General features: G+C 45.7%; 2 protein-coding genes and 1 pseudogene across 4 annotated transcripts; 2 read left to right on the forward strand and 1 right to left on the reverse strand.

The window, feature by feature from the left end:
- The first annotated feature begins 7,493 nt into the window (after positions 1 to 7,493).
- Positions 7,494 to 18,340, forward strand: LOC100285919 (ras-related protein Rab-18). Of its 2 annotated transcripts, XM_035958819.1 has the most exons (7): positions 7,494 to 8,034; positions 9,486 to 9,554; positions 15,663 to 15,758; positions 15,861 to 15,926; positions 16,744 to 16,865; positions 17,107 to 17,235; positions 17,814 to 18,340. In XM_035958819.1, the coding sequence occupies exons 1-7, from the start codon at positions 7,887 to 7,889 to the stop codon at positions 17,925 to 17,927; spliced, it is 744 nt and encodes a 247-aa protein (XP_035814712.1). In that variant the 5' UTR covers positions 7,494 to 7,886; the 3' UTR covers positions 17,928 to 18,340. The 2 variants fall into 2 exon arrangements, with proteins under 2 accessions (XP_035814712.1, NP_001152280.1); NM_001158808.3 differs by lacking the exon at positions 15,663 to 15,758 and having other exon boundaries at positions 7,550 to 8,034; positions 17,814 to 18,121.
- Positions 13,074 to 15,165, reverse strand: LOC100280150 (subtilisin-like protease pseudogene; annotated as a pseudogene). The gene is made up of 4 exons (NR_153860.1): positions 14,392 to 15,165; positions 13,828 to 13,903; positions 13,630 to 13,701; positions 13,074 to 13,456 (listed from the first exon to the last, which is right to left on the reverse strand). The product of NR_153860.1 is annotated as a subtilisin-like protease pseudogene (transcript).
- A 12,202-nt stretch (positions 18,341 to 30,542) lies between the features above and the next one.
- Positions 30,543 to 31,977, forward strand: LOC109942137 (uncharacterized RNA-binding protein C25G10.01). The gene is made up of 5 exons (XM_020543634.2): positions 30,543 to 30,804; positions 30,898 to 31,168; positions 31,262 to 31,536; positions 31,616 to 31,764; positions 31,846 to 31,977. The coding sequence occupies exons 1-4, from the start codon at positions 30,577 to 30,579 to the stop codon at positions 31,697 to 31,699; spliced, it is 858 nt and encodes a 285-aa protein (XP_020399223.1). The 5' UTR covers positions 30,543 to 30,576; the 3' UTR covers positions 31,700 to 31,764; positions 31,846 to 31,977.
- The last annotated feature ends 39,888 nt before the right edge of the window (positions 31,978 to 71,865 follow it).

Genomic DNA, 71,865 nt, shown 5'->3' on the forward strand with positions numbered 1-71,865 from the left:
GAGGTGGACAACGGAGTTCTCCGGGTTGACGAGCCCTGGACTTCTAGTTTACTGAAGGTGATCTTTTTCCGGGGCGCTGGAGGTTGCACCTTTTCCTGCTTTGCCCTGATTTTCCCGGGGATTTCTGAGGAAGATTTTCTCTCCAGTGGATCCGCGATGCGATGCAGAGTTCCCTCCTCATCTGCTACAGATGAGATAGTTCCGAAGCAGAATGTGGACCTGGGACGGAGGATGATCTTGTGCTGGAAGGTGACGGCCATTGAGCTAGCTTGGATCGATGACACACCCCTACCTGGCGCGCCAGCTGTCGGTGTTTTGGGTCCGACCGCGCACCTGGGGTTACCCCTCAAGGTGCTTCTAGGAGTAGGACGGTGTTATCGACTGTAGCTCGATGGTTCGTGCTGGATGCACGAGAAATAGTGGACAATGGTTTACAGGTTTGGGCCGCTTTGAGATGCGTAACACCCTACATCCTATCGAGAGTGTTTTATGTGGCGAGTTACAAGGGGATTCTCTAGCGCTGAGAACGTAGAGAGTTGGGTGGGAGGCTAAGTAGCGAGTCTCTGATCTGAAGGGGTGTTCCCTAGGCCTTATATATTCGACCGTGGGGCGGTACATGTGGATATTTCAGCGACGCGTACCTAAGAAATAGTGAACCAACTGAGTCTATCCTCCTACAATCCTACCGACCCATTCTCGCTTGGTTCCGTTGTACGGGGCTCCTGCACGAGAAGGTCGGGCCTCTGTTGTGATTACTGCGCGAATTCATTGAGCCGTCTTGGGCTTGTGCCATTACAGCCTTGTGTCGATTCGCTTCATTGGTCGTTCCTTCCCAGGCCAACGAGGGGGATGACCTTACGAATTATGGGGCCCTTGAGCCTTTCGTGAGGTCTTTTATCCTTCTGGTGAACCCAGGGGATATCTGTCCCCCATAGAAGGATACTACTGCCGGGTCCACCGAAGGTGGATTAGTTCGATTGAAATTTACCTTCAGGTTCAGGGACTGATTTGACGAACCTAATGACGACTGGTTGAAATGCATTGAGGCTACTAGCGATGAGTTGCTTGGGGCATACACTAGGGCCGAAGATGATGCTTTATCCTCAGCCTTTGGGGGTCGGGGCAAGAAAAGATTGAACAGGGTTTTTGACGCAATTGGCTTCATATATCCTGATTACTGCTACTCCTTGAAGAGGCAAGAAAAAAAGAGGAAAATTGCCGCTTCGGCCACCACTGTTGTGCCGAAGGGCAAGAAAATAAAAAGGTTTTGACTCACCGGCCTCGATATATTGAAACGACCATAGTGCTTGAATTTGGTGAGGGGACTTCCTCCACGGCCGAAGCAAAACAAGATGCTCTGAGCGCTGATGGATCGATTGTAGTGCCCAAGGTGCCTGTAGTCGGGCCAGCCGAAGCTAAAGATGATGCAGCCAGAGAGCCAGAATTGGAAAAACAGTGATGATGCCAGAAATTCTGAGCCCACCAGTAGAGGCAGAATTGCCGAAGGTGACAAAGGTTCCCGCGACAACTCCTAAGAGAAGGAGAATGACCAGCATGCTAGATGCAGTCATGGAGACCACAAAAGCTTTGACTCCTGTCCCTACGAAGAAAATTGCCAAAGCTGTGACAGCCCAGGCCGAAGCCGAAGCTGGGCCTTCAGTGCCCATTGAGACAAAGCCTGCTGTGTTTGAGGATAAGACTGAGCAACAAACTCTAGATACCAGCATGGCAGCGGGGCAGGACATGACAGAAAAAGCTGAATCTCCTTCTCTCGAAGCTCCATCCGAAGATGTTGATTACATTATTCGACATGCTTCGAGAAAGAGATTGTCCGAAGAAGAAATCTTAGAAGCCAAACACTACGCTCGGAAACTAAAATATTCGAAGGGGGCCTTAGTGTTCAATGGTACAGACGAAGATGATTTCCTGTACTGTCTCCTAGACAACAAAGAGATATCCGTTTGTCGGGAGATAGCTAAGAGTATGGGATTTCTGAAGCTCGAGACCGACCTCGCCGCCATGCCGAAGGATGACCTTGCGGATAACCTTGCATACAACAGTATAAAGGTATAAAAGCTGTTAACTTTAAAGTTGGAAACGAAGTATTTCATTGGCATGCTTAATTCTTTCTTTTTCTTGCAGGGCATAATTCTTAGCAATGCCTTGAGGGCACAAAAGAACGCCGAAGACGAGAGCTGCACAATAGCTCTCAGCAACCTCCGTTTAGAGGTGATTGAGCTGAGAAACAAAGCTTTGGAGAAAGACAAGATTTTAATTTCATTGGTAAGTAAAGTGAAAGAAGATGAAGCCAAATACCATGCTCAGGCCGAAGCTCAAAAATCCAAGATCGAAGAACTTCGGAAAAAGCTTGCCGAAGCCAATGAAAATTGTGAGGTCGCAAAGGCTAGCCAAGAAATTAGTGAATGGTGGAAGGCCAGGCTAGAGAAAAATATTGAGGAGCTTCGCGAATCCAGGGAAAGATGATTTGAAAAATCCTTGGATTGCGTGAAGAAACTAAAAACTAGTTTTGCCAAAGTGGGTGTATATTCCTCTGAGGAAAATTTTATCCGAGGCGACCCCGAGGGCGTTATTGAATGGATAAGCGGGGAAGCCGAAGCTTTTAGGGAAATTCTAAACGATCGCAGAGATATTTGCGCTTTTTCCGGCGCCGGGGGGTTGCGGCTATTCTAGAGAAGGCTGGATGCGATCAAGTCAAAACTACGCCCCAAGCTGAAGCTGCCTTCTCCATAGATGACACGAAAGACCTTCAGCCGAAGCGACTTTGATGGGCGGAAAGTTTTATTCTGATGTTTGGGTGAACAGTGGCCGAGAATTGGCTAACGAAATTATAAAGAAAAATGAAAAAGACACCCATGATGCCCGAGAAGAAGCTAGGCGAGCTGAAGAAGCTAGGCTATGCTGTGGCATTTGAAGCTGGCTTCCTCTGTCATCACTCTGACTGGAGTTGTGTATTGATCTCATATGTCTAGGGTGGATTCTTCCTCCGAAGCCTCTAGTCATCTCAGAAAACCTATAAGCTTCTTCTCTTCTTTGGTGGAAATCATTATCAGCCCGGATTTACTCATCCATCTTCTAAAGAAGTTTCTCCACGGTCTGAGGGGGTTTCCTAGCAAAGTATTGAGCCGTAGGTCCTGGTCGAAACCCTTTGATCATGGCCTCAATAACAATTTCATTGGGTACTGTGGGTGCTTGTGCTCTCAGACGCAAGAACCTCCGGACATACGCCTGAAGGTATTCTTCGTGGTCCTGCGTGCATTGGAACAGAGCCTGAGCAGTGACTGGCTTCGTCTGAAATCCTTGAAAACTGGTGATCAGCATATCCTTCAACTTCTGCCATGATGTGATTGTTCCTTGCCGAAGAGAAGAGTACCAAGTTTGTGCGACATTCTTGACTGCCATGACGAAGGATTTCTCCATGACTGCAGTGTTGCCCCCATATAAAGATATGGTTGCTTCGTAGCTCATTAGAAACTGCTTCGGGTCTGAATGCCCATCATACATAGGGAGTTGGGGTGGCTTGTATGAAAATCATCAATACCATTCGTCATCATCGTAGGAATTGTCCTGATGAAGCTTTCTGTGTTGAGGTCTTCGGTCCTGGTCATCTTGGGTGAGATGACGCATTTCCTCAGCGGCCTCGTCGATCTTCTTCTAAAGATCAGCAAGACAAAGCATCTTCTCCTTCTTCCTTTGGACCTGCTGATGGATTGCTTCAAGATCCCTGATTTCTTGGTCTAATTCCTCCTCCTGAGGGGTTGGACTTAGCCTTCCTCTTTTGGCTTCTAGCTTCGCGTAGTGTTTCTTGGTTGATGTCCAGTGGCTGCAATGCAGCCCCCAGTGTTGAAGCTTTCTTCGGCGGCATGACGAAGGTCACAGCTTGCCGAAGGTGGTCGAATGAGTTCACTGGAGGTGTGCGCCAATGTTGGGGACTTGTTCTCAAATGCTACGAGTTAAGAACAAGGCAACACAAATATTAATGGTTAAAGGACTTCGTCCTCCGAAGCATTATCTCCCTCAGGAAATAATGATCTTCGGACGAAGGTCATGAAGGACATACCTTCATCATCTCAATATATAATGCAAAGCAGAAGCATGAGTTACATATATAGAATATGAATAATCATCTCAAATCATTAGATCAGCTGTATTATTATTGAATAACCATGAATGAACATTAATGATATTGAATTACATTTGTACCTTCGGCTTGACAGAAGACAAAGGTCTGAGAGTGACGTGCGAGCGATTACAAGTCAGCGTGAACAGTACGGTGTTACTGTTCAACTATTTATAGGCACATGACGTAGCCTGTGTAAAATTACATCCATGCCCTTGACATTTATTATTGACTAAGGGTAATCTATCGAGGACTAGACAACCTTTTTCTTTTTAGGTCGGTTTCATTTTCCACTGCTAAGCCGAAGCTCCTCCATCCGTAGCTTCGGAACTGGTTCGTCCTTTCTACCAGATCGCGCCTTTCATACCATGCGCACCTTCATTTCAAGTCCGAGGGTTCCTGTGACTATATTATACTTGGAAAACATGTTAATCGTTTTTTGAGGACCTTTGGAAGATGAAGGTCCCCAACAACCATCTCGTTGCTTATCTACGCTACATTTGTCCCAAGAATCAAGCACTATCTATGTATGAGAAGGAATGCTTGGCAATGTTGATGGCAGTGGACAAATGGTGCCTCTATCTGCAACATATGCAGTTTCTCATCAGGACTAACCGCAAAAGTCTCTTGCATTTGAGAGAACAGAGTGGCATCAAAGTTACAGCATAAAGCCTTGATTAAGCTCATGGGCCTGGATTATCTGATTTAATACAAAAAAGGTGTCAATAATGATGCAGCAGATGCACTTTCTAGATGTGTGTATTTTGGTGAACTCTAGGCAATACCAGAATGTGTTCCATCCTACATTCAAAAGCTAAAAGCTGGCTATGAGGATAGCCCTAGATATAAACAACTGCTTCTAGAGTTGAGTGTGGCAGGAACTAAATATAAGCACTTTGTCTGATGGTGTCATTAGGTGTAAATGCAGAGTGTGGGTGGGACACAACGCTATGGACTATGGCTCAACAACATATTTTTAGAAGCATTACATGACCGTGGAATTGGATGGCATAACTGCAACCTATAATCGGGTGATAACATTATTTGCTTGGCCTAACATGAAGCAGCATGTACAAGTATTTGTGCAACGGTGTAGTGTTTGTCAGCAAGCAAAAGGAGAACATGTTAGAGTTCCAGGTAGGAGTGGTAATGGATTACGATCTAAATATTTTCTCACAATTCCTTTGAGCCATAAATCCTTAATTAATTTTAGTGAAGAAATGAATAGAAACAGAGTTCGATCCTAGTCCGACGTGATCCTTAAATTTTATAGTATAAAATTTAGAGCCGATTACCGACGTGATCCTTAAATTTTATAGTATAAAATTTAGAGCCGATTACCGCCCTTAGTTCCAGAACTCTTACAGACATTACCGGTGCCAACTCAAGCATCGGACATGTCAGCTTAACTTTATTGAAGGTTTGCCACCCTCTGACAGACATAATACCATACTTGATATGATTGACAAGTTCAGAAAATATGCCCACTTTATTCCAATTCGTCACCCTTATACTACCCTGCAAATTGGAAAGATATATCTGGATCATGTGTATAAGCTCCACGGATTACCAAAGGCACCGATTTCAGACAGAGATCCTATTTTCACTGGTTTTGTTGGTAGCAACTGTTCTAGTTGTGAAACACCAAGCTCCTCCTCTTCCTGTCATCCCAAACAGATAGCTAAGGATCCATCCAGTTCTGCATGTACCAGAGGTGAAGAAGCATATAGCTAAGGATGGTCTGCACTCGGTCATTACTGATCCTTCACAGCGCTTTCAGATGGACGAACAAGGTGTTGAACTGGCGCGCATCATACAAAAGGGAGCACGCATAGTTCGATAGCAACAGTATTCAGTGGCAGGCCCTCCCATCAGACATGGCCGACCTAGAAGGATGAGATCATCGCTGTCAAGAAGCCGCCGCCGCCGAAGACTCAAGGATGAGATCATGAGGTTATGACGTGGTTCTCAAGGAGGAAGAGTGTCACTGTGTGGGAGAGGATGTCCTGGTAGATGTAGCTATTGTCTGCGCACAAACCAGTTACTATAAACATGAATTGGTGAACCTATTGTATAATTTGTTTTTTTGGAAACTCAAGCTCAAAATACTATACTTTTGCCATAGTTTGACACACTTGCAAATCTAAGTTGCCACTGATTTTACTTTTTTTTTTTCATGTTATAGCACACGACTATTTATTTATTTGTTTACTTACTTTCGCACAAGTGATCAGCCGCGCACTACTGCCTTTGTTTTTGTTTCTTGGCGATGAGTCTGTCAGCCTTTCTGGGTACCGTCCCACGAGGAAACCGGTGGATGAGGGGGCCCCTTCGGGCCGGGTCACAGCAAACTTCTGACCATCTGATTTGATCAGCCGAAAGCGATTGATCAACAGAAGAGAACATACGCCTTTCTCTTTACAAACCATCCCTCCTGTGACCCATAACGATAACGCTGCGTCGTCCTACCTGTATACCAACACCACATTTCCTGTTTTTTTTCCATGCATTTTGTTCCCCGCGTCAGACAAGGCCAGAGCACTCGTCTGCAACGCAGACATGGACAAGATTAAACAAACGCGCCCCAACGCCGTGGCGTATACAGACTCGCGAAAGGTACTGCATCGCAAGATCGTATCCAAATGCGCCAATAACGACCATCAGTATTCGCTCGCTTGGACCCTGGAGACTGGTCGAGTGGTCGCAGAGTGTCGCTGTCACGCACAGGACCACGTGCTGGAGGGCACTGACCTCTCCCCTACTGCCCTTGCCCCTTTCGGGTAAGGTAGTCTTCCACTAGCTTTCCTAGTTAATCAGCCAAGGGCGTCCCATTAAACCCTTGTGGTGGCACGTGGTTCTCAAGTTAAGCTCTATGTTACAATTAACATTAATGATAACAACATGAACATAAACAGAATAACAACAAGAATTGGAACATAGAGGTGATAAATGATTATCCCAAAACCATATAAAGCAATAGCAAACTACCCAAGTGATTCAGGGGTAAACAAGGTAATGAGATAAACAGGTGTCCCGTATGATTGCCAAGTCGTGGTGGTGTAGTTTCTGCAATCGTGTCGCTGTCAGTAGCCCAGTAGGAGTAGGGTAACCGGCGCATGCTGCCGTGTAACTGCTGCTGCTGCAAGCGTAGCACCATCCAGTTCACCGTACCGAAACGTCCATGCACATCCGAGTGAGTGCTTGACGCGACCGTGACCGCGACGGCCGAAACACCGCGCCGCGCTCACGCGACCCAAAACGAGCAGAAACACGCGTCGTCCACTCCCAAAACAGACAGAGAGAGAAAAAAGCCCGCGACGGAACCTGACCACGGGCGACGAAACAAGCCTGGCACCTCGCCGGCTGGCCCTCCTCGTGCGCGGCGCTGACCGCCTGGCCCGCCGCGGCCGCGCCTTGCCAACTCGGCTCGTCCTTCTCGCTCCGTCCGCACCGCACCAACCTTGAGCGGCCGAGCGCGCCGGCTTCACTGAACGCCCGCTGGCCGCTGCCATATAAAGTAGCTGGACCAGCCGTCGTCACCCACGTCTGTCTCCCTCTCCCTCCGCTCGCTCTCTCCCTCCCTCGGTCAAAGCCAGCACGACAACGCAGCAGTCTGGGTAGCTGTCCCCCTCGCCCTCATCCCTCCTCGGCGCCGCTGCCGGCCCGCCTCCCCCCTCGTGCCGCTCTGCCGCGGCGCATTCCGCGCCCGCCTCGCCACCGAATCGGGCGGAATCTCAGCGGGACCAAAATGGGGTCGCCGGGTGCGGGGAGCAGCGGCGGCCACGAGTGCTCCTTCAAGATCCTGCTCATCGGGGACTCGGGCGTCGGCAAGAGCAGCCTCCTCGTCAGCTTCGTCGCCGCCTCCCACCTCGACGGCGACATCGCCCCCACCATCGGTATCACGCCCACGCCTCTGCTGCGCTCCACCGTACCCCCTCGCTCGCTGTCCCTCGCCGTACCACCACGCCCGCCGTGTCGATCCCGATAGCACCACTAGCGGCGTTATCCGCGCGCGACACCACTGCCCGCCGTGTCAAAAGAGGCCTGCCCAAGACCTAGAGGCTAGAGCCTCGGCGTACGTACGCTCCTAGCAGTGGTACATCACCGCTACGATTCCGGGCGGATGAAGCCATCTGTGGGAGGCAGAAATCAAGGCGGCGTCCGTGCGTGAGCACCTCACACCAGGAAGATGGCGCACTCAACCTTTCTTCTGCTGTGCCATCGCCATCACCCGCACGGGAGAACTTTGGAAACGCGCCTCAATTATTGCCCCTTTTTTTTCATTCCGAGTCTACTATTGTACCTCTCCGTGGGGGCGATCCGCCATTTGTGCCAATTCTAGCATCAGCGTCCGATCGACCAGGAGTGTGAAGTAGGTGTGGGAGATCAAGGGCACGAGCGACCCGGCCAAGTTTAGTGAGCGGAACTTCCACCATTTTTTTAATGTCGGAGCTGGCTTCTCCTCTTGCTTGTACTGCTTTCTTCCTGTCAGTTGGGGGACTTTTGGGAAATTTTGCCCATGGTGTAACTGATGTACCTTGCCCTAGACCTTGTGCACAGGTGGTTAAGTTAGCTTCAATAACTAGTTTACAAATTATGTTGGTTAGATTTTTTCCCTGATCCCACTTTGCCTTTACAAATTATGCTGTACCACTAAACTTTAAAGGGCAGTGGTGTTTTCTTTGCAAATAAAAAAAGAGAGAAGGGAATCATGTCTAAAATGATATTTCAAAAGAAGTGGCCATCCTGCATAGACTTGAAGGTCGTAGAATGTGCTGAAAATAGCATATACTCTTATGCAAGAAGACCTGATGACACACAAATCTTCAGATAAAATTTGATATTCTTGTTTCCTGGCAGCCTGCTGTTTCAGAAAATTTCGACTAGAGTATTGTAGTTTATATGCTGTCCACCGAGGATGGTTCTAACATGCCAGATTGCTAGTTATATTTTTGCTCTTTGATTCCAGTTTGGTAATAGCATCTTTCTGTGTTGCTTGCTTCTGGTGTGTGACACTCTTAGAGCAACTCCAAAAGACTAGGTATATGGTTTTATAAAGGTAAATTTAGCTAATATTAAAATAAAATTGTATCCAATAGACTCTGTAAACGACTCTTCAAATTTAGTGGCTCTCTATTTCTCCATCTTCGCTCTCCAATTTTGGATAGCCTCATTCACTCTCTATTCAGTTCGTAGGTTTACCGAGTCTGTTAGATTAGCCTACATTTTTTCTCTAAAATCTATTTTAGAGAGTAGCTAAATCAGTAAATTTGGCTAGTCTTTTTAGCTAATCTCTTGGAGTTGCTCTTATCTAATTAAAAGTATGAATTGTGTTACTTGTTGCCAGGTGTGGATTTTAAAATCAAGTTCCTTACAGTTGGTGGAAAGAAACTAAAGTTGACAATATGGGATACCGGTAAGAACTTAGATTATGCAAAAAAAAAAAAACTTACTATTTGTTATTATATCTCTGTTTTTTGATGGGAATACACAATGCTAGCAAGGCTGTTTTGCATGCAGTTTGGTATCTTCATCAGAACTTGCTGGACATTCCAATGTTTGCTGCTAAATGCTTCTGTTTCTACTCATTTTAGAATTCCACCCTTTTCTGCTATCATTACTGTTAGTGGTTTGAGAATCAAGGTTTGCTTTTCAGCTAATACTAGGTGTGTGCCCGTGCGTTGCAACGGAAACATATAATACCATTGGTAACTTATGTAAGCTAAGGATGATCATCGACACATATTTGACCAGATCTTAAGTACTTAAGTGCATGTGCATTCCAGTAAACCAAAACTTAGGGCTTGTTCGGTTGTACAGGAATAAACCAGGATTTGTTCCAGTTCATCAAAATCTATATAAATTAGAGAAGTAATCCGGCTAGGAATCAATCCGGGGCTCCAATCCCTAAAAACCGAACATGACCTTAATCATTCTAGGTCCACCGAGAAGTAGTACTTGGTACTCGACAGAAGCACCGCGAAGTAGTACTTGGTTGACCACGGGCGCAGTTGGTGGTCGCCGCCAACCTAGAAGGGCGGTACCGCACCGTGGGCATGGTCGATGACGGCGGCAGGCTCATGGCGGTGTGCAGCCGAGACCAGGTTGTGCGTGTGGATGCCCGTAGGATGAGCTCACTGGAGACGCACGTGGAGCTATTCCATGTGGATCTGCAGGAGGAGACGCTGTCACGGATCGAGGACCTAGGTGAGCGGGCGGTTTTCGCAGGGCTACGAGGCGCGGTAATAGAAAAGGGATACGATCACAACACTTGAAATGACGAACGTCGATTTTACGGTTGAAGAGCAGCTGATGAAGCAAAAAAGGACAAAGACCATCACATGAACAAGTTTCTGCAACAGGGGTTGGCCTGTTTGCCCATCATGATCCATTTTCCTCCGGGCCCTGCCAACAAGTGAGAAACTTAGCCGCCTCCGATACTACTAATCTTTTGTTATGCACAATAACTCTCATCTAGCCTGTATAAATACACAAGAACAATGGCTTGTACTGTTGTACAATTTCGCAATTTGCGCAGAGAAAACAAACTGCCGCATTCCAGATCAGTCACAGCCTCGGTCCTCAGGTCACTGAAAGTAATTCATCATTGAGCCTGGGGATCTACACCAATAGCACCGAACCTTGCACCAGCACCAATCCCAGCATTGGGTGGTTGTGCCACCACAACATTGTCATCAGCAAATAACGCCTTGATGAAGGACGATGTCTTTAGGGGGAGACGCCCAGTCATACGTGGGTATACATCTTCCAGGAAGTAGTACACATGTCCAGCAATCATACCCTGAAACAATGTGACATCAGTTAAGAGATATATCACTCATTCCTCCAAGAACAGAGAAGGATCAAGGTGACAATAAGAATGCTATACGGGCAAACTACAAGACTCTCCAATGTCAATTCAATCACGCATATGGCATATGTGAGTCAACTGAACTTTCTAATCTAGCCTAGCAGTTCGTTCAGGATACAGCAGCGTCGGGAGGTCGACGACGTGGCGGGTGAGCGGGTTGAGGAGGCGCACGACGAGACTCCTCTCATCGCGCACCACCAGCATGCCCTCCGGCGCCGTTGCGGGTCCGGGGACCACGGAGTGCCCGGCGAGCTCCGGCAGATCCACCTGGATGGTCTTCCGGGTGGTGAGGTTGAGCAGCGTGCGGCGCGTGGGCATGGGCATCGCCTCATCAGCCTCCTCCTTCTCCTCCGTCAGCAGGATCCACCGGCGAGGGTGGAAGCTATGGTCGATGATGCATGCGCCCAGCTCACGGGGCTTCCTGATGCCGCTGTCGTCCATCCACAGCTTGCACACCAGGCGGAACCGCATGAAGTCCGCCACGTCCTCGTCCCGAAGGCGGTCGACGATCTTCTCCACCGCCAGCGGCGCTAGGCCGGCCCAGCCACGCCTGTTCGCGTCCGCGTTCGATGCAGAGCCAAGTATATTTTATTAGCTAGCTAGAAATAGAGAGAGAAGCTAGAAATCGAGCTCTCGGCGACAGACGAAATGGATCCGATTGCACGAGTAGCTAGCCTAGCAGTTCGTTCAGGATACAGGTTATACAAAAACATAAGTAAACACCTCACTCCGACTATCTGACTCGTCTCTACACATCCCCTTCCTCTTGTGGCCATGGACGCTGTCACTGGGCAGCCCGGATCCCCAATAGTTGCTTCCGTACCCACCGGATGACGATGTGTCGTCGTGCGCGCCGGCACCGCTCGGCACCTCCGACTGCAATGTCGTGTCCTTCCCCCTGATCCCTGTCGACGTCCTGGGCACCTGGTTGCTGCCGCAGAAGGTCGAGAAGATGTCGTCGGCCCAGCTAGACTCGACGCCGCTGCTCCCAACGGGCGGCGGCGGCAGCGGCGAAGGATGCGAGGTAGGGCCCGGGAACGTGTCCTCGTGTTGCGGGGCGGCGTCGGCGATCGTGCTGTACCAGAGCTGCATGTACAGGTCCTTCTCTAGCGGGTCGTCGAGGGTGTCCGGGAACCACGAGGCGGTCTCCTCGGCAGTGAGGCCGCTGGTGCCCGGGCGGTCGCGGTCGGAGGGCGGCGACGACCTGTGGTGCGCCTAGGGCTGCTACGACGCTTCCATTGTGCCACAACAGCTCCACGACGGCCAACAGTATCATAGGACGCAGATCCATGGACACGAGTAGCCTGCAGCGCTAGATCTGAGTTAGTCCTCCCTTCCTTCCTACTTTGCGCGCGGTCTGCTAGAGGGCTCCACGAGATCACGCGACAACCTGGTCCTTGATCTGGTGTCACCGCGGAGGTGGGGTGGTTCCTGGGCCGCGCTCTCGGAGTGGGGGAGGGCATCACAGGCAGGACAGGGGCGTACATCGATACGTGCCGGTGGCGCTGCCAAATCGTGGGGATGGGGCGGGCGCAGGGGCGGGCTTCGCAGGGATATGACGGTATGAAGCGCGACGGGGTTTGCAGGCGGGCGGCGGGCGGAGGCGGGGGCAGTCTACACTACTAACTTAATAGTTAGTAGAGATTTGCCACCAAAAAATTCTGGCAGTTCACTGCATGCATGCATTAAGCAGAAATTAGAATGGAAGTAATAAACAACATAAATGTACGACACACAAACAAAATACTAACCACTCGTCAATTATTTCGAGCAACTTATGTTGCTACTTATTCCCAAGAACCTTCAAAGGAAACACTGAATATTATCAGTATATCAAATTACACAAGATGCAATCAAATCAGTGCTTAACAAAGCATTACAAACATGGATCTTGGAAGCAGTTTTTGGATCGAGGAATGATTTTATTGTGCTCCATAACATCTTGAAGCCTTGACCAGCATTAATTATATACATCCGGCACAGTGTCTGTAATAGCATCCAAAATGCATTAGGGGTAGTAAAGTTGGGCCAAGATAATCATAGTGCCAAGAAGGAAGTATATTTCACCTTATGAATTTTAGTCAAATTATTAATAAAAAATTCTTTGAGTATTTTTCAAAATGCTGGAACAAAAATTGTCACCCAGGACTCTTCTTAGCATCACTAATCTCTGGGTAATTATAACTGTTAAAGGGCAGCTTTTGGGTTAACAGCGCCACTACCACAATCAAACGGTGTGGCCTGAGAAAGTGTCATCATTTCCGATGTTGTGTACTGCTGCGCTCTGAGAGGACGACTCCCTTTGTCCAGTGTATTGGTTGTTGTCATCATGGCAGATTTTATTGCTGAGGGGCTCCACTTTGGGTTCTTCTGCTTTATTAGTGCTGCAATGCCAGCGAAATGCGGTGTGGCCATGCTAGTTCCAGAAACCATTGCAAATCCTTCACCTGAGAAATATTACCACAGCAATGTTGAGTTGGTTCGAGCACAGAAAAATATCATCACCAATCACTAATCCAGAAGATATGCACAAGGGCGGCAAGAGCGCAGTAGTAAAATACTGATGGTAATCATGGGTGCTTGCTTGAGGGGAAGAGGTCTACAGACAACGCACGCTTACCAGCATAGTTTGATTCATCTGTTCCATTAGGCGCCCATGCAGCCCATATGAGATTGCCAGGAGCAAGTATGTCTGGTTTAAGTTTAAGGACATCAACATCTTGAAAGCTAAAATCTTTAACATCGGGTCATCGAGAAGAGAACAACGCAACCTGGGGGGCAGAATTGTATAGTGTTGGTGCCAAACCATCTGCAATACCTGCTGTTGCTTTGAAGGTTGTAGCCCTTCCAGCCCAATCTATTATGGTGGAAGAATTGTAGTAGTCTATAAGATCCTGTAGAACCAAAGTTAATGTCATCTCAATAAAACAGCAGCAAAGCCTTTTCATCCCAAGTAAGTTAGGGTAGGCTATAGACCCAACAGGAGCCACCAACAAAGAAGATATGAAAGGTACTAAGAAGTATTAGTAATAGTAACAATAATATGAAAAGGAAATTGATAGATTGCTTCATGGTTTCAACACGAGGACTGCGTCTAATTATAAGAGAAATTTTCATACAAGGACCAAACATGCATAGGTACTTTACCTTTCCGCCCAGTCATCCTATAGTAGCAGTAGCAGCAGCCATATAGAATTCATGCCACTATCTTGCACCTCTTTGCACATTGTTTTTTGAAGCCCAATTCATGCTATTTCAATAACTAAATTGCATATTTATTGATCTATTCATGAATATACGGTCTCATTTTTCCATATGTCTATGTATGATGTTGTCTACAAATGGCAACCATATGCAAATATGAAATAAGGCTCTGCAATACCTCCGTTTTGCTGACATCTGTGATGAGAATTCTAGGGATGCTGACTGGTACAGGGTCAAATTTTATTCCTGGGTAAATATTCTCCACAGCAACAACAAAGCCAACTGCTCCAAGATTCCTGGTCGTGTGAGATACTTTCTTTATTGATGCTGTCCCAGAAATGTAATTGAACGAATAGCCACACAAAAGAATTCTCCCCTGAACTTTCCTCTTACTCAATAGTTCAATGGCCTTCTCCAGTGAACGAATAGCCACACAAAAGCACAACGCGAGGCCGTCAAACGGGAGTCGGTGGATCTGGCCCCGAACGTTCGCCTGCTCGATGGCCTTCTCCAGTTCGTGCAGGGACACCTGGTACCTGACGAAGCCCATGAACCAGAACTCGAAGCCTGCACGTACTTCTGCTCCGGCCGGTCCTTGTTCCCACCCGGCGTGGTCGTCTTCACCCTGCCCAGCGGGATCGAGACCTTGTACGGCACCCGCACCACTGTGCCGCGCTTGGGAGAGGTCAGCGCCAGCGAGCGGTCCACGGCGACGATGAAAGCGCGAGGGGGAGCTGAATGGAGATTCGCAGCGAATGACGGGATCTAGCAGGAGGGCGTTAATGGCGGCGGATGACGGGATCTGGGAGTGGCCTCCTGCACCAGCCTGTCCTTGGCGAGAGATCCGGTGGCGGCGGGGGCTGCGGCGGGTGCGTGTCCTGCGTGGAGGACAGGATACCGGCAGCCACGAAAAGGTCCCCTCCGGCCTCAGGCGAGCGCTGATGGCGGTGGAGGGGATTCTCCTGCTCGGCGGAGGGAGCGCTGATGGCTTGGGGATTGCATCGCGGGGTGGGTGCAGGGGCGACATTCGTGGGGACGGGCGCGGGCATGCCGCGGGGGGAGGCGGAGCCACGAAAGTGGTCTACACTACGCTCTTAATAGTTGTAGAGATATTTGGTTTCTTCCTCCACGCCTGTCCTTACATCATGGCTATTGGGGTTTCTTATTCACAAATTTTAGCTCCACCTTGCTGCTTTGTGCCTAAAATATTTGGCTACTTTCGCCATGTTAGCCCTCACATCTCTAAATCATTGTGACCCTACGTTCCAATATTATTAAAAGTTTTCTTGTTTAGCCCCACCAACTCATTTTGCCCAAAGGTATCTAGGTGCTTCACCATGTTACCTCTGTCTACTACTGCTAGAACTTGAAGGTTTCTAAGTTATCTATTAACGGCATAAATTATGTTACCTTGTTTTCTGATATTTTCAATATTCCAAAAACTTGGAGGCCATCGTGTGCTTTTTGTTTATGTTTATTTGTGGGTTGGATCTCTCAAGAGCTTGTGGTTGCACTGTAGCCTGTTGAGGCGTGCCTGCCATCAAGGCAAAACCTTGTCTCTTTTTTTCCCTTACTTCAATGTAAGGCAGAGCTCCTGCCACTTTCCTTAAAAATAAATAAATAATAAATACTTACAATGCTCTGCAGCTGGCCAGGAGAGGTTTAGGACAATAACTAGTTCTTACTACAGAGGTGCTCAGGGAATTATTTTAGGTAAGACAGTATTTTTACTACAGTTGACTGCTTAAATATTTTGATATATTGTAACATCACATTAATGTCATTTTTGTCACCTTGATGTCGGATTATTGAAATATGCCATTGAATGGTATAAGTTGATCTATTTAGTTACTAAATGCGAGTTGTCCAAAAGCTTGGAGCCTTGGATATCTGATGTTGCGATATCTTGGCCTATTTTTTATGTTGAAAGTTGTACATGTAGCACCAATGTGTCTCTTACGGTCTCACCATGTCAATGATATATCTTAATTTGTGGGTGGACAATGGTTATAGATTACTGTGTTTGAAGTCATCGTGTTTTTTAATACAAGGATTGACTGCAGTAAAAATAGCCTCCATGTTTTTTAAATATTGATCAACATGTATATCCATGTACAAACTTTCCAGAGAAGCATTTTATATTTGATATTAGAAACCATACCCATACCTTTATCATTTTTTATCATTTTATGAATTTGATCTCTGACTTAACTTTGGATGATAATTCCAAATGGTTGCACCCCATGGACAATTTAGTTGCTGCATTTATGGAATCTGAATACCTCTTATGATTAATTTTAGTGGTAAGTAGTCTAGATATTTTTTGGATGTTTGGTCCACATTCTCATTTGTTTTCATGCTTTAGTTATTGCATTTTATCTAAATCCTTCTGCCTAGGTTGATGATGTCGAATTGCATCGTGATAATATCTAATGGAAGTTTTGCCTATGGAATTTCTATCCGGTCCTTCATCTTGTTCTTTTCGTACTTGGATTATTTAAAGTCTAATGACTTTGTATTTCACTCCTAGTATATGATGTCACAAAGAGAGAGAGTTTCTCAAATTTGGCTGATGTTTGGACTAAGGAAATAGAAGCAAACTCAACAAACAAAGACTGCATAAAAATGCTTGTTGGAAACAAAGTTGACAAGGTACCATCTCTGCAAGAAACTTGGTTGTTATTTCCTTTCTGGAAACATTGTGTCTCATCTAAGAATTTTCTAATACCTCTTGTTGCTACGCTAGTGTCATCTATATACATTCTTTACTCTTTTAATCCTTTTTAACCCCTGACATTCTGGAGTTGTAAAAAGTCAAACTGGTGGGCTCTTTAAGGTAGAATAACTACAGTTCATACTTCCTATTTCTGATTTTGATGGTCTCATCTTGCAGGATGATGAAAGAATGGTCACAGAAGAAGAAGGTCTTGCTTTTGCTGAAGAATCTGGTTGTCTGTTTCTTGAGAGCAGTGCAAAAACACGAGAAAATGTTGAGAAATGTTTTGAAGAACTTGCATTGAAGGTATGCTTGGAGAAAGATATTAGGCACCACAATGTTATGCACTTAAAACCCTTCTTTCTTTTTAAGGGATCGGGGATTGGGCACCAATCGGGAGCCCTGCTTGGATATGTCCCCCTCCCGCCCTAAAGAGGCTCTATGATTTGGTGGATAGAATTAATTGCATGGACTGCTAATGTTCCCATCGTCAGATAGCTTATGGCACCGTTCACACCAGAGTTTGAGACATTAGTTGGTTCTGATTAAACTACAATTCAAATAACCAAACAAAACCCTATTATTCTACAGATGCTGGGCACAAAATTCTTACGCTTGCTGATGCTTTGCACAATTGCACATTTGGTGAGGTGTATTGAAGAAAGTGCAAAATTCTCATAAGGGCTTGGTTGCAAGGGGATTGAGGGGGATTAAATCCTTTGTATTCAATTTTGACTAGGAGGGGATTAAAATAATCCTCTCCTAACCGAACAAGGGTAAAAGTGAAGCGAAAAATATCCGGAAGTGGATTTTTGTTCTTTGCCGCCAGAAACTTATTTTACGTATTGCGTTACACAGGATCTGGCTGTTATGTTATCTTGCAGATCCTTGAGGTCCCTAGTCTCCTGGAGGAAGGGTCTTCTTCGGTTGTCAAGAGGAACATCCTGAAACAGAAGCAGGAAAGTCATGCAAAGAACGGCAGTGGATGCTGTCAATAGATGTGCTGATCCACGCGACAAGGTTGGCTGTTTTCGTGTGAGCTGCCCTGACGTTCTGCTGTACATGAGTTGTATCTACATGGTCTTGTGAGTAAAACAGGGTTAAAGAATCAGCTTGTTTGGCGGGGAGGGGGAGTGAGCATAATTGATTTGTACAAAGGACATGGCAGTTTGGTGTCATTGATTTTCTCTCTCTCTCTTATCATCTCCGGTTTAGCGAAGCAATTTTGTTGTCGTCCCTATGGAATCCTCTCTCGCCACAGTATTGTACTAGCTGACCTGTTGGGGCAACTCGTGTGAGCATTGGGCAGACCAACTCCAGCAACGCTATACATACGGGCGTGTATAACACTTTACAGTGTAGATGTACTATTTGCAGAGTGGAGTTTGAAATAGAGTGATACTTTGAAATAGAGAGTGATACTGGGAGTGGAATAGGAAGGCTTAGTAGTAGCGCCGATGTTGGTTAGTAGTCGTTGGCTATATCATTTTCTACCGTGTTTGGTTGGGAAGTAAATGGGATGGTTTGGTAACAAAAATACCTAGGGATACAATCATTTCATGTGAGAAATATTTCTGTTAGGGCTTGTTTAGGAGCTAGAATACTAGAGAGGATTCGATACCAGAGGATATTAGAGGGGCTAAAATCTCTCTGCTATATTCAATTATGAATATATGATTTTAGTCCCTCCAATCCTCTTCGGTATTCTTCTCCCAAACAAGCCCTTAGATGCTAACAAAATCTTAGAGATGCAGTTATTTCCTGCGAGGAATATCACAAGAATATTTCTTTGAGGTGTACATGGTTTGGTATCCAAAGATCTCACAAGATGACCTCATCTTCGGCTCACCAAAAACCTTTGGGGCTAATTTGGTGATCGGGGATCCCGAGGGGATCCATAGAGAAGGAATACCTTGCAAGGGTATTCCTTCCCCATAAATCCCCTCGGGATCCCCGACAAATCAGCCCTTGGTGGTGTTGGGATCCTCTCCCGTCGAAGCACTTCAAAACATTAATACATCAATTATTTTTAAGTCTGATTCAGGTCCTTCGAAGCAATGATGAAGTTGGCTTTGTCCGATAGCTTTCTGTTAAATGGTGTATTCACGAAAGCGAAGCTAGGAAGCTTTGGCTCCTTGATCAGGGCATACAATAGTAATGAAACAAGGGAGAAGACCTAGAAAACTTAATTAACACGTCTGCAAAGGAAAAGAAGATGGTGTCCCTATAGGATTATGTACTTTATATGTATAGGAACTGATGACTTATTTGTAATTTTATATGATGTTGTACTGTGGATCACCACTATAAATAGAGATACAATGTCATACAAACGGGCACCTTTTTTGGACAAGGGAGAGCTGAATTATTGTACCTCCAAAGCTGTGTTGTTTTCTTACCTTTGTAGTTCCATTTCAACTTCTGAAGGTATACTTGTAATCATTTACAGTAAAAAGAAGATGATAAATGAAATATAGCAATTATGATCCTCCTCAAGCATTTTCTATTTAATTGTTTGAAGGTCTCTGGTTACAATAACTTTCTTCCTTTGATCTATCTATCAGATAGATCGAGGAACGAAGGTATGTTGTTTCTAATTGTGCTGCCCTATTTTAGTATCCTTTATGAATCAAAGCAGGTGACTAATACGTGGTACACCAGAGTTTAGGCCATCTAATGACTAGCAAATGCTAGTCTTGCTAGTCCATGTGGCTGGCATCGGTGGTCTCCGGTGTTTGCTGCATGAGTGCATTTCGAAGCCAATGGCTCTTTTGAGAGTTGAGGTCTATATACGTCTTCTTGACCAGTCATTTGGTATGGTCGGTTTGAGACTTTCAAGTGGTTTAACTACCAAAAGTGCTGAACAAAATATTAGATAATTAGTTATGTTCCTTTATGAAGTGTTTAGTACCAATTAGTGCTTGCTCTAGGTAGAGATGGCAATGGGTATCTAATACAGTAATACCCGATGAGTGAAAACCTCATTAGGGCACGAGTATGACAAATTTTATTATCCATGAGTATTTTATTGGGTCATATAATATACCCATCGGGTATGATGAGAATGGATATGGGTATGATGAGAATGGATATGTTCCCTCTTGCCCCATATTCGTTACCTGATGGAAAACCCTCTAACCTTTGACATGTGGGTCCAAGTTATTAGAACTGTTCCATATAAAATAAAATGCCAAAAACCTTGGCCCTAATTCCATGTGTGAAATTGTGTAAAAACTCGCTAATCTATGACACGTTGGATTCGATGAATTTTGCCATGCTAGACACAAAGACAATATTCTATTTTAATATCTTTTATTATTGATGAGGTATGAGAATTCAATATTTTATACCTGGTACGTACTTTTGCGATTAAAATGATAATGTCTACTAGAATGATGGTGGATATGGTATAATTTTATACCCATGATAGGTAGTGCGTACGAATAATGGGGTATTTTTTCCCTAGTAGGTATGGATATGATCTTGTGTGTCCACTGTGTATCCTACCCGTTGCCATTCCTGGTCTAGGCTTAGACTTAGTGCTTAGTAAGGTTTGTATAGCTCTTGCGACCTGATGCTTGTGCACATCATACTTGTACTAGGTACTTGTAATCTTGCAAGATCACACTAACTATGTTTGTCGTGTGACTGTTGATGATCTACGAAGAGGACGCGGTCCTTAATGTTTTGACTAGAAGCTCAGTAGTGAAGATGACGGAAAGCGACCCATGAGAGGCTACACAAAGATCCATTTGTGTACATGGCAGGTCCATGGGCTATCCACATAGTTACCGACTAGGAGTTTATACCTCACGGGTGTACCCTTGCGCAAGTCTCCAACAAGAACTAGGGGAAGCGTGAGCTTCTCGATACCTTAGAAAAATAAGGTGAGGAAGTTTGCTTCTCTAATTCATTTAATCTTCTATATTTACTTGATTTTCTAGGTTGTGTGCTTATATATCCTATTCTAGCTTGCTAGGTTAGTTGATGGAATCGAAATTGTAAGAAAAATGGATCGAGCTCCATTAATATGATATCTAGATAGTTTTTTCTTTCAACCCCTCCCTCCCTCCTCAACTCAGTCGCCAACCTCTTCCTCCCCTCTAGCAGCTCAATGGTTGCCTCCCCTCAATGATTGATGTCCCCTGGGACACGGTGCTCTCCTCTGACCTTAGACGACGCTTGGTGCCCCCCGCACCCCCTTCCCGCGACTGCGCTCGCTCCCATAGCTCTCGTGGCCAACGCGCCTCCAACTGCTGACGGAGCCCCGCCCGACGTTGCTGAGCCTCCAACCATGGGCCTCCTCCACTTCTTCACGGCGCGTCCACCCTCCCAGGCACTGGTAAATTCTCCTACGGTGGTCCTTCCCCGCCCCACGCAGTCGATTCGCCCTACCGACCTCTTGCCTCCCTATGCGGCTCCTCCCACCGGCGTCCACCGCCACGATCCCTCCCTCGGCTCGACACCGCTATTGTGCCTAGCCCCTCCCATGCCGCCATCAGGCTAGGGTTGGTCAGTGCCCCCACACTGTTAGCGCCGCCGCACCAACATCTCCTACTTCCCTATCTATCGGCAGGTCTCCCTCGACACTTCCCTGCACATGGCTAGTGTCATCCACCCTTGTCTATGGACGCTCATTTGTGTTGTGCGCGACTACCCCCTTGCGCGTCGCCCCCACACTGTCTCTCTTGCTTGCTTGCGCAACGAGCGTGCACCCCCTGTTGGTCCCCCTCATGCTACCTCAGTGGTCCACTATATTGCCCTCGTAGGCATGGGCGTGAACACCCATGCCCTTGCAGCCCCAATGCCCTCCCTACTGCACTGATGAACCTTCCTAGCCTCTCAACACCGCCGCCACTCATGGCCGCCCCCTCCTCGGCCTCCGACGAACTCTGCCCATCCATCAACGCCGACCACTAACTCCTCTCTGGTGGCAGCGAAATCCCGACCTTCCCCGCTGCAGCCGTGTAACACCCTCAATTTTGGGTATAAAAATTTCTTTGCTTTATACTCAAAATTCAGGTGTTATCCTTTCCTTTATTCACTTTTGTTTTCCCTTTATCAAAATAATGGAGAGTTATTTTGGTTCTATATTAGCAGGAGCTCTATGAGTGTCATGATTGTTGCATTCATGTTGCTGCATAGTGCTTCCAAGCACAAGAAGTGTTTGAATCATGTCAATATGTCTTGTAGAAGTCTCCCATAAATTTTCGTATTTTTCTGAATATTTTTTCTATTTTTCTAAATTCAAAATCTATTTATTTGAGGCACTTAAAAACATTTTTAAAAGTTCTAAATATGTTTTTTTGAGTTCATTGGGTGCCAAATCATGTCTAAGAAGTTTCCTAGAACTTTTGGAGCGTTCGAGATATTTTCCGAATATTAAAAATGATTTCAACCTTTTTTGAAAATGAATTTTAATTTTAAAAATAGGATAATTATGAAAAATAAAAGATCTTCAAACCCTAGCAATAATAGATTTAGGTCTTGTCCTTAGGTACCCAAACGGTCTTGGATCCTTTGACATTAGAAACAAGCACCTTAGATACCTAGATACAAGTATTTTGACTCTTGGGCCTGTCCCCAGCATATTTGGCAACTACCTTGCCTGATTTATTAGTTAGCACAAAAGATGTATCAAACGTCTTAAAATACAACTTAGGCTCATGATATGCATCAACTATCTTTTTCTTAGACATTTTATCAGTTTTAGTACAAGAAATGGAATACCTAGAGCTAGATGCCTCATTCTTGTAAATATAAGTATGATGAGCAACAGAATGAGATTTCCTAGCATGAATTATTCTAATCTTGTGAGCATGATAGTTCTCAGGGTATAAAATGGAACCTTCCTTATCTTGCACCATATGAGCCTTGCCCTTCACAAATTGTGGAATATTGTTTCCATGGGCATTAAGTTTAGTGTCGTCTTGGCTCCCAGGTTGGAAGCCAATACCATCCTAAATGCAGGGTGTGTCCCACTATACAACATGATACGAGCAAATTTAAATTTCTCATTTCAAGTTCATGTTCGGTAATTTTAGCATCCAACTTAGCTATGTGATCATTTTGTTCTTTAATTAAAGCAAGGTGATCACTAATAGCATCAACATCAATATCTCTACATCTAGTACAAATAGTAACATGCTCAACGCTAGATGCAAGGACATGGCAAGTGTTGGGGACTTGTTCTCAAATGCTATGAGTTAAGAACAAGGCAACACAGAAATATTAAATGTTATTGCCCTTCGTCCTTCGAAATATTATTTCCCTTAGAATATAATGATCTTCAGACGAAGGTCATGAAGGACATACCTTCATTATCACAGTATAAGTTGATAAAAGGGAAACATATGAAATTATAAGAGATAACATGAATAATTATATGACATAATCAATTCGTTCTCATTTTATTATTATGAAGAAATAGAAATGATATGGAATTACAAAAGTACCTTCGGCTTGAGAGAAGATAAAAGTACAAGAGTGACGCACGAGCAAATACTGGTCATCGTGAACAGTACGAGGGTACTGTTCATCTATTTATAGGCACAGGACGCAGCCTGTGAGAAATTACATTCATGCCCTTCACATTTATTATTGACTTATATACAAATCTATGAGGACTAGATAACTTTTCCCCTTTAAGTCGGTTCCTTTTTCTGCGATTGAGTCGAAGCTTCCTTGCTGTAGCTTCGGAGCAATGGCAACCTTCGTCACGATCATGCTCTTCTCATCGTATATGCTTTTATTCTAAGTCCGAAGGTACCTGTTCATAAGCCATGCTTGGAAGACATTGTTAAATTACGTTTTTGAGGACCTTCGGAGGACGAAGGCCCCCAACAGTACCCCCTCGCAGTATTAATTTATTTAGGATAACGAATTAAAACTGCGACATGGATGAAGGCCTTAAGCCGAAGGTCTGAAAAAACACCTTCTCTTTGCTAGAATTGCAATAGTCAATGACAGACGGGACCCTCCAATTTGGAGCGCGCCGAGCGTATAAATAAGAACTCACCCTGACCACATTTGGTACGCTGTTTGTGCCACTTGCTTTGTTTGCTCAATTTTATAGCTCTTGCTCACCAACGCTTGCTTAGTTTTTCAAGTTTCCTGAGCTTCGGTTAAAGAGACACGTTTTCGTCATTGCTGAAGGAAAAATGTCTCAAGACAAGAAGGTTATTGCTGAGACGAAGCTAACCGAAGAGGAGAAGCTCTTTGAACATAAGAAGGTGGTGAATCCTTATATAGCTGGGTTTTTAGAATCAATGGCAAAATCAAATAAAGAGAAGATAACAAAAGAGATATTGGAGGGCCTGTCTGGAGACACTGGTGACAGTGACAGCTATGATGCAGAAAGTGGGGGTGAAGATTCCGAAGATCGATCGTGGAGGCCAAGCCATACAAATTTCGGAAAGTCGACAATTAAACAAAGTCATCTTGACAATATGAGGGGAAGGTACTTTCGAGATATGTCTATTGTGAGAGTCGGTGGAGACAACAACATCCCTGCCCCTGTGGAAGACGAAGTTGTGATTTACCGAAGTTTCTTCAAGGCTGGGCTTCGGTTTTCATTGAGCAGGTTTGTAGTTGAAGTGTTAAAAACCTTCCAAATTTTCCTTCATCAACTGACCCCCGAAGCTATATTGAGGATGGGAGTCTTTGTCTGGGCGGCAAGGAGCCAAGGTATGACCCAAGCGCAAAATGCTTCTGTAGTATGCATGAACTTATGTATGAAACGAAGGCCACGAGAAAAGAACAGTATCACAACAACTTTGGTTGTTATGGATTTATTGCCCGTCCCAACTCAAGCTACCCAGTGCCAGCATTTTGGAAAAGATGGCCAGGAAATTGGATGGAAGAATGGTTTTATGTGAAGAATGATTTGGTGGCGAGGGAGGATGTTAAGGAGGTTATTATGCGCCCTATTTGGTCCCGCTTCGGCCTCCGAAGGTCGAAGGTTGAGATTGACGAAGCCGCCGAAGCATGCCAAAAGGCTTTTGGTACTGTCTGCTTTTTTATTGGTACAAGGGATTTAATCCAAGAGCATATAGCCTTCAGAGTATGGCCGCTTGTAGAGAACTGGGAAATGCGGAAAGAAACTGTCACCGAGTCTAGCGAAGGTGACCTGGTTCGACTGAAATACACCTTCAGATACGGAGATAAATTCGATGAACCAAACGATGGCTGGCTAAAATGCATCGAAGCTACCAGTGATGAACTGCTTGGATCATACTCCAAGGCGGAAGATAATGCATTATCCACAGCCTTCGGAGTCGGGGAAGAAAGATATTGAATAGAGTTTTTGACGCTATTGGCTTTGTCTACCCCGACTACCGTTATCCACTGCGAGGTCAGGGAAAGAAGAGGAAAACTGCTGCTTCGGCCACTCCAGTCGATCCTGCGCCGAAGGACAAAAAGTTGAAGGTTCTTACCCATCGGCCACACTATATTGAACCGGCCGTGGTGCCTGAGTTTGACGGGGAGACTTCTTCAGCTGCTGAACTAGAAGAGCTCATTCCTCCTACGCAGAAAGCTGAAAACCTAGTTACAATGCCGAAGGAAGCTTCGGTTGAACATGCTGAGTCGAAGACCGAGGAAAATAAAGCTAAAAAACCAAATATTGAAGAAACAAAAACGCTAGAAATTATAAGCCCTTCATCGGAAGTAACAGTGCCGAAGGCACAAAAAGGTTCCGCCGCAACTCCTAAAAGGAGAAGGATGGCGAATGTACTGGATGTGTTAGAAACAGTAAAGGCTTTAAGCTCTACTCCTTCAGGGAAAATCGGTGAAGCTTCAAAAGTGCAAACCGAAGCTGAAACAAAGCCGGCCGAAATTGAAGCTACAATAATCCAAGCTGATACTGAAGCTGGGCCTTCAGAGCCCGCTAAGAAAAAACCTTCGGAAATTGAAGAGAAAGCAGCAGAGGAAGAGGCTATAGAGCAGACTTTGCCTGAAAAAGTTGCCACTCCTGCTCCCGAAGCTTTAAAAGAAAGTATTGAATATATCATCCGGCATGCTTCGGGAAAAAGACTCTCTAAAGAAGAAGAACGAGAAGCTCAACACTATGCCTAAAAACTGAAATATCCGAACGAGGCATTAGTGTTCAATGGCAGCGGGGAGGAAGATTTTTTGTACTGTCTTCCGGATAGCAAAGAGATATCTGTTTGTCGGGAGATGGGTAGAAGCTTCAGATTTCCAACGTTAGAAGATGGCCTCTCAGTACTGTCGAAGGATGAATTGGCTAACAGTTTAGCATATAATAGCATAAAGGTATGAAAATCAATTTTGTATTTGAAAACGAATTACTTCATTTGTTTATACTTAATGCTGTACTCCTCTTGCACGGCTTGATCCTTAGCAATGCCCTCAGAGCACAGAAAAACATCGAAGATGAAGGGTGTACAATGGCTCTGAACAACCTTCGTTCAGAGGTGATTGAACTAAGGAACGAAGGTCTTGAGAAAGACAAAATATTAATTTCGTTGGTAAACAAAATAAAAGAAGACGAAGCTAATTCCAAAGTTCAAGCTGAGGCCCAGAAAAATGAAATCGAAGACCTTCGGAAACAACTGGCTGAGGCCAAAGTAAAGTGTGCTGTCGCTGAAGCTGATCGAGATGCCAGCGAATATTGGAAGAATTATTTAGAAAAAACAGTTGCAGAGCTTCGCGCATCCAAGGAAAGATGTTTTGAAAAATCTGTGGAGTGCGTGAAGAAAATAAAGACTAGCTTCGCCAATGTGGGCGCTTATTCAAACGAAGACAACTACATACAAGGCGATCCTGAGGGTGTTATCGAGTGGATCAACAGAGAAGCCGAAGCTTTTGAGGAAATTCTGAGTGATCGTGGGGATGTCTGTGCGTTTTCTGGTGCGAGAAGAGTTTCAGCTATCTTGGAGAAGGCGGTTTGTAATCATGTTAAAACCCTAGCTCAGGCCGAAGCTGCCTTCTCCGTGGAAGACACGAAGGATCCCTCGGCCGAAGCAAGTTTATTGGGCGGCAAATTTTTCACTGATATTTGGGAAAATAGCGACCGAGAAATGGCCCATGAAATAATGAAGAAGAGCGAAAAAGATATCCACTACTCTCGAGAAGCAGCAAAGAAAGATGAGAAAGCTGCAGAACTTGAGAGACGAATAGGTATTGTTTAATGGCTTGCATCTTCGCGGTTTGTTTTCATGGCTTCGAACTGATTGATTTTTTATATCGCGGCTGAGCTACCTCCTCCACCGGAGCCGTTCGACCCCCTGGCCGATCCGGAGACAAAGAAAGCGATAGAAATCATTAATATGACCGAAGCTATTGTCGACGAAGTTGTTACCAAACTGCTTAACGAAGCTGCAGAAAAAGTTCTAAAGGAAGAGTAGTAGTTATTGTAAAAACATTTCTAGGATATTGATGTAACATTTGCTGAACTAAGTCTGTAATATTTGATGTTTATAATTTTGAATCTAATATGTAAGTTGTTTGTAATTCAATTCTTTGTGATGCATGAAATTTTATGTACATACCGTTTTTGAGCCTTCGGCGAAAAAACACATTCCCTTCTTTTCATGCTTCGTAAAGAAGAGTTTTTATGCCTTGCAAGAACATCCACACTTCGTAAAAACATCAATGATTCGTAAATAATAGATCCCTTCTTCCACATCAGAACTGATGAAGCTGTAATTCTCAGCTTACTTTGTGCCTTAGCACCTTTTCATTTTTGTAAAGCATTCTCCGAAGATCAGCTTTGTTTCCAATTCATGTCATTGGTGTGATATGATGTATGATGTGATGCTATGCGATATGATGCGATGATATGATGCAAAGAATGATGCTAATGCCGAAGACACATACCCGCGCTAAAACACAACCTCTGCGTCCCCTTAGGAACGATCAAAATCTCTTTGCCGTTTATTTTTCGGCTTCACCGCTTATTTTTCGGTGTAAGTTCTGCATCCCCTTAGGAACGTCTTTTGAACTTCTTCGCCTTCTATTTCGGCGGTTTTCACGTTGACTTTTCGCGCTTCGCCTTATATTTCGGCGGTATTTGGCTCTGCATTCCCTTTGGAACGACTTTTGAGCAGAAAACTTACGCTGTGCTCCCTTAGGAACGACTTTTTGTAGCTTCAGCAAACTTACGCTGCGCTCCTTAGGAACGACTTTTTGTAACTTCGGTGAAACTTGCACTGTGATTTTTAGCTCTGCATTCCCTTAGGAACGACTTTTGAGCTTCAGCAATTTTTGAGCTTCGTGAGTCTATGGGAAAAATATATTTCAGTATGACAAGAACGAAGCTATTACAAGAAATAAAAAATGACAAGAAAACTAGGTTTACATTGATTGTTCCTTATTAAAAAGAAAATGACAATGAATGTAAAAATGCTTCAGAGGTAGGATATCTCTCAATAGATGTGTTTTGATTCTGGCACAGTACTGTTGACTGTGCGAGCTTCGGATTCCTCCCTGAAATCTCGCTGCTGATGGGTCTGTTGGCTCCCTTCTGGCTGCTGACCTCATGAATAGGCAGGTTGTAGTGGTGGCGGAGGTGGAAGCTGTGGCCAAAAAGCCTGTGGCTGACTAGCCGAAGCAACAGAAGCTGCAGGATGATTACCCACATATTCTGGTATGTAGGGTGAGTGACACGAAGCAGTGTGCAGGACCTGCTTCGGTTGATTTTGCCGGGCTTCGGCTTCTGCGATCTCCTTCTGCTTTTGAATGGTGATTTGGCACATTCTTGTAGTATGGCCCTTGTCTTCACCACAAAATAGGCAGTAGATCTTTCTTGGCTGATCCCCATATCTTTCTCCGAAGCCTCTGGCGCCTCTGCCTCTTGGAGCTGGCGGTCGGAAAGAGCTTTGTTGCTGCCCCGAAGATTGTGAAGTATACTGTGGCCTCTGCAGCTGACTTCCTCTGTCATCACTCTGAGTGAAGTTGTGAATTGACCTGACATGCCTCGGATGGATTCTTCCTCCGAAGCCCCTGGTCATCTTAGAGAACCTGTAAGCTTCCTCCCTTCTTTAGCGAAAGTCATTGTCAGCCCGGATGTACTCATCCATCTTTTGAAGTAGCTTCTCCAGAGTCTGTGGAGGCTTTCTAGCGAAATACTGGGCAGTAGGTCCTGGACGAACACTACAAGAAACTGATAAATGTTCGTGGGTAAAATTAAAAACGTGGGTACCCACGTTCTTACTTGAGTTAAGTTCATGGGTTATGTTAAGAACGTGGGTACCCACGTTCTTAAGTTAAGTTCGTGGGTCCTGAATAAAACCGTCGAACTTAACGAGTTAGGAACGTGGGTACCCACGTTCTTAAGTTCGTCGGGTTTGTGGACACCATCGAACTTAATCCTGAAAAAACCTAGATCCAAAAATCCCACGCGCGCGCGGCTCTCTCTCACCCTATCTCATCCCGCCCACACACACGCTCCTCTGTCCTCTCTCACCAGCGCCAGGCCGTGCCGCCGCCGCGCCGCCTCGAGCTCTAAGCAGGCGCAGGCCTCGTCCGCCGCGCGCGGCTCACCTTCGAGGCGCTCCGCAGCAGGTACCAGCGCCAGGAGACCTCCGCCGGCGTCCGCAACCGCCATGACCTCCGCGCCTCCAGCCAGATGCTCTCCGCCGGCCACTGGCTCCACCGCGAGGTCCGCCTCGTCGACGACATCCCCGGCGTCCTCGTCGGCGACGCCTTCTACTACCGCACCGAGATCTGCATCGTCGGCCTCCACACCGCGCCTCAGGCCGACATCGGCTACATCCCCCGTAGACTCCTCGACGTGGGCCAGTCCATCGCCACGAGCATCGTCTCCTGCGGAGGGTACCTCGACGACGAGGACACCGACGACGTCCTCGTCTATACAGGCAGCGACGCCCGCCAGTGCAACCGCGTGAACAACTCCGCCGACCAGACGCTCGAGCGTGGCAACCTCGCGCTCCACAACAGCTACCAGTATGGCATGGAGGTGTGCGTCATCCGGTGCCGCGACGTCGACCAAGGCCCCCACCGCAAGGTCTACGTCTACGACGGCCTCTACAGGGTCATTAGCTCCACTTTCGACCCCCTAATGTGTTCCTTCAGTTTGTGTTGCGGGGCAATGAGGACGAATCGTTCCCTCACCTGATGGTTTTTGCCATGGAGACCATCCCACCCATGCGTGAGCTGAGCATCGATTATGGAATTGATGAGGAGTTGAGTGCAAGCTGATGCTGGTTCTGAGGCAACAGTGTAGCGATGGCTTACTGGACTTTTTAGATGGCAGTGTAGGCGAGGAATTTTTTGGGGATAACCATACATGATACCTTGGTTTAGTTTTGCGCTAGTTTGCACCTTCAAAATAGTTAGTTCTAGCTCTGAGAGTATCAAAAGGTGCTCACATTTCTGTTGTTGCCACTAATCCTTGCTTCAGTTATAGGGCTTACCTGCAAAAGGCATGTTGTTCTTTTACTAGTGTTGTGCTGGTATGATTAATGGCTGTCACAAAAAGACTGTTTAGCAACTGTGTATTGTGGATGTTTATGAACTAATCTTTTGCGGTAGTTACATGAATGAACAGCTGCTTTATATAGGGGTTTGTTTGCCTTGTGCAAAACCCTCAATCTGGACAATTCACATGCATATATTCCATCATTCTTTTATTGTCTTTTACAATGTCTTCAATTTTGTCATGCAATGCAGGTGAAATCTGTTTTCTTGGATGGCGTACCACCTCACTGGGATGAAGACAAAGTGAGAGAAATTTTCAGGAAATTTGGTGAAATTGATAGCATACAACTTGCTAGAAATATGTTCACGGCAGCACGAAAAGATTTTGGTTTCATTGGCTTTACAGCAAGACAGTCAGCTTTAGACTGCATTAAGATGGTCAATAAAGATGGTGTTGGTGAAGGTAGTGGAAAGGTAACCACTTTAGCGCCATTTATTTTCTGTGTTGCCATTTCTCACCGTTTGATCCATATATGTTTAATTACTATGTCTCAACTGAATTTATAGGTTCCCATAAAAGCTAGTTTACAAAGGCCAAGGCATGCTTTCAAGAAGTATTCCCGGCAAGGCTCAAGTTCCTTGCTAGGCGTCAGAAGAGGATTTGTAGATAAAAGTTCTAGTGGTAGAGGACACCACTCGGACAGATATAGGCATTTTAGTCCTGTAAGGCATTCGTATTCAGATAATCATTCTCGTCGTCACTCTATTGATGTTGAAGAGAGGCATACTTCTGTGCGAGGATACAGAGCTTACTATAGAAGAGACTCTCCAGTGCATGGTCGGTTTCTGAAGTATACAACCAAATTAACTTGTTTCCATCTTCCTTTCTATCTCTGCATGAATTAACTGTTATTTTGTATGTCTGATGTAGCTCCAAGCTATAAATATGGAAGGACACATCTAGAGACCAGAATTAGCGAAGAATATGCTGAGGGACGATACACTAGTAAATATCCAAAACACAGATACGCGATGCATGGAACCATGGAGCGAGATGCATACCGCAGGATCAAGTATGGACATTCATACCAGGAGAGGGCACATAGAACTTGCCCAGATTGTAAGTTGTGTGGTCAAAATTACAATTACCCCAATGGTGAGGAATTTTCTGCAATCAGCGGTTGTCAGGAGGCATACTACCAGACAGTAAGTGCAAAAGTTCGGTTGCTAGTATTTTGTTGCGATTGGCTTGATGTTTATTGTTGCTGCTTCTGTTTCTTATTAGGACCGTGATCTGATTCCTTCAACTTCTCAAGTAGCATCTCATTGCGAGGGTTCTTGCTGCAAGGTGGGTATAAATAAGCGTTAGATACTATTGGCAGAAGTTCACATAAACAGATCGAGGCAGTTATGCAGTCAACTTCAAAAGGCAAGGTAAGGCACTAATACACTAGAGATCCAAAGCAGGTTTACAGTTTGAAAAACAAAGTTAAATTCGTAATGTACTATTTCCAGGTTCAGACCATTCGTCAAGGTTATCTTTCGAAAAGATCTTCAAACTTGAGAGCCGACTGGAAAAGAAGGTTCTTTGTACTTGATAGTCGAGGAATGTTGTACTACTATCGGAAACAAATTACTAGACCACCTGTAGGTCTCTATTGTAACATTTGCTGTTGAAATGCTCATTAAATTGGCACAATATTTTGTTCCATGATGCATGATATATATATTTAATTCAGATACTTACCTCAACCATTTGCCTTTGATCATATAGGCTGGTTGCTCCATGCAAAGAAGTGTTAACCCCCCTGAACATGGTTCTGGGTTGTTGAGCAGATTGTTCTCATCTCATTACCATGGCATTTTTCATGATGAAAAGTCTGTTGCACGGCATACTGTAAATTTATTGACATCAACCATTAAAGTTTGCTTAAACACATGCATCTTATTTCAGGTTAGATCTCTGACACTTGATGTCAGAGTTTGGGAGCCATCTGTAATCAATCTCTTTCAGTCATTAGTCTACATGTTTGTCAACAGTATTTGGGAAGAGACGCTACCAGATGATAATTCAAGGTAATATTATTGTTTTGAATCTCTTTATGAAGTAATTCCATGTCTATTGCTCTCCAGGTAACAAACTCTCAACATTGTTTCTTTTGCAGTGCTGATGGATCAGACACATCACAATACCTCTCTGTTAGCAAGCCTAAACACAAAGATGTGAAAAGACTGTATTCTTGTTTATGCACACCACACACTTTTTATGATGTTTGCTACACCTTCCATTCTAAACTGAACTAATTCATATCTTACATAAAAGATCAGATGGAGTACAAAACTTTTTAAAAAAAACTTCTCTGTTTATAGAAGAGGCACTGCACATAGTATATTAGTGTGCCATGGGTTACTGGAGGATGTAATCTTAATCTAGTGTTGCAATAGAAACCCTCTTGAAGTCCACACTGGTTTTTAGTTATACATGTCTAGTTCTCGTAGTTGAAGATAACTTTACAGAGTTATGTGCGCACTTAAGCTTAAACCTATGCCAGGGTTTGTTGTGTGTATTTGCTCTGTTTGAACTGCGCTTTAGTCATTAATACTATGTTTTGTGAGGGAACCGGGCTTTTAATTTTCATTCATAACTCATAGCATTTTTTCTGATGCTTATGTTTGCTTCACCTGTGTCTAATGATTGAAGGCAATATCTAGTCATTCGAGTTTCAATATGATGTCTGAGCTGTACCTTTCTTTTGTAAAATTTACTTGCTATTGTTAATATTCATAATGCTGAAATAAGATGTGAAAAGACTGTATTCTTGTTTGAGCATCATAATTATTACTTGGCTATGGCTTCCAGCCCCACCCTGGCCAAGCGGTTGGGGCAACATTTTTGTTGATGACAGGCAAGTTTTAGGATCTCAACAAATGGTTCATGTATCTGCGACATTTGTTTCATGTAAATTTCAGTTCTTCCATCTTATTACTTGTATATACCTCAGCATTGTTTTCTTCGACTGTATTGACAACAATGTGTGTTATACCATCTTCAAGGATGTCTGTTGTGCAAAGCCATAGCCTATAAGGCCAAAGTTGCCATGTCTATATACTTTTCCTTTGATGTCACTCTTACTTATCTTCTGTTGTTTTCAACTCCTAGGACAGTAGAAGCGTGGGCATCCAAATGAATAATCTCCAACATATTCAGCTTTTAACACAGGATGGCTGCAAGCTAATGTATAACATGATTGCTTCCTACAACCGCATTTTGCATATATTATTACTTGTCGTGGAGAGCTGACTTCCCTAATGAATAATATTTTGGTGAGTATCCAAGAAATGGCCAGGTTAGCCTCTCAATGCATGAGCTTTTACTTTCCTTAATTTTATAGATGATGTCATGATTCTAATTATTTTTCTAAACTACCACAGAATCCTATCAATCCATATGGCAAGGCAAAGAAGAGGGTAGAGGACATCATCCTAGATTTTACAAAATTAAAGAAGCAATCAGACTTATGTATTTGGACTTGTGTGAATTTGTGATATGAACATATATCCATGTGTTTGAAATCTGTATTGTATGTGATATTCTATGTTGCATGTGATATTATGTGTGTCTAATTTTTTCATTTCTGTATTTTTTATTTTTTTTTGGAAAAGAGTTAAGAACGTGGGTACCCACGTTCTTAAGGTTAAGAACGTGGGTACCGTCGAACTTAATGGGCAGCCCTCGCCGACCCACGCAGGACCCATAAGTTCGACGGCCACGTGGCCCCGTCGAACTTAAATATAAGAACGTGGGTGCCGTCGAACTTATGGGAAAAAATTCGACGGTCCCCGTCGAACTTAAAAACCCACGTTCTTAACGTTAAGTTCGACGGTACCCACGTTCTTAATGTTAAGTTCGACGGTACCCACGTTCTTAACGTTAAGAACGTGGGGGCCGTCGAACTTACTTCTTTAAGTTCGTCCAAAAATCGCCGTCGGCTATATTCGTCGGTAAACCCACGTTCTTACGGTAAGTTCGACGACTTATTACATTAAGTTCGACGGTTTTTCACCCACGTTCTTTAACCAGTTTCTTGTAGTGGAAGCCCCTTAATCATGGCCTCAATGACAATTTCATTAGGCACTGTAGGCGCTTGTGCTCTCAGACGCAAGAACCTTCGGACATATGCCTGGAGATACTCCTCATGGTCTTGCGTGCACTGAAACAGGGCCTAAGCTATGACTGGCTTCGTCTGAAAGCCTTGGAAACTTGTCACTAGCATATCCTTGAGCTTTTGCCACGAAGTAATAGTCCCTGGCCGAAGAGAAGAATACCATGTTTGAGCCACATTCCGAACTGCCATGACGAAGGACTTGGCCATGACAGCTGCATTGCCTCCATATGAAGATATAGTTGCTTCATAACTCATCAAAAACTGCTTTGGATCTGAATGCCCATCATACATGGGGAGTTGAGGTGGCTTGTATGATGGAGGCCATGGGATAGCCTGCAGTTCTGCTGCCAAGGGAGAAGCATCATCAAAGGTAAAGGTATCATGATTAAAATCATCATACCATCCATCCTCGTTGAATAAGCCCTCTTGATGAAGCTGCCTGTGTTGGGGCCTTCGATCTTGTTCGTCTTGGGCAAGATCGCGTGCTTCTTCAGTGGCTTCGTAGATCTGTCTTTGAAGATCAGCCAGTCGGGCCATCTTCTCCTTCTTCCTTTGTACTTGCTGATGGATTATCTCCATGTTTCTGATTTCTTGGTCCAGCTCCTCCTCCTGGAGTGTTGGACTGGTGGCCTTCTGAAAGGGAAATGTGCCCTTGGGCCATTTCTAAGTATTTTGGTGATTGAGTGCCAACACAAGTGGTCATGTGTTAATCTATGCCAAATGATGGACAAAGTGCAAATCAAGAGTAAAGGTATGTTTCTAAGACTTAGTACATTGTTTTGGAGACTAATGTATTGTGTCTAAGTGCTAGAAACAGGAAAAGACCAATTTGGAAAAGACTTGGCTGAGCAGCCAAGACTCTGCGCAGTCTGGGTGCACCGGACTGTCCGGTGGTGCACCGGACAGTGTCCGGTGCGCCAGGCTGGCTCTGGCGAACTGGCTGCTCTCGGGTTTCGTCGGCGGCGTACGGCTATAAATCACCGGACTGTCCGGTGAGCTGAAGCGTCCCGAATCCTCTGGGACTCAAATGTGATACAATTACTAGTCCCAGGAGGCTAGTAAACACATTTATACATCAGATGATACCAAATCTGCTTAAACGAGACAAACCTACAAAGGTGGCGAACAACTTTAAGAGTTGGTCCACAACTCGGGACATATCATCAGAGTGGGGCTGAAGCAGCCCGATATACGCAGCGAAGCAATTCAGCGGTCCAACAGCCACAGGCAAGGTTGGGAACAGTCGTAACTCTTACCCGATCTCCTTTTTCTGAAAAAAACAACAAATAAGCAAGGGTGAGTACAAACGTACTCAGCAGCCCACCTTCACCCGCGGAATGGGGAAATCAGATATAATGCATGGAATATGTAGAGCTCAGGATATTTGCAGAAACAGCAATATTTTATGCAGGGTTGTTTTGAAAAACATTTTGTATTTTGCAAAGTGCATCCTCTCCAAAAGGAGCAGGAAGTTTTTTAGTATTATAACAAAATCCCCTGGACTAAACCATCCAGGTATCTCAGCAGTTTCCCACTGGTTTTCATTTTCAAAAACAGCTATTGGACTTCCCGTCCACCATAGCTCACGACTCAACCGCCGGTCCTTTTAATAACCACTTTTCTCAAACACACCCTTTTTTTTGGAAAAACCAAACACTAATTGCCATACCACACCAGACTCGTCCATTCCTGTGGACACAGACTATTCGAATAGGTTCTCAAACTCTGCGCAGAGGTGTACACTTTACCCACTAGTCCGGCTCTGCGATCTCATGGCCGATGAGATCCGAATCCGAATCTCTTTCTTTCCTCGCACGTCCTAACCTTAACAGTTATACCGGAAGGAGTCAGGCCACCGCCATGTCCAAACCGGACAAAACTTTCCCCCTCCTTATCCTCCCGGTGCTCCCCAGCCTTCATAACCCTGGGGTTGGACCGTACGAGTTCAGATTGAGTGACTGCCCACACAGTCTCGAGTGGTTGTACTTATCATGAGTACATGTAGTGAAAGATGACAAACCGGTCCTTATAAGAGGGGACAATCCTTCTGCTCACGCCTAAACCAGCTGAGCCATCACCTTAGGCCCTCCCCTAGACCAGGGAGTCCTTGATCATCCCTACTCAAAGGTGATAAGGGTGAAAACCCTTCATCAAACACATTTTGAAAAGCATTTTCTTTTGAAAACTCACACCTTTCCTCAAATCATTTGTAACAATTATATCAGGGATTGATTGCGGCAAGCGGCTGGGTGGCCATAATAACTTGTCTCAAAATCATATTATGCATAAAATAACAGGCTGAGGGTTGTGGTTGTAAAACATAGGTAATTTATGCATCAAAGGGATCCAGTGAGCTTGCCGTGCTTATTCGGCGAAGGGGGAAGGGGAGCTCGCGGAACTGGCTTCTGGCTCCACCGCCTAGCGTAGACTTGCAGATCTGGCCTCCACAAGACGACACGAACGCTCCGATAACTATGCAACATGAACAAGCAAACATACAAACCAGCAAGTATACCAACAAATATTTAGTATAGTGGTCAGAATAGCGATATATGGATGGGTAGAGTCTTGAGTAGAATCTGTGTCATGTGGTGTTGTGATATTACTGGTGGTGGAGCGGAGGTGCTTACCAGGACGGTGGACTGGAGGCGAAGCGACACTATGTGTGTAGCCGGCAGAGCAGAGTAACTGAGTGGGTGGGATGTTTGCCTTGGCTGAGGGTGTTGAGTGTGTGTGGAGAGGGAGAGGGTAGCTGGGTGTATGTGGTGTAGCACAGTGAAGTTCACTGTTGGTGAGAATAGTGACGAATGAATCGTCTGACTTAGTATGAACAGGAGAGTTATAGGCAGAATATGGGACAAGAGTATTTTGGGAGTTTTCTGGAATATGGACCATGCTTAAGGGATGACATGGTTGGGTAGGGAATAGTTTGATAAGAATTTAGAAACGAGATTTATTGGAATCTGAGTTTGGGAGCCTGGCTCGAAGGATTCTCAAAGTTAAGCGTGCTCAACTTGGAGAAACCTAGGATGGGTGACCAGATGGGAAGTTCCCTACTGGAAGAAAAATCACAGTCACCGGAGTTCGTATGACTGGAATATGGGTCTGGCTGGTCTTAGGTGGACTGGACAACATGATGTACGAGTAGTTGAAATTTGGGATGACTAGATGACCGATGATCAGTAACGATGAATAGTGGCAATGGAAAAGAAATTATAGATATCATCGATGAATAGTAACGATGATGAATAGTAATGATAAATAGTAACGATGATGAATAGTGTATGTGAATAGTAACTATAAATAGTAATAGTGAATAGTAATGGTGAATAGTGATAGTGAATAGTTCGTATGAACGAACGATGAACGATGAATAGGAACTATGAACGAACGGACGAACGATCGAATGATCGGACGAACGAACGATCGGAATTTCGACAGCATAACGGCAGGAAAAGATTATTTGGACGAACGAACGGACGAACGATCGAATGATCATACGAACGAACGATCGGAATTTCGGCAGCATAACGACAGGACAAAGATTATCTAGAAGAACGATGAATAGGGACTATGAACGAACGATGAACGATGAATAGGGACTATGAACGAACGATGAACGATCGAATGATCGAACGAACGAACGATCGGAATTTCGGCAGCATAACGGCAGGACAAAGATTATCTGGAAGAACGATGAATAGGGACTATGAACGAACGATGAACGATGAATAGGAACTATGAACGAACGATGAACGATCGAATGATCGAACGAACGAACGATCGGAATTTCGGCAGCATAACGGTAGGAAAAAGATTATTTGGACGAACGAACGGACGAACGATCGAACGATCGAACGAACGGACGAACGAACCATGAACGATCGGACGAACGATCGAACGATCGGACGAACGAACGAACAAACTAAAAACAGGGGGACGAACGATCGAAGAACGATCGAACGATCCTTGTGCTAGTGTGTGCTTGTGTGGAACATGGAGTGGGTGTGTGTGGGGGGGGAGAGAGTTGCCATGAAATGGCTTGGGGTGGGATGAGAGGAGGCCCTTGCCCCTCTATTTATAGCCATGGTGGGGGGATTAGGGGGAGGGATGAGAGGATTAGTGGGAGGATGAGAGGATTAGTGGGAGATTAGCATGTATTTGTCTTGTATAAGTGAGATTTGCTTGTAGAGCTCACCGTATGACACTGGAGGCATACGTATACGTATGAGCATGAGGAAAGTTATGAAGAAAATATTTATAGGGACTTGAAAAATGATTCTGAAGGTATTTCTCAGGAGGAAAATATCTGGAGATATATCGGTGGAATATTTGGGCAGTATTTCTGGAAAGAACTTGAAGAGGATCACTAGGGAAATATCTGGGCAGTATTTCTGTAAACAATTTGAGGGGGATCACTGAGGAAATATTTGTAGGGTATTTTGAGGAGGATTTTAGAGAGAATATAGACCACTATACTTTATTTGTTGATATCAACTCGCAAACAAACATTTTGAAATGAAATTTGAAATTCATTTTGAATTTAGGGCGAGTTTGAGAAAATTTCAGAATTTGAATTTTTGGGATGCTACAAATCTACCCCACTTAAAAGGGATCTCGTCCTCGAGATTCGGTTTAGAAGGGTTATGGGTATAGCTTTACTTCAGCTACATATCTTCACTTTGCAACTCTTCGAGGAGATGAAACTTCAACAAAGTCTGGCCTTTGAGGAACATCTGGTTGTTGATTGAAAACACTGATTCTGGCTACTCAAAGATCATCTTCAGGCTTCTAGCTTTCGCTTGGCAGCTTGCTTATTGAAGGAGCATAGATGCCAACACACAAACCTTTCTCTTGCGAACTCCAACATGTATTCCTTCCTTGATTGTTCTTCTGGTGCTTCATCAACGGAACTTGGGTGACCACTTCTCATACAGAAACTTATAAGCTTTGGTGATCTGGTCCTCCACAAGCTTGCTACATGCCTTCTTATTTTTCTCCATGACAGGAACCTTATTGGAACACTACCCCACTTAAAATGAATGAGGGTAGATCTCTTGAATCTTGGGGATTTGAACTCCTTGAAGTACCTCATAACAAAGGTGTTACGGGGCCTTCTTCTCCTGTTGCTGCTTGAGCAGGCTGCGGAGAAATGACTGACACAGGGTTGATTCTGGGACAACCTTCTTCTCATCTTCTCTTCACTATCTTCTTTTCTCTTCTCACTTTTCACTTTTCACTGCCTCTTTCTTTCTCTTTGCTCTTCCCACTCGAGGATTCTATCAAAGAGTATTACCATCATACAGAGGAGGAAACCGAAGATGTTGAACCATATACAACAGTCTTCAACCCAAGAATCACCAAGCATTGTGATCTTAGGGGCGAGGGAGTGGAAAAATGGAGTTGCTTGCGATTTGGCAGAGGGGGTTTATCTAGAATGTGCTTTGCTTTGAGCTAGATGGGCGTTGAGGGAGCTGGTGGGGGGGGTTATCAGGTGTGTGCTTTGCTTGGGATGGGAACTGAGGGAGTTGGTGCGGAGTTTTATAGGTGAGCAGTGGTGTTTGGTTGTGGAGTCGGTGGTGATGTGGCAGCAGGTGCGATGGAGGGGAAGGGGGGCCTTGTGTTGCCAGCGATGATGGCGGTGGTGGGTGCGCTGCAAAGGGGGGTGGGCGGCGGTAGTGCGCTGCAAAGGGGGCGTGGGCGGCGGTGCTAGTGCGCATGGAGGCGGGCACGCGTGCGGGGGACACGGGTGAGTGGTGGGGTCAATGACCATGATGTTTGTGGTCTCTGGTTCCAAGAATCTTTACCTCTCTGTATGGTAATAACTCCTTCTGTCCTCTTTTCCTGTTTACTTTGACTCAGGGGCAGTGCTTTGATTCTCACGGTCGGTCCTTTTGACTGAGCGGCTTGACTGGTTTCTTCTGTAGCTTGTTCCAGGCTTCAAGGGTAAGCTTCCCGGTATCTTCTTGGGTAAGGTGCTTTTCTCTTGAGATGGGTTAAGATGAGAATGGAAGAATAAGGTGAGGATTGGATCTAATTTGTGATCTATGTTTTTAGAGAAAACCTTTCTTAAAAAGAAAGAAAACACATAAGTTCAGCAATGATAAGCACAAACAAATCAAATATTTTGAATAGGGGAAGAATAGAGTTTTTCCAAAGCACGAACTACTCAGATTCGGGGGCTAAGCATAACTACTATTGCTTGGATCCTGAATTGAGAACTATGCTAAATGCAACTTATGAGCACTAACGTTAAAGCATCACATATGCACTCAAAAGGGAGGAAAACATCAAGTGAAATTCATTTTGAAATGCCCTAGGGGGCAACACAATTAGAGTTTTTCAAAACACGCGGCTACACGATTACCTCTCATACATGCAGGGCTCTACCAAAGTGAAGAAAAACTTCACTACCCAATGCACGCAGAGGACTGGGTATAACTAACTTCAGACCAGACAACTTCTCTTCTGGCAGGGCTGGCACACAACTTCAATCTGAGACATCTCCTGGATGGGTCAAGAGGGAGCTGACGTTGATGACTTCTTCTGGCGGCGACTGAGATGGCAGGACAGGGTCGAACTCTTCTTCAAGCGGGACTGGCTCTTGTAGCTCCTCTGAGGGCGACAGTGCTGGCAGGGTGCTTGCAGCTTCTTCCTTGACCTCAAGGGATGGTGCTGGAATCTTCTTCATGGTGGGGGGCTCAAACAACTCTGGCGAGGGATCTTGGGAGGATTCAGGGTGCTCTTGCTTATCCATAGCCTGAGGGGAGACTGGAATTCCTTCCAAGACTATGGCTCCTTCCGGGAGTTCCCAAGCCTTCTTTTCTCCTCTGATAGAGACCGGGTGACCTTCAAGAATCTGGGGGTCTTCAGCTCTCCTGGGTTGAACTGGGTTGGATGGAGCAGGCTCTTGGATCCGCAGGGCTCTACGTTGGTTATGGGTTACCAAGTAGGCCTCCATCAACTTCTGGATGTGCTCATCCTTGGCTTGCTTCAGGGCTTCAATAGCAATGACTTTACGACTTTCCAAGGCAGCTACACGGGCTTGAGCTGTGGTGAGATCCACATGGAGCTTACGGTTGAGCTTCTCTGCATCTTCTGCTCGAGCAATCATCTGACGGTGGTGCCGAGCCAAGAAATCATATTGTGCATCCAGGGTGAGCAGGTATGCAGTGAGGTACACGACTGTGGGGTCATCCTCAAGCAGCTGCTGCCCTTCCAATGCACGCATCCTGGCCATCCAAGCGGGACAGTTTCTCTGAAAGGGCGGAAAGAATCTGAGCGGAGTGTCAGCCACTTCTTCTTCATAGATCTGACACAGGGCCCTCAATGCCTTGCGAGCGACGACTTGGCAGGTGTCTTTGAATCTGTGCCCAGCAGCAGTGACACTCCATTCCACATGGTGTGGACTGGATCCAATGTATACAGTCACGACACACTTCTCTGTGCCATGCTCGACGAACTCACGACCATCATACTCTGGCTGGCTCCTGATTCTGAGGCGGACTGTGCATGCTCTCAGCAACTTGGGGAAACCATCTTCATTCTGGCAGAAGCTGGTTTGGCACTGAACCTCTATCTGACTTCTGAGAGAAGGAAAGGGGGAAAACATTTTTGAAATGAAGGGATGCGAGCAAGAATTTTTTTAAGAAAATAGTTTGGACTCAAAAACTTTTGGATCAGGCTAAGGGTTACGTCCTGCGGCCAACCTAACAGCTCTGATACCACCTGAAGCGTCCCGAATCCTCTGGGACTCAAATGTGATACAATTACTAGTCCCAGGAGGCTAGTAAACACATTTATACATCAGATGATACCAAATCTGCTTAAACGAGACAAACCTACAAAGGTGGCGAATAACTTTAAGAGTTGGTCCACAACTCGGGACATATCATCAGAGTGGGGCTGAAGCAGCCCGATATACGCAGCGAAGCAATTCAGCGGTCCAACAGCCACAGGCAAGGTTGGGAACAGTCGTAACTCTTACCCGATCTCCTTTTTCTGAAAAAAAACAACAAATAAGCAAGGGTGAGTACAAACGTACTCAGCAGCCCACCTTCACCCGCGGAATGGGGAAATCAGATATAATGCATGGAATATGTAGAGCTCAGGATATTTGCAGAAACAGCAATATTTTATGCAGGGTTGTTTTGAAAAACATTTTGTATTTTGCAAAGTGCATCCTCTCCAAAAGGAGCAGGAAGTTTTTTAGTATTATAACAAAATCCCCTGGACTAAACCATCCAGGTATCTCAGCAGTTTCCCACTGGTTTTCATTTTCAAAAACAGCTATTGGACTTCCCGTCCACCATAGCTCACGACTCAACCGTCGGTCCTTTTAATAACCACTTTTCTCAAACACACCCTTTTTTTGGAAAAACCAAACACTAATTGCCATACCACACCAGACTCGTCCATTCCTGTGGACACAGACTATTCGAATAGGTTCTCAAACTCTGCGCAGAGGTGTACACTTTACCCACTAGTCCGGCTCTGCGATCTCATGGCCGATGAGATCCGAATCCGAATCTCTTTCTTTCCTCGCACGTCCTAACCTTAACAGTTATACCGGAAGGAGTCAGGCCACCGCCATGTCCAAACCGGACAAAACTTTCCCCCTCCTTATCCTCCCGGTGCTCCCCAGCCTTCATAACCCTGGGGTTGGACCGTACGAGTTCAGATTGAGTGACTGCCCACACAGTCTCGAGTGGTTGTACTTATCATGAGTACAGGTAGTGAAAGATGACAAACCGGTCCTTATAAGAGGGGACAATCCTTCTGCTCACGCCTAAACCAGCTGAGCCATCACCTTAGGCCCTCCCCTAAACCAGGGAGTCCTTGATCATCCCTACTCAAAGGTGATAAGGGTGAAAACCCTTCATCAAACACATTTTGAAAAGCATTTTCTTTTGAAAACTCACACCTTTCCTCAAATCATTTGTAACAATTATATCAGGGATTGATTGCGGCAAGCGGCTGGGTGGCCATAATAACTTGTCTCAAAATCATATTATGCATAAAATAACAGGCTGAGGGTTGTGGTTGTAAAACATAGGTAATTTATGCATCAAAGGGATCCAGTGAGCTTGCCGTGCTTATTCGGCGAAGGGGGAAGGGGAGCTCGCGGAACTGGCTTCTGGCTCCACCGCCTAGCGTAGACTTGCAGATCTGGCCTCCACAAGACGGCACGAACGCTCCGATAACTATGCAATATGAACAAGCAAACATACAAACCAGCAAGTATACCAACAAATATTTAGTATAGTGGTCAGAATAGCGATATATGGATGGGTAGAGTCTTGAGTAGAATCTGTGTCATGTGGTGTTGTGATATTACTGGTGGTGGAGCGGAGGTGCTTACCAGGAGGGTGGACTGGAGGCGAAGCGACACTATGTGTGTAGCCGGCAGAGCAGAGTAACTGAGTGGGTGGGGTGTTTGCCTTGGCTGAGGGTGTTGAGTGTGTGTGGAGAGGGAGAGGGTAGCTGGGTGTATTTATAGCTGGGTGTATGTGGTGTAGCACAGTGAAGTTCACTGTTGGTGAGAATAGTGACGAATGAATCGTCTGACTTAGTATGAACAGGAGAGTTATAGGCAGAATATGGGACAAGAGTATTTTGGGAGTTTTCTGGAATATGGACCATGCTTAAGGGATGACATGGTTGGGTAGGGAATAGTTTGATAAGAATTTAGAAACGAGATTTATTGGAATCTGAGTTTGGGAGCCTGGTTCGAAGGATTCTCAAAGTTAAGCGTGCTCAACTTGGAGAAACCTAGGATGGGTGACCAGATGGGAAGTTCCCTACTGGAAGAAAAATCACAGTCACCGGAGTTCGTATGACTGGAATATGGGTCTGGCTGGTCTTAGGTGGACTGGGCAACATGATGTACGAGTAGTTGAAATTTGGGATGACTAGATGACCGATGAATAGTAACGATGATCAGTAACGATGAATAGTGGCGATGGAAAAGAAATTATAGATATCATCGATGAATAGTAACGATGATGAATAGTAATGATAAATAGTAACGATGATGAATAGTGTATGTGAATAGTAACGATGAATAGTAATAGTGAATAGTAATGGTGAATAGTAATGGTGAATAGTGATAGTGAATAGTTCGTATGAACGAACGATGAACGATGAATAGGAACTATGAACGAACGGACGAACGAACGGACGAACGATCGAATGATCGGACGAACGAACGATCGGAATTTCGACAGCATAACGGCAGGAAAAGATTATTTGGACGAACGAACGGACGAACGATCGAATGATCATACGAACGAACGATCGGAATTTCGGCAGCATAACGACAGGACAAAGATTATCTAGAAGAACGATGAATAGGGACTATGAACGAACGATGAACGATGAATAGGGACTATGAACGAACGATGAACGATCGAATGATCGAACGAACGAACGATCGGAATTTTTCGGCAGCATAACGGCAGGACAAAGATTATCTGGAAGAACGATGAATAGGGACTATGAACGAACGATGAACGATGAATAGGAACTATGAACGAACGATGAACGATCGAATGATCGAACGAACGAACGATCGGAATTTCGGCAGCATAACGGTAGGAAAAAGATTATTTGGACGAACGAACGGACGAACGATCGAACGATCGAACGAACGGACGAACGAACCATGAACGATCGGACGAACGATCGAACGATCGGACGAACGAACGAACAAACTAAGAACAGGGGGACGAACGATCGAAGAACGATCGAACGATCCTTGTGCTAGTGTGTGCTTGTGTGGAACATGGAGTGGGTGTGTGTGGGGGGGGAGAGAGTTGCCATGAAATGGCTTGGGGTGGGATGAGAGGAGGCCCTTGCCCCTCTATTTATAGCCATGGTGGGGGGATTAGGGGGAGGGATGAGAGGATTAGTGGGAGGATGAGAGGATTAGTGGGAGATTAGCATGTATTTGTCTTGTATAAGTGAGATTTGCTTGTAGAGCTCACCGTATGACACTGGAGGCATACGTATACGTATGAGCATGAGGAAAGTTATGAAGAAAATATTTATAGGGACTTGAAAAATGATTCTGAAGGTATTTCTCAGGAGGAAAATATCTGGAGATATATCGGTGGAATATTTGGGCAGTATTTCTGGAAAGAACTTGAAGAGGATCACTAGGGAAATATCTGGGCAGTATTTCTGTAAACAATTTGAGGGGGATCACTGAGGAAATATTTGTAGGGTATTTTGAGGAGGATTTTAGAGAGAATATAGACCACTATACTTTATTTGTTGATATCAACTCGCAAACAAACATTTTGAAATGAAATTTGAAATTCATTTTGAATTTAGGGCGAGTTTGAGAAAATTTCAGAATTTGAATTTTTGGGATGCTACATGAGCCAACAGTCGGTCGGGCCAACGGTCGGCCGCGTAATCCGCGCGCGACGCGTGGCAGAGCCAACGGCCAGAAGGGGGCACCGGACTGTCCTGTGTGCACCGGACAGTGTCCGGTGCGCCAACGGCTGTGAATCTCCAACGGTCGGCTTCGCCAAAGAAGGAAAGAAATCCGCACCGGACTGTCCGGTGCGCCAGGCGACAGTAGGCAAGAATTGCCTTCTTGGAATGCTCTCAACGGCTCCTAGCTGCCTTGGGGCTATAAAAGGGACCCCTAGGCGCATGGAGAAGAACACCAAGCATTCTCTAAGCATTCCTAAGCACCAAGACTCCAATTCCGCGCATTTGATTCTTTGTGATAGCAACTAGAGCTCCATTTGAGTAGAGAACTCTTTGGGTTGTGTTGAGAGCTCGAGTTGTGACTTGTGTGCGTGTTTGTGCTCTGATTTTGTGTCTTGTGTGTGTTGCTCATCCCAGCCTTACTTCCGTGCTTCTTTGTGAACATCAAAGTGTAAGGGCGAGAGGCTCCAAGTTGTGGAGATTCCTCGCAAGCGGGATATAGTAAAGTAAAGCAAAACATCATGGTATTCAAGTGGGTCTTTGGACCGCTTGAGAGGGGTTGATTGCAACCCTCGTCCGTTGGGACGCCACAACGTGGAGTAGGCAAGTGTTGGACTTGGCCGAACCACGGGATAAACCACTGTGCCTATCTGTGTTGATCTTCTTGTGGTTATTGTGTCTTGCAAGAACTCCTCTCTAGCGACTTGGCTTTATTGTGCTAACTCCTAATCAAGTTTTGTGGCATTAAGTTTCAAGTTTTTACAGGATCACCTATTCACCCCCCTTCTAGGTGCTCTCAATTGGTATCGGAGCCGTTCTCTTCACATAAGGGACTAATCGCCCGAAGAGATGGATCCTAAGGGCAAGGGGATGGTGGTCAATGATAAGGAGAAGGAGTCCTTCGTCAATGATCCAAAAGATGACAAGCCTACTGACTCGGGCTCGAGCCACAAAAGAAAAGACGGGAAGAAGAAGAAAACAAGGCACATCAAGGAGATCGTCTACTACGACGACAGCGACGAGTCCTCTTCTTCCCAAAAGGACGACGACAACTATGAGAAAAAGAAAATGGTCAATTCAAACTTTTCTTTTGATTATTCTCGTATTCCGCAAAGTACAAATGCTCATTTACTCTCCATTCCACTTGGTAAACCTCCTCACTTTGATGGAGAGGACTACAGATTTTGGAGTCACAAAATGCGTAGTCACTTATTCTCTCTCCATCCAAGCATATGGGAGATAGTAGAGAGTGGAATGCAATTTGATAGTACTGATAGTCCCATATTTATCAATGAGCAAATTCACAAAAATGCACAAGCTACTACTGTTCTTCTAGCATCATTGTGCAGGGATGAATACCATAAGGTGAGCGGCTTGGATAACGCCAAGCAGATCTGGGACACCCTCAAGATCTCGCATGAGGGGAATGACGTCACCATGCTCACCAAAATGGAGTTGGTGGAGGGCGAACTTGGGAGATTCGCAATGATCAGAGGCGAGGAGCCAACCCAAACGTACAACCAGCTCACGACCCTCGTCAACAAAATAAGGAGCTATGGAAGCACATGATGGACGGACCACGACGTCGTCCGCCTAATGCTAAGGTCTTTCACTGTCCTTGATCCACATCTTGTAAACAATATTCGTGAGAATCCTAGGTACACCAAGATGACGCCCGAGGAAATACTTGGGAAGTTTGTAAGCAGGCGGATGATGATCAAGGAAGCAAGATGAAAGGGAATTAGGCTTACATCTATTTCCTAAATGATTTTGGTGGTTGAATTTCCCAACACAAATAAATTGGACTAACTAGTTTGCTCTAGTGTATGAGTTATACAGGTGTTAAAGGTTCACACTTAGCCAATAAAAAGACCAAGAAATGGGTTCAACAAAGGAGCAAAGGGATAACCGAAGGCTCCTCTGGTCTGGCGCACCGGACTGTCCGGTGCTCCACCGGACAGTGTCCGGTGCACCAGGGGACTCCAAGTCGAACTCGTCACCTTCGGGAAAATCCAGAGGCGCTCCGCTATAATTCACCGGACTGTCCGGTGCTCGAAGGAAGAGCGGCTCTGGAACTCGCCAGCCTCGGGAATTTGCTACGCTATAATTCACCGGACTGTCCAGTGAGCCAGCGGAGCAACGGCTACTTCGCGGCAACGGTCACCTGCAGAAGCATTAAATGCGCGCCAGAGCGCGCAGAAGTCAGGCACGCGCGAAGTGGCGCACCGGACACTCTACAGTGCATGTCCGGTGCGCCACCGGACATCAAGGTGGGCCTAGAAGTCAGAGCTCCAACGGTCGGAACCCAACGACCGGGTGACGTGGCTGGCGCACCGGACACTGTCCGGTGTGCACCGGACTGTCTGATGCACCATGCGACAGACAGCCCCACCAAACGGCTAGTTTGGTGGTTGGGGCTATAAATACCCCCAACCACCCACCATTCAAGTCATCCAAGTTTTCCCACTTCAACTACTCACAAGAGCTCTAGCATTCAATTCTAGACACACCCAAGTGATCAAATCCTCTCCAAACTCCACACAACTCTCTAGTGATTAGAGAGAGAGAGATTTGCTTGTGTTCTTTCGAGCTCTTGCGCTTGGATTGCTTTCTTCCTTCTTTGATTCTTCATTGCGATCAAACTCATTTGTAATTGAGGCAAGAGACACCAACTTTGTGGTGGTCCTTGTGGGAACTTTGTGTTCCAAGCATTTGAGAAGAGAAAGCTCACTCGGCCCGAGGGACCGTTTGAGAGAGGGAAAGGGTTGAAAGAGACCCGGTCTTTGTGACCACCTCAACGGGGAGTAGGTTTGCGAGAACCGAACCTCGGTAAAACAAATCCTCGTGTCTCACTCCTTATTCGCTTGCGATTTGTTTTGCACCCTCTCTCGCAGACTCGATTATATTTCTAACGCTAACCCGGCTTGTAGTTGTGATTATTTTGAGAATTTCAGTTTCGCCCTATTCACCCCCCCCCCCTCTAGGCGACTTTCAATTGGTATCAAAGACCGGTGCTTCATTAGAGCCTAACCGCTCGAAGTGATATCGGGAGAACTCGCCAAGAGAGAAATGGAGACCGGTGACAAGCCTGCTACAAGCCACGGGAAGGCTTCATCGGAAGAGTCCCGCAACAAGGAGAAGAGGAAGGAGAAGAAGAAGGAAAAGAATACTTCTTCTCACAAGTCGCATCGGAGTGGCGACAAAATAAAGAAGATGAGGAAAATGGTCTACTACGAGACCGACACTTCATCACCTTCCACCTCCGGCTCCGACGCGCCCTCCATAACTTCTAAGCGTCATGAGCGCAAGAAGTTTAGTAAGATCCCCCTACGCTACCCTCGCATTCCTAAACATACACCTTTACTTTCCGTCCCATTAGGCAAACCACCAACTTTTGATGGTGAAGATTATGCTAGGTGGAGTGATTTAATGCGATTTCATCTAACCTCACTCCACAAAAGTATATGGGATGTTGTTGAGTTTGGTGTACAGGTACCATCCGTAGGGGATGAAGATTATGATGAGGACGAGGTAGCCCAAATCGAGCACTTCAACTCCCAAGCCACAACCATACTCCTCGCCTCTCTAAGTAGGGAGGAGTACAACAAGGTGCAAGGACTAAAAAGCGCCAAGGAAGTTTGGGACGTGCTCAAGACGGCACACGAGGGTGATGAACTCACCAAGATCACCAAGTGGGAAACGATCGAGGGGGAGCTCGGTCGCTTCCGTCTTCGCCAAGGGGAGGAGCCACAAGATATGTACAACCGGCTCAAGACCTTGGTGAATCAAGTGCGCAACCTCGGGAGCAAAAAGTGGGATGACCACGAGGTGGTTAAGGTTATTCTAAGATCTCTTATTTTCCTTAACCCTACTCAAGTACAATTAATTCGTGGTAATCCAAGATATACACTAATGACTCCCGAGGAAGTAATCGGGAATTTTGTGAGCTTTGAATTTATGATCAAGGGCTCACGGAAAATCAACGAGCTTGACGGTCCCTCCACGTCCGAAGCTCAACCGGTTGCTTTCAAAGCGACAGAGGAGAAGAAGGAGGAGTCTACACCAAGTAGACAACCAATCGACGCCTCCAAGCTTGACAATGAGGAAATGGCGCTCGTCATCAAGAGTTTCCGCCAAATCCTCAAACAAAGGAGGGGGAAGGATTATAAGCCCCGCTCCAAGAAGGTTTGCTACAAGTGTGGTAAGCCCGGCCACTTTATTGCAAAATGTCCTATTTCTAGTGACAGTGACAGGGGCGACGACAAGAAGGGGAGAAGAAAGGAGAAGAAGAGATACTACAAGAAGAGGGGCGGCGATGCCCATGTTTGTTGGGAGTGGGACTCCGACGAAAGCTCTAGCGACTCCTCCGACGACGAGGACGCCGCCAACATCGCCGTCACCAAGGGCCTTCTCTTCCCCAACGTCGGCCACAAGTGCCTCATGGCAAAGGATGGCAAAAAGAAGAAGGTTAAATCTAAATCCTCCACTAGATATGAATCCTCTAGTGATGAAAATGCTAGTGGTGAGGAAGATAACTTACGCACTCTTTTTGCCAACCTAAACATGCAACAAAAAGAAAAGTTAAATGAATTAATTAGTGCCATCCATGAGAAGGATGACCTCTTGGACACTCAAGAGGACTTTCTAATCAAGGAAAACAAAAAGCATGTTAAGGTTAAAAATGCTTATGCCCTAGAAGTTGAAAAATGTGAAAAATTATCTAGTGAGCTAAGCACTTGCCATGAGACCATTGACAACCTTAGAAATGAAAATTCTAGTTTAAATGCTAAGGTTGATTCTCATGTTTGTAATGTTTCAATTCCCAATCCTAGAAATAATAATGATGATTTGCTTGCTAAGATTGAAGAATTGAACATATCTCTTGCTAGCCTTAGGATTGAGAATGAAAAATTACTTGCTAAGGCTAAAGATTTTAATGTTTGCAATGTTACAATTTCTGATCTTAGAGATAAGAATGATATATTGCGTGCTAAGATTGTTGAACTTAATTCTTGCAAACCCTCTACATCTACCGTTGAGCACACTTCTATTTGTACTAGATGTAGAGATGTTGATGTTAATGCTATTCATGATCACATGGCTTTAATTAAACAACAAAATGATCATATAGCAAAACTAGATGCTAAGGTTGCCGAGCATAACTTAGAGAACGAAAAATTTAAATTTGCTAGAAGTATGCTCTATAGTGGGAGACGCCCTGGCATCAAGGATGGCATTGGCTTCCAACAGGGAGGCAATGTCAAACTTAATGCCCCTCCTAAGAAATTGTCCAACTTTGTTAAGGGCAAGGCTCCCATGCCTCAGGATAACGAGGGTTACATTTTATACCCTGCCGGTTATCCCGAGAGCAAAATTAGGAGAATTCACTCTAGGAAGTCTCACTCTGGCCCTAATCATGCTTTTTATGTATAATGGTGAGACATCTAGTTCTAGGCAACAAACCCATGCTAAGTTGCCGAAGAAGAAAACTCCTAGTGCATCAAATGAACATAACTTTTCATTTAAAACTTTTGATGCATCTTATGTTTTAACTAACAAATCCGGCAAGGTAGTTGCCAAATATGTTGGGGGCAAGCACAAGGGGTCAAAAACTTGTGTTTGGGTACCCAAAGTTCTTGTGTCTAATGCCAAAGGACCCAAAACCATTTGGGTACCTAAAGTCAAGAACTAAACTTATTTTGTAGGTTTATGCATCCGGGGGCTCAAGTTGGATCATCGACAGCGGGTGCACAAACCACATGACAGGAGAAAAGAAAATGTTCTCCTACGAGAAAAACCAAGATCCCCAACGAGCTATCACATTCGGGGATGGAAATCAAGGTTTGGTCAAAGGATTGGGTAAAATTGCTATATCTCCTGACCATTCTATTTCCAATGTTTTTCTTGTAGATTCATTAGACTACAATTTGCTTTCCGCATCTCAATTATGTCAAATAGGCTACAACTGTCTATTCACTGATGTAGGTGTCACTGTCTTTAGAAGAAGTGATGATTCAATAGCATTTAAGGGAGTGTTAGAGGGTCAGCTATACTTGGTAAATTTTGATAGAGCTGAACTCGACACTTGCTTAATTGCTAAAACTAACATGGGTTGGCTATGGCACCGCCGACTAGCCCATGTTGGGATGAAGAATCTTCACAAGCTTCTAAAGGGAGAGCACATTTTAGGATTAACAAATGATCATTTTGAGAAAGACAGGATTTGTAGTGCATGCCAAGCAGGAAAGCAAGTTGGTGCTCATCATCCACATAAGAACATCATGACGACCGACAGGCCACTGGAGCTCCTACACATGGACCTATTCAGCCCGATTGCTTACATAAGCATCGGCGGGAGTAAGTACTATCTAGTTATTGTGGATGATTATTCTCGCTTCACTTGGGTGTTCTTTTTGCAGGAAAAATCCCACACCCAAGAGACCTTAAAGGGATTCTTGAGACGGGCTCAAAATGAGTTCGGCTTAAGGATCAAGAAAATTAGAAGCGACAACGGGACGGAGTTCAAGAACTCACAAATTGAAGGCTTCCTTGAGGAGGAGGGCATCAAGCATGAGTTCTCTTCTCCATACACGCCACAACAAAATGGTGTAGTGGAGAGGAAGAATAGAACTCTATTGGACATGGCAAGAACCATGCTTGATGAGTACAAGACTTCGGATCGGTTTTGGGCCGAGGCGGTCAACACCGCTTGCTACGCCATCAACCGGTTATATCTACACCGAATCCTCAAGAAGACATCATATGAACTCCTAACCGGTAAAAAGCCCAACATTTCATATTTTAGAGTTTTTTGGTAGCAAATGCTTTATACTTGTTAAAAGAGGTAGAAAATCTAAATTTGCTCCTAAGACTGTAGAAGGCTTTTTACTAGGATATGATTCAAACACAGGGGCATATAGAGTCTTTAACAAGTCCTCCGGACAAGTTGAAGTTTCTTGTGACGTTGTGTTTGATGAGACTAACGGCTCTCAAGTAGACCAAGTTGACCTTGATGAGATAGGTGATGAAGAGGCTCCGTGCATCGCGCTAAGGAACATGTCCATTGGGGATGTGTGTCCTAAGGAATCCGAAGAGCCTCCAAATGCACAAGATCAACCATCCTCCTCCACTCAAGCATCTCCACCAACTCAAAATAAGGATGAGGCTCAAGTTGATGAAGGAGAAGATCAAGCAAATGAGCCACCTCAAGATGACGGCAATAATCAAGGGGGAGATGCAAATGATCAAGACAAGGAGGATGAAGAACCAAGGCCGCCACACCCAAGAGTCCACCAAGCAATCCAACGAGATCACCCCGTCGACACCATCCTCAGCGACATTCATAAGGGGGTAACCACTAGATCTCGTGTTGCACATTTTTGTGAACATTACTCGTTTGTTTCCTCTATTGAGCCACATAGGATAGAGGAAGCACTTCAAGATTCGGATTGGGTGGTGGCAATGCAAGAAGAGCTCAACAACTTCACTAGGAATGAGGTATGGCATTTAGTTCCACGTCCTAATCAAAATGTTGTAGGAACCAAATGGGTCTTCCGCAACAAGCAAGATGAGCATGGTGTGGTGACAAGGAACAAAGCCCGACTTGTGGCCAAAGGATACTCCCAAGTCGAAGGTTTGGATTTCGGTGAAACCTATGCACCCGTAGCTAGGCTTGAGTCAATTCGAATATTATTAGCCTATGCTACTTACCATGGCTTCAAGCTTTACCAAATGGACGTGAAAAGTGCCTTCCTCAATGGACCAATCAAGGAAGAGGTCTATGTTGAGCAACCTCCCGGCTTTGAAGATAGTGAGTACCCTAACCATGTCTATAAACTCTCTAAGGCGCTCAAGCAAGCCCCAAGAGCATGGTATGAATGCCTTAGAGATTTTCTTATTGCTAATGGTTTCAAAGTCGGAAAGGCCGATCCTACACTCTTCACTAAAACTCTTGAAAATGACTTGTTTGTATGCCAAATTTATGTTGATGATATTATTTTTGGGTCTACTAACGAGTCTACATGTGAAGAATTTAGTAGGATCATGACACAAAAATTCGAGATTTCTATGATGGGGGAGTTGAAGTATTTCTTAGGATTTCAAGTGAAGCAACTCCAAGAAGGCACCTTCATTAGCCAAACAAAGTATACTCAAGATATTCTAAGCAAGTTTGGGATGAAGGATGCCAAACCCATCAAGACACCCATGGGAACCAATGGGCATCTCGACCTCGACGAAGGAGGTAAATCCGTCGATCAAAAGGTAGACCGGTCGATGATAGGTTCATTACTCTATTTATGTGCATCTCGACCGGACATTATGCTCTCCGTTTGCATGTGTGCAAGATTCCAATCCGACCCTAAGGAATCCCACCTTACGGCCATAAAACGAATCTTGAGATATTTGGCTTATACTCCTAAATTTGGGCTTTGGTACCCTCGGGGATCCACATTTGATTTAATTGGTTATTCGGATGCCGATTGGGCGGGGTGTAAGATTAATAGAAAGAGCACATCGGGGACTTGCCAGTTCTTGGGAAGGTCCTTGGTGTCTTGGGCTTCAAAGAAGCAAAATTCGGTTGCTCTTTCTACCGCCGAAGCCGAGTATATTGCCGCAGGCCATTGTTGCGCGCAATTACTTTGGATGAGGCAAACCCTGCGGGACTATGGTTACAAATTAACCAAAGTTCCTCTTCTATGTGATAATGAGAGTGCAATCCGCATGGCGGATAATCCCGTTGAGCATAGCCGCACTAAACACATAGCCATTCGGTATCATTTTCTTAGGGATCACCAACAAAAGGGGGATATCGAGATTGAATACATTAATACTAAAGATCAATTAGCCGATATCTTTACCAAGCCACTTGATGAACAAACTTTTACCAAACTTAGGCATGAGCTCAATATTCTTGATTCTAGGAATTTCTTTTGCTAAACTTGCACACATAGCTCATAAATATACCTTTGGTCATGTCTCTTTTATATATGCTATGACTAATGTGTTTTTCAAGTATATTTCAAACCAAGTCATAGGTATATTGAAAGGGAATTGGAGTCTTCGGCGAAGACAAAGGCTTCCACTCCGGAACTCATCCTTCGCCGTCGCTCGAGCAACTCTCCATCTTTGGGGGAGAAAAGGACTCCAGCTTTGGTATAATCTTCACTCATATCTTCTTTGCCAAAGGGGAGAAAGTAGTGTTACAAGGGCTCTAATGACTCCGTTTTTGGCGATTCATGCCAAAGGGGGAGAGAAAGTATTAGCCCAAAGCAAAAGGACCGCACCACCACCTAATTTTAAAAGAGTTTTTCAATTGGTATGATTCTCAATTGATAAATTTCAAATTGGTATCTTATTGTGTTCAAAAGGGGGAGAAAGTAGTATTTCAAAATTGATATCTCAAAATCCTCTTGAACACTAAGAGGAGGATTTCATTTAGGGGGAGTTTTGTTTAGTCAAAGAAAAAACATTTGAAACAAGGGGAGAAAATTTCAAATCTTGAAAATGCTTCGCAAAATCTTATTCATTTACCTTTGACTATTTTGCAAAAGAACTTTGAAAAGGATTTACAAAAAGAATTTGCAAAAACAAAACATGTGGTGCAAGCGTGGTCCAAAATGTCAAAAATTGAAGAAACAATCCATGCATATCTTATAAGTATTTATATTGGCTCAATTCCAAGCAACCTTTGCAATTACATTATGCAAGCTAGTTCAATTATGCACTTCTATATTTGCTTTGGTTTGTGTTGGCATCAATCACCAAAAAGGGGGAGATTGAAAGGGAATTAGGCTTACATCTATTTCCTAAATGATTTTGGTGGTTGAATTGCCCAACACAAATAAATTGGACTAACTAGTTTGCTCTAGTGTATGAGTTATACAGGTGCTAAAGGTTCACACTTAGCCAATAAAAAGACCAAGAAATGGGTTCAACAAAGGAGCAAAGGGATAACCGAAGGCTCCTCTGGTCTGGCGCACCGGACTGTCCGGTGTGCCACCGGACAGTGTCCGGTGCACCAGGGGACTCCAAGTCGAACTCGTCACCTTCGGGAAATCCAGAGGCGCTCCGCTATAATTCACCGGACTGTCCGGTGTACACCAGACAGTGTCTGGTGCTCGAAGGAAGAGCGGCTCTGGAACTCGTCAGCCTCGGGAATTTGCTACGCTATAATTCACCGGACATGTCCGGTGAGCCAGCGGAGCAACGACTACTTCGCGACAACGGTCACCTGCAGAAGCATTAAATGCGCGCCAGAGCGCGCAGAAGTCAGGCACGCGCGAAGTGGCGCACCGGACACTCTACAGTGCATGTCCGGTGCGCCACCGGACATCAAGGCGGGCCCAGAAGTCAGAGCTCCAATGGTCGGAACCCAACGGCCGCGTGACGTGGCTGGCGCACCGGACACTGTCCGGTGTGCACCGGACTGTCCGGTGCACCATGCGACAGACAGCCCCACCAAACGGCTAGTTTGGTGGTTGGGGCTATAAATACCCCCAACCACCCACCATTCAAGTCATCCAAGTTTTCCCACTTCAACTACTCACAAGAGCTCTAGCATTCAATTCTAGACACACCCAAGTGATCAAATCCTCTCCAAACTCCACACAACACTCTAGTGATTAGAGAGAGAGATTTGCTTGTGTTCTTTCGAGCTCTTGCGCTTGGATTGCTTTCTTCCTTCTTTGATTCTTCATTGCGATCAAACTCATTTGTAATTGAGGCAAGAGACACCAACTTTGTGGTGGTCCTTGTGGGAACTTTGTGTTCCAAGCATTTGAGAAGAGAAAGCTCACTCGGTCCGAGGGACCGTTTGAGAGAGGGAAAGGGTTGAAAGAGACCCGGTCTTTGTGACCACCTCAACGGGGAGTAGGTTTGCGAGAACCGAACCTCGGTAAAACAAATCCTCGTGTCTCACTCCTTATTCGCTTGCGATTTGTTTTGCACCCTCTCTCGCGGACTCGATTATATTTCTAACGCTAACCCGGCTTGTAGTTGTGATTAATTTGAGAATTTCAGTTTCGCCCTATTCACCCCCCCCCCCTCTAGCCGACTTTCACAAGATACGTTGATGATGTGTTGAATGGTCCAATCCACGAGCCTCAAACCGTTTCTCTCAAAGCAACGAGGAGCAAGGAAGTGCTACCTAGCAAGGTGGCACAAGTTGAGGCGGCGGGGCTCAATGAGGAAAAGATGGCCCTCATCATCAAGCGTTTCAAGACGGCGCTAAGGGGTCGCAAGGAGCATCCCAACAAGAACAAGACAAAGGGGAAGCGCTCATGCTTCAAATGTGGTAAGATTGGTCATTTTATCGCTAATTGTCCTGATAATGATAGTGACCAGGAACAAGAGAAGAAGAGGGAAAAGAAGAAGGCTTACAAGAAGGCTAAGGGCGAGGCACACCTTGGCAAGGAGTGGGACTCGGATTGTTCGTCGTCCGACTCCGACAACGAAGGACTCGCCGCCTCGGCCTTCAACAAGTCGTCCCTCTTCCCCAACGAGCATCACACATGCCTAATGGCAAAAGAGAAGACGGTAAACACTCGAAAGTCTACTTATGCTTCTAGTGATGATGAAATAGACTACGCTAGTTTGTTCAAGGGCTTAGATAGAACTAAGATTGATAAGATCAATGAGTTGATTGATGCCTTGAATGATAAGAATATATTATTAGAAAAGCAAGAGGATCTTTTGTATGAAGAACATGACAAGTTTGTAGAAGCACAAAATTCTCTTGCTTTAGAAATTAAAAGAAATGAAATGCTTTCATGTGAATTGTCTACATGCCATGAATCTATCTCTAGCCTAAAAAGTGTTAATGATGATTTGAATGCTAAGTTAGAAATAGCTAGTAAATCAACCTCTCGTGAAGAACATGTTACGATTTGCAATAGGTGTAAAGATTTTAATGTTGATGCCTGTAGTGAACACCTAGTTTGCATTACTAAACTAAATGATGAAGTGGCTAGTCTTAATGCTCAACTTAAGACTAGCAAAAATGATTTTGATAAACTAAAATTTGCAAGGGATGCCTACACGGTTGGTAGACACCCCTCAATTAAGGATGGGCTTGGCTTCAAGAGGGAAGCCAAGAACTTGACAAGTCATAAGGCTCCCATCTCCGCCAAGGAGAAAGAGAAGGCCCCTATGGCAAATAGTACACAAAAGAACCATGCTTTCTTATACCATGATAGGAGATATTCTAGGAATGTTCATCATGATAGAAGTTGCAATGATGTTGTTTCACATTCAAATGCAATGTTTGCTTCAAGTTCTTCTATTATGCATGATAGAAATTTTGATAGGAAAAATGTTGTTCATCATATGCCTAGAAGAAATGTTGTTCATATACCTAGGAAAGTAAGTGGTGAACATTCTACAATTTACCATGCTTGCAATGCTTCCTTTGCTATTTGTAGAAAGGACAAGAAAGTGGTTGCTAGAAAATTAGGGGCAAAATGCAAGGGAGATAAAACTTGCATTTGGGTCCCTAAGACTATTTGTACTAACCTTGTAGGACCCAACAAGAGTTGGGTACCTAATACCCAAGCCTAAATTGCCTTGCAGGTTTATGCATCCGGGGGCTCAAGCTGGATTATCGACAGCGGATGCACAAACCACATGACAGGGGAGAAGAAGATGTTCACCTCCTACGTCAAGAACAAGGATTCCCAAGACTCAATCATATTCGGTGACGGGAATCAAGGCAAGGTGAAAGGATTAGGAAAGGTTGCTATTTCATCCGAGCACTCCATCTCTAATGTGTTTTTAGTTGAGTCGATTGGATATAACTTGTTATCTGTGAGTCAACTTTGTAATATGGGATACAATTGCTTATTCACAAATGTAGATGTGTCCGTCTTTAGAAGGAGTGATGGCTCATTAGCTTTTAAGGGTGTATTAGACGACAAACTCTACTTAGTTGATTTTGCAAAAGAGGATGCTGGTCTAGATGCATGCTTAATTGCTAAGACTAGCATGGGCTGGCTGTGGCATCGCCATTTAGCACATGTGGGAATGAAGAACCTTCACAAACTTCTAAAGGGAGAACACATAATAGGTCTAACAAATGTTACTTTCGAAAAAGATAGACCTTGTGCAGCTTGTCAAGCAGGTAAACAGGTGGGAAGCTCTCATCATACCAAAAATGTGATGACCACATCAAGACCATTGGAGTTGCTTCATATGGATCTCTTCGGACCCGTCGCCTATCTAAGCATAGGAGGAAGTAAGTATGGTCTTGTTATAGTTGATGATTTTTCCCGCTTCACTTGGGTATTCTTTTTGCAGGATAAATCTGAAACCCAAGGGACCCTCAAGCGCTTCCTAAGGAGAGCTCAAAATGAGTTTGAGCTCAAGGTGAAGAAGATAAGGAGCGACAACGGGTCCGAGTTCAAGAACCTTCAAGTGGAGGAATACCTTGAGGAGGAAGGGATCAAGCACGAGTTCTTCGCTCCCTACTGAGAGCACCTAGAGGGGGGGTGAATAGGTGATCCTGTAAAACTTGAACTTAATGCCACAAAAACTTGGTTAAACGTTAGCACAGTATTGCCAAGTGGCTAGAGAGGAGTCTTAGCGAAACACAATAACCACAAGAGAATCAACACAGGTAGACACAGTGGTTTATCCCGTGGTTCGGCCAAGTACAACACTTGCCTACTTCCATGTTATGGCATCCCAACAGATGAGGGTTGCAATCAACCCCTCTCAAGCGGTCCAAAGACCCACTTGAATACCACGGTGTTTGCTTTTCTTTTCTATATCCCGTTCGCGAGGAATCTCCACAACTTGGAGTCTCTCGCCCTTACAAAGATGTTCACAAAGAAGCACGAAGTAAGGGAGGGATTAGCAACTCACACAAGACACAAAGATCACATCAAATACGCACACACACAGGACCCAGACTTAAGCTCAAAAGACTAGCACACTAGAACGGAGCTCAAATCACTAGAATGTCGAACAAGTGCGCAAGAATGGAGTATGAGTGATCAAGAGTGCTCAAGGAATGCTTCGGTTTTTTCCTCCATGCGCCTAGGGGTCCCTTTTATAGCCCCAAGGCAGCTAGGAGCCGTTGAGAGCAATCCGGGAAGGCAATTCGTGCCTTCTGTCGCCTGGCGCACCGGACAGTCCGGTGCACCACCGGACACTGTCCGGTGCAGATTTCCTTCCTTATTTGGCGAAGCCGACCGTTGGCAGCCTTGGAGCCGTTGGCGCACCGGACACTGTCTGGTGCACACCGGACAGTCCGGTGCCCCCTCCCAACCGTTGGCTCGGCCACGTGTCTCGCGCGGATCGCGCAGCCGACCGTTGGCCCGGCCGACAGTTGGCTCACCGGACAGTCCGGTGAAATATAGTCGTACGCCGTTAATTCCTTCCAGAGAGCAGCTAGTTTGCCTGAGCCAGCCTGGCGCACCGGACACTATCCGGTGCACCACCGGACAGTCCGGTGCACCTAGACAGAGCTGGCTTTGCTGAAACAAAGCTATCTCTCTCCAATTTGTTTTCTCCTGTTTCCAGCACTTAGACACAATACATTAGTCTCTGAAACAATGTACTAAGTCTGAGAAACATACCTTTATACTTGATTTGTACTTTGTCCACCATTTGACACTTAGGCACTTGTGTTGGACGCTAAATCACCAAAACACTTAGAAATGGCCCAAGGGCACATTTCCCTTTCACCTACACACCACAGCAAAACGGTGTGGTAGAGAGGAAGAACGGGACGCTCATAGACATGGCGAGGACAATGCTTGGAGAATTCAAGACGCCCGAGCGGTTTTGGTCGGAAGCCGTGAACACGGCTTGCCACGCCATAAATCGGGTGTACCTTCATTGCTTCCTCAAGAAGACTTCGTATGAGCTTCTAACCGGTAACAAACCCAATGTTTCATACTTTCGTGTATTTGGGAGTAAATGATACATTCTAGTGAAGAAAGGTAGAAATTCTAAGTTTGCTCCCAAAGCTGTAGAAGGGTTTTTGTTAGGTTATGACTCAAATACAAAGGCGTATAGGGTCTTCAACAAATCATCGAGTTTGGTTGAAGTCTCTAGCGACGTTGTATTTGATGAGACTAATGGCTCTCCAAGAGAGCAAGTTGTTGATCTTGATGATATAGATGAAGAAGACGTTCCAACGGCCGCAATACGCACCATGGCGATTGGAGATGTGCGGCCACAGGAACAAAAGGAGCAAGATCAACCTTCTTCCTCAACAATGGTGCATCCCCCAACTCAAGACGATGAACAAGTTAATCAAGAGGAGGCATGTGATCAAGGGGAGCACAAGATGATCATGCTATGGAGGAAGAAGCACCTCAAGCCCCTCCAACTCAAGTTCGAGCGACGATTCAAAGGAATCATCCCGTCGACCAAATTTTGGGTGATATTAGCAAGGGAGTAACTACTCGCTCTAGATTAGTTAATTTTTGTGAGCATTACTCTTTTGTCTCCTCTATTGAGCCTTTCAGGGTAGAAGAGGCCTTGCTAGATCCAGACTGGGTGTTGGCCATGCAGGAAGAGCTCAACAACTTCAAGAGAAATGAAGTTTGGACACTAGTGCCTCATCCCAAGCAAAACATTGTGGGAACCAAGTGGGTGTTCCGCAACAAACAAGACGAGCACGGGGTGGTGACAAGGAACAAGGCACGACTTGTGGCAAAAGGTTATGCCCAAGTCGCAGGTTTGGACTTTGAGGAGACTTTTGCTCCTGTGGCTAGGCTAGAGTCAATTCGCAAATTGTTAGCCTATGCTGCTCACCATTCTTTTAGGTTGTTCCAAATGGATGTGAAGAGCGCTTTCCTCAACGGGCCAATCAAGGAGGAGGTGTACGTAGAGCAACCCCCTGGCTTCGAGGATGAACGGTACCCCGACCACGTGTGTAAGCTCTCTAAGGTGCTCTATGGACTTAAGCAAGCCCCAAGAGCATGGTATGAATGCCTTAGAGACTTTTTGATTGCTAATGCTTTCAAGGTTGGGAAAGCCGATCCAACTTTATTCACTAAGACATGTGATGGCGATTTATTTGTGTGCCAAATTTATGTCGATGACATAATATTTGGTTCTACTAACCAAAAGTCTTGTGAAGAGTTTAGCAGGGTGATGACTCAGAGTTTGAAATGTCGATGATGGGTGAGTTGAACTACTTCCTTGGGTTCCAAGTGAAGCAACTCAAGGACGGCACCTTCATCTCCCAAACAAAGTACACGCAGGACTTGCTCAAGAGGTTTGGGATGAAAGACGCCAAGTCCGCAAAGACTCCAATGGGAACCGACGGACACGTCGACCTCAACAAAGGAGGTAAGTCCGTTGATCAAAAGGCATACCGATCTATGATAGGGTATTTACTTTATTTATGTGCTAGTAGACCGGATATTATGCTTAGCGTATGCATGTGTGCTAGATTTCAATCCGACCCAAGGAAGTGTCACCTTGTGGCCGTTAAGCGAATTCTTAGATATTTAGTCGCTACGCCTTGCTTCGGGATCTGGTATCCAAAGGGGTCTACCTTTGACTTGATTGGATATTCAGACTCCGACTATGCTGGATGTAAGGTCGATAGGAAGAGTACATCGGGGACGTGCCAATTCTTAGGAAGGTCCCTGGTGTCGTGGAGTTCTAAGAAACAAACTTCTGTTGCCCTATCCACCGCTGAGGCCGAGTATGTTGCCGCAGGACAGTGTTGCGCGCAACTACTTTGGATGAGGCAAACCCTCAGGGACTTTGGCTACAATATGAGCAAAGTCCCACTCCTATGTGACAATGAAAGTGCTATCCGCATGGCGGATAATCCTGTTGAACACAGCCGCACAAAGCACATAGACATCCGACATCACTTTTTGAGAGACCACCAGCAAAAGGGAGATATCGAAGTGTTTTATGTTAGCACCGAGAACCAGCTAGCTGATATCTTTACCAAGCCTCTAGATGAGAAGACCTTTTGCAGGCTGCGTAGTGAGTTAAATGTCCTAGATTCGCGGAACTTGGATTGATTTATAGCATACATGTGTTTTATGCCTTGATCATGTTCCTTATGCATTTTGTTGTTAATGTATGGTGCTCAAGTTGTACAAGCACTCCCCGGACCTCATAAGTCCATTTGCAAAGTGATGCACATATTTAGGGGGAGTTGTGCTACAACTTGATCCTTTGAGACTAACCATGTGCTTGAGTGTTCTTAATTTAGTCTCAAAGGTGGATTGAAAGGGAATGTTGGACTTGGACCATGAAAGACTTCCACTGCACTCCGATGAAAGAGTAACTAACTCCAAGTTCATCTTCATGCTCTTATTGCCTTTTTACTCTTAATTGAAGATTTTGGTGAGGCAATGGGGTTTAAGGGCCAAGATTGATCCTGTTTTGGTGCTTGATGCCAAAGGGGGAGAAAATAAGGCCAAAGCAATAAATGGATCAGCTACCACTTGATAATTTTGAAAATAGTAGAGTTAGGACTTTTTGATTTGTCAAAATTCTTAATGTCTCCTTTTGTCAAAAGTTGGTCTCTTGTGGGGAGAATGGTTGATTATGGGAAATAGGGGGAGTTTTTGAATCAGTGATCAATTTCTCTTGGAATACCTTTCTTTATGTCTCAACAAGTGTGTTTGACTTAGAGATAGGAAATTGAGCTTGATTTGCAAAAACAAACCAAGTGGTGGCAAAGAATGATCCAAATATGCCAAATTTGAATCAAAACAAATTTGTGTTCTCATTTGCATTGATGTTGCACTTCTTTAGTTGCTTTTTGTTGTGTTGGCATAAATCACCAAAAAGGGGGGGATTAAAAGGGAAATGTGCCCTTGGGCCATTTCTAAGTATTTTGGTGATTGAGTGCCAACACAAGTGGTCATGTGTTAATCTATGCCAAATGATGGACAAAGTGCAAATCAAGAGTAAAGGTATGTTTCTAAGACTTAATACATTGTTTTGGAGACTAATGTATTGTGTCTAAGTGCTAGAAACAGGAAAAGACCAATTTGGAAAAGACTTGGCTGAGCAGCCAAGACTCTGCGCAGTCTGGGTGCACCGGACTGTCCGGTGGTGCAGGCTGGCTCTGGCGAACTGGCTGCTCTCAGGTTTCGTCGGCGGCGTACGGCTATAAATCACCGGACTGTCCGGTGAGCCAACAGTCGGCCGGGCCAACGGTCGGCCGCGTAATCCGCACGCGACGTGTGGCAGAGCCAACGGTCAGAAGGGGGCACCAGACTGTCCGGTGTGCACCGGACTGTCCGGTGTGCACCGGACTGTGTCCGGTGCGCCAACGGCTCTGAATCTCCAACGGTCGGCTTCGCCAAAGAAGGAAAGAAATCCGCACCGGACAGTGTCCGGTGGTGCACCGGACTATCCGGTGCGCCAGGCGACAGTAGGCAAGAATTGCCTTCCTGGAATGCTCTCAACGGCTCCTAGCTGCCTTGGGGCTATAAAAGGGACCCCTAGGCGCATGGAGAAGAACACCAAGCATTCTCTAAGCATTCCTAAGCACCAAGACTCCAATTCCGCGCATTTGATTCTTTGTGATAGCAACTAGAGCTCCATTTGAGTAGAGAACTCTTTGGGTTGTGTTGAGAGCTCGAGTTGTGACTTGTGTGCGTGTTTGTGCTCTGATTTTGTGTCTTGTGTGTGTTGCTCATCCCAGCCTTACTTCTGTGCTTCTTTGTGAACATCAAAGTGTAAGGGCGAGAGGCTCTAAGTTGTGGAGATTCCTCGCAAGTGGGATATAGTAAAGTAAAGCAAAACACCATGGTATTCAAGTGGGTCTTTGGACCGCTTGAGAGGGGTTGATTGCAACCCTCGTCCGTTGGGACGCCACAACGTGGAGTAGGCAAGTGTTGGACTTGGCCGAACCACGGAATAAACCATTGTGCCTATCTGTGTTGATCTTCTTGTGGTTATTGTGTCTTGCAAGAACTCCTCTCTAGCCACTTGGCTTTATTGTGCTAACTCCTAATCAAGTTTTGTGGCATTAAGTTTCAAGTTTTTACAGGATCACCTATTCACCCCCCCTCTAGGTGCTCTCACCTTCCTTTTCTGGCTTCGGGCCTCTCGGAGAGAGAGGGTCTCCTAATTTGGGTCCAATGGCTATAGTGCGGCAGCCCCTGGCGCTGAAACTTTCTTTGGTCGCATGACGAAGATCAGTGCTTGCCAAAGGTGGTCGAAAAGGGTTCACCAGAGGTGGGCGCCAATGTTGGGGACTTGTTCTCAAATGCTATGAGTTAAGAACAAGGCAACACAGAAATATTAAATGTTATTGCCCTTCATCCTTCGAAACATTATATCCCTTAGGATATAATGATCTTCAGACGAAGGTCATGAAGGACATACCTTCATTATCACAGTATATGTTGATAAAAGGGGAAACATATGAAATTATAAGAGATAACATGAATAATTATATGACATAATCAATTCGTTCTCATTTTATTATTATGAAGAAATAGATATGATATGGAATTACAAAAGTACCTTCGGCTTGACAGAAGATAAAAGTACAAGAGTGACGCACGAGCAAATACCGGTCAGCGTGAACAGTACGGAGGTACTGTTCATCTATTTATAGGCACAGGACGCAGCCTGTGAGAAATTACATTCATGCCCTTCACATTTATTATTGACTTATATACAAATCTATGAGGACTAGATAGCCTTTTCCCCTTTAAGTCGGTTACTTTTTCTGTGATTGAGCCGAAGCTTCCTTGCGTGTACCTTCGGAGCAATGGCAACCTTTGTCACGATCATGCTCTTCTCATCGTATATGCTTTTATTCTGAGTCCAAAGGTACCTGTTCATAAGCCATGCTTGGAAGACATTGTTAAATTACGTTTTTGAGGACCTTCGGAGGACGAAGGCCCCCAACAGCAAGCATTCAATCCTTCAATCTTAACAATCAAGTTAGCATTCTCAGATTTAAGACATGAAATTGAATCATCGCAAGTTTTTAGCTCATTAGTCAAGTTTTTGCATCTTTCCTTCTCTTGAGCTAAAGCATCATTAAGCTTCAAATATTTCTCATTTTCCTTAACGAGTAAATCTTCTTGGCATTTCAAGACTTCATCCTTCTCGTTAATGGATTATACTAATTCATTGATTTTCTCTATTTGCTTGAAGCTAAGGCCTTTAAAGAGAAGATAAATCTTCTTCATTATCACCAGAATCACCCTCATCATCAGAAGTAGTATACTTAGGGTGGTTCTAGTTTGTACCTTTCTTTAGCGCTCCTTGGCCATGAGGCACTTATGGCCAACTTTGGGGAAGAGAAGTCCCTTGTTGATGGCGATGTTGGCGGCGTCCTCGTCGGAGGAGATCTCATCGGAGTCCCACTCTCTCACCATATGCGCCTCACCACCCTTCTTCTTGTGGTAGTGCTTCTTCTTCTCTCTATCTTTTCTTTCCCTTCTTGTCCTCATCCCTATCACTGTCACTAGCATATGTACATTTTGCAATATAGTGACCGAACTTACCACACCGATAGCTAACCTTCTTGGAATGGGGTTTGTACTCCTTCCCCATTCGTTGCTTGAGGATTTGCCAGAAGCTCTTGATGATTAGAGCCATATCCTCATTATCACTCTTGGAGGTGTCGATTTAGAGCCCCTTGCTTGGTGTGGTTTCCTCCTCCTTTTATTTTGTTGCCTTAAATGCAACAGGTGGTAGCTCGGGAGTGGAGGTGGCACCATGATCCATGTCCACGATGTGTTTGGAGTCTTTGACCATAAGTTCAAAGCTCACAAACTTACCAATCACCTCATCGAGAGACATCTTTTTGTACCTAAGATTTTCACGAATTAATTGAACTTGTGTAGGGTTATGAAAAACAAGTGACCTTAGGATGAGCTTGATGACTTCGTGGTCATCCTACTTGGTGCTTTCGAGGTTGTGGACTTGGTTCACCATTGTTTTGAGCCGGTTGTACATGGCTTGTGGCTCTTCTCCTTTATTGAGGATGAATTGTCCGAGCTCTCCTTCAATCATCTCCCTCTTGGTGATCTTGGTGACCTTGTCACCTTTGTGCGTCGTCTTGAGAATGTCCCAAATCTTCTTTGCACTCTTCAACCCTTGCACCTTGTTATACTCTTCCTTACTTAAGGAAGCGAGAAGTATGGTGGTGGCTTGGGAGTTGAAATACCGGATTTGGGTGGCATCGTCCGAATCATAGCCTTCCTCTCCAACCGTGGACCCTATGCACCAAACTCATCAATATCCCAAATACTTTCGTGGAGTGAGGTTAGGTGATGCCTCATTTTATCACTCCACATAGCATAATCATCTCAATCAAATTGAGGTGGTTTGCCTAATGGGATCGAAAGTAATTGCGTGTGTTTTGGAATGTGAGGGTAACAGAAAGGAATTTGGTAACTCTTTTGCACTTGTTGCGCTTGGAGGAGGTTGATTCGGTGTCCGATATTGATGGCACGGAGGAGTTGGTCTCGTAGTAGACCACTTTCTTCATCCTATTCTTCTTGCCGCCTTTCTTCTTATGCGACTTGGTGGAGCTGGTGGATTCTCCACTGTGCTCCTTGTGCTCGTGCTTATCACCGGATATCTTGATCTCACCCGACGACACCTTGTCTTCGGGCTTGGGTCCCAATGGCACCTTCTTGTTCTTGGCATGTACAATCGACATCAGTTCGAGTTGTTAGACTCTAATGAAGTGCTGGGATCCGATACCAATTGAAAGTCGCCTAGTGGGAGCTAAATAGGTGAAACCTGAAAATTATAAACTTTGAACACAAACTTTACCCAAGGTTAGCGTTAGAACAAGATTTATTGTAATCATAGTGCGAAAGATAGTTCTTCTTGCCACGAGTTAATCAATGCGGATAACTTTGGGAGCCAACTCAAAATCAATAGCAAGCAAGAGAACTAGTGAGAGAGATGTGAGAAGAAGAAGCAAATCGCAAAGAGTGATCAATGCAAAGACATGACGATTTGTTTCTTGGGGTTCCACCCCGAAGGGTGTATGTCCCCATTGAGGAGTCCACAAAGGACAAGTCTCTTTCAACCCTTTCCCTCTCTCAAACGATCACAAATACCTGTTGAGCTTGCTTCACTATCTCGGGGACACCAAATCTCACAACGGCCTTCACAGAAAGAATCAAAGCCTCTTGCATCACTTTTACAATCAAGAGAATGAGAGAGAGAAGAACAATAAAAGCTCAAATGATCACAAGACCTTGCAACACTCAAATGTGTTAGCCGCTATGTCGCTCAAACACAAATTGATCAAATGCGGCGTGAGAATGGCTTTGTATGTGTCAAAATGTTGCACTTAATGTTTGGAAGGTTGGGAGGGGTCTTGTGTCTTCAATGTGCTGGTTGGGGGTCTATATAGCCCCCAACCACTCAAATAGTCGTTGGAGAAAAGCTATCAAAACTGCACAGTTGAGTGGCGCACCGGACCATGAACCATGCTTGTCTGGTGCACCACTGGACAGTGAACAGTCCATGTGCATGTTACCGTTCTCATTCTACAAGTAGCCATTGGTTCCTTGTCAGATGGTCTGGTGCGCCACCTAACGGTCCGGTGCGCTAGGCCAAAGAAATCCTGAAGCTGGCATGTACGCTATAATTCACGTCGAACGGTCTGGTGCACCACCGAACAGTCTGGTGAGCCCCCCGGTGCACTGACTTAGAATTGACTGAGTCTAAGTCCTTGAACCGGACAGTTCGGTGCGCCCTTGATGCACCAGGTTGCAACACTGATTTTTCTATGTTTTGTCTAATTCTTCTCCAAATCTTTTTGAATAACTTTGAGGGTGTTCCTATGACTTAGACAAACATATGTGGTGACAATCCAAGTACTCTATGTCATTGTCTTTGAACTTTTTGCTTTCTCCAACTTAGAACTCTGTTTTCACTCAAACTAGCTCCAAAATGGTGACTTTGCGAATCTGAGCTAACCAACCTGCTTAGATGTGTCAAGTAGATTCCTAGGGGCTTATGCAACATATCCAAGGTGTGAAACTAAGTATTCTTTATATTTTCTATGTTTTACCCCTTTATGGTTGGTTTTGAGCTGTTTCTGGCTTAGTACTGAGTTGAGTGGACTTATACACCTATGAATCAAATACTAAGCAATCTTGTTAGTCCATAAGGTTGTGATGGTCATCAAGCACCAAAATAAATTAGAGAAAATGGTTAAGGCTAGTTCCCTTTCAGGGTTGATTCGCCATTCCACAAAGTGCGTGAGCACGTTGGTGGGTGTTAGCGTGCCACTTATGAGTGGGACAATCTACCCTAGGACCAGTTCCCACGCCATGTCCTTCTCTTGTGGTTCCTCCCACTAAGTCATTTGGCATGTCAGATCCATCGTTGGCCTCTCCATGTAGGCTTAAGTTGGAAATGGTGATGTTCATCCGCGTCTTCCTTCATTTGTCTCACTTCCAAGTAAGATTGAGCATATGTATGTCATTCAAGGCTCCAATCCTGAGTGGAGCTGGCAGACCACTCGAACGAGATTTGATTGCTCGACGCTCGTAGGACAAAGAAGTGTTGGAATATTGCGCCTCACACCTATGAACACCTCAAACAAGTAGGCAAAGGTCAATAGTGCGAGGATAGAGGTATGGAGGTCGTAGAACTCCAAGATACAGAGGAAGAATCATAGCGGTTGGAAGTTTATCCCATGAAGGAGTAGAGGAAGATGTACACCCTCTCCCATTGCCGGAGGCTAGTGGTGAGGTCCACGTGAGAAGACTGTGCACCTTCTCCAACCCCTCATTCAAGATTTGTGCACTCGACAACTCTATTGGGGTGGTAGTGTCGGGGACCATAATTAGGGGTACCCTTAAAGCTCCTAATTCTCAGCTGGTAACCCCCATCAGCACGAAGCTGCATAGGCCTGATGGGTGCGATTAAGTCAGGGATCGGTCCATTCGAGGGACTCGATCACGCCTCGCCCGAGCCTAGCCTCGGGCAAGGGCAGCCGACCCCGGAGGATCTCCGCCTCGCCCGAGGCCCCCCTCCAGCGACGAACATACTTCCGGCTTACCCGAGGCCCTGTCTTCGCCAAGAAGCAACCCTGACCAAATCGCCGCACCGACCGACCAAATCGCAGGAGCATTTAATGCAAAGGTGGCCTGACACCTTTATCCTGACGCGCGCCCTTCAGTCAACAGAGCCAAAGTGACCGCAGTCACTTCGCCGCTCCACTGACCGACCTGACAGAAGGACAGCGCCGCCTGCGCCGCACCGACTGCAGTGCCACTTGACAAAGTGAGGCTGACAGGCAGTCAGGCCCGACCTCAGGCACCATAGGAAGCTCCGCTCCGCCCGACCCAGGGCTCGGACTCGGGCTAAGCCCCGGAAGACGGCGAACTCCGCTCCGCCCGATCCAGGGCTCGGACTTGGGCTAAGCCCCGGAAGACGGCGAACTCCGCTCCGTCCGACCCAGGGCTCGGACTTGGGCTCATCCCCAGAAGATGACGAACTCCGCTCCGCCTGACCCAGGGCTCGGACTTGGGCTAAGCCCCGGAAGACAGCGAACTCCGCTCCGCCCGACCCAGGGCTCCGACTTGGGCTAAGCCCCGTAAGACGGCGAACTCCGCTCCGCCCGACCCAGGGCTCAGACTTGGGCTCAGCCCCAGAAGACGACGAACTCCGCTCCGCTCGACCCAGGGCTCGGACTCGGGCTAAGCCCCTGAAGACGGTGAACTCCGCACCGCCCGACCCAGGGCTCGGACTTGGGCTCAGCCCCAGAAGACGACGAACACCGCTTCGCCCGACCCCAGGGCTCGGACTCAGCCCTGGCCTCAGCCGATGGTCTCTGCCTCGCCCGACCCAGGGGCTCGGACTCGACCACGGCCACGGAAGACAGACTCGACCTCGACCTCGGAGGAGCCTCCACATCGCCCAACCTAGGGCGCGAACCGACCACGTCGACAGGAAGCGCCATCATTACCCTACCCCAAGCTGACTCAGGCTACGGGGAACAAGACCGGCGTCCCATCTAGCTCGCTCCGCCAGATAGGCAATGATGGCGCCCCGCACGCTCTGTGACGACGGCGGCTCTCAGCCCCCTTACGGAAGCAAGAGGACGTCAGCAAGGACTCGACAGCCCTGACAGCTGTCCTTCCGCCAGGCTCCAGCGCTCCTCCGACGGCCACGACACCACACGAACGGGGTGCCAAAACCTCTCCGGCTGCCACGACGGCATGTACTTAGGGCGCTAGCTCTCCTCCGCTAGACACATAGCACTCTGCTACACCCCCCATTGTACACCTGGATCCTCTCCTTACGCCTATAAAAGGAAGGACCAGGGCCCTCTTACAGAGGGTTGGCCGCGCGGGGACGAGGACGAGACAGGCGCTCGCTTGAAGCCGCTCGCTCCCTCTCCCGCGTGGACGCTTGTAATCCCCTACTGCAAGCGCACCCGACCTGGGCGCGAGACGAACACGAAGGCCACGGGATTTCCACCTCTCTCACGCCTGTCTCCGGCCACCTTTCTCCCCCCTTCGCGCTCAGCCTCGCGCCGACCCATCTGGGCTGGGGCACGCGGCGACATTTCACTCGTCGGCCCAGGGACCCCCCGGTCTCGAAACGCCGACAGTTGGCACGCCAGGTAGGGGCCTGCTGCGTGTTGACGAACAGCTTCCCATCAAGCTCCAGATGGGCAGTCTCCAGCAACCTCTCCGGCCCGAGACGGTGCTCCGTTTCGGGAGTCTTGAGTTCATGTCCCTCAACGGCAGCTACGACATGATACTCCTTCCCCCGCCGTGCGACAGCGACAATGGCGGCCGACAGCCCGCCCGCCGGCGGCGGAATCGACGACGTCTTCCCCGCGTGGTGGAAGAACAACATTCGAGCTCACCCCGTCCTCTCCCCCGCCGACGGAGGAGGAGGCGGGGCAACCAAGGCCAAGCAGGAGGCAGCGCCTCGTCGGCTGTCGAGCGAGTCGACAGCGCCAGAGCCCCAACGGGGGGCGCGTTGGGCATCGACC

The sequence above is a fragment of the Zea mays genome, chromosome 1 (genome assembly GCF_902167145.1).
Source record: "Zea mays cultivar B73 chromosome 1, Zm-B73-REFERENCE-NAM-5.0, whole genome shotgun sequence".
Classification (NCBI taxonomy): Eukaryota; Viridiplantae; Streptophyta; class Magnoliopsida; order Poales; family Poaceae; genus Zea; species Zea mays.

Bases quoted from the DNA above. Each gene is read 5' to 3' on its own strand.
- LOC100285919 (XM_035958819.1), top strand. From the start codon at position 7,887: ATGGGGTCGCCGGGTGCGGGGAGCAGCGGCGGCCACGAGTGCTCCTTC. The intron at 15,759-15,860 runs GCAAAACCTTGT...AATGCTCTGCAG, and splicing joins GAGGCGTGCCTGCCATCAAG to CTGGCCAGGAGAGGTTTAGG. The intron at 17,236-17,813 runs GTATGCTTGGAG...GTTATCTTGCAG, and splicing joins TTGAAGAACTTGCATTGAAG to ATCCTTGAGGTCCCTAGTCT.
- LOC109942137 (XM_020543634.2), top strand. From the start codon at position 30,577: ATGCAGGTGAAATCTGTTTTCTTGGATGGCGTACCACCTCACTGGGAT. The intron at 30,805-30,897 runs GTAACCACTTTA...CTGAATTTATAG, and splicing joins TTGGTGAAGGTAGTGGAAAG to GTTCCCATAAAAGCTAGTTT. The intron at 31,169-31,261 runs GTCGGTTTCTGA...TGTCTGATGTAG, and splicing joins AAGAGACTCTCCAGTGCATG to CTCCAAGCTATAAATATGGA.